We start from the raw sequence: 60,948 nt of genomic DNA, 5'->3' as shown, positions 1-60,948 counted from the left end.
CAGAGGTGACATGGGCTATGGCACCCCCAAGAATACAAAGGACCCTTGTCTTATTAGTCACCCTTTAATAACACCATATTGCACTTTGAGTAAAATTGAAACTCCTCACTCTGGCTTACTAAGTACATCTGCCCAAGCTCCTGCCCACTCTTTAGCCCCATCTGTGCTGCCTCTGACTGGAACAGTCCTGCCCCTACTTGAGTCAGGTGTTGCCTCCCCTGGGGACCCTTCACACACCTTCCCAAGCAGGGTAAGCCCTCCCTCCTTCCTATCATCTCTGTTCCTATCCTGGAACAGATGTCTATCTAAGCCATGATTGTCTATATTTTGATGAGCCCCATGAAATTGCCATTTTTGTCAACAAACACGTTGGCAATTTCATATGGTTCACCTAATATTATAACATCTAAATAACAGCCACTGTCTCCCCATACCTCCCTTGTGCCTGCCCCTGCCACAGGGCCATTCCTCAAAAACCATCAGGACAATAAAAGAGAAAAGCTTTGGAACCAGACAGAGCCAGATTTGAATTCCAGCTCCATTCTATTCCTATCTGTATGACTTCAGGCAATTGGGGTGATCTCTCTAAGCCTCAGTTTTCTCATAAGTGAAATTTAGGTATTATTAAATAGCAAGTGGTGGCTACTTAGCAGGACTGGGGTGAGAATTAGGCTGCACACTAAGGCCAGAGTCATGGTTACTGCATTAGCAAAGGTATGGGAGAATGGGCACCGGGGGTGCTCCCCTGAGGAGGGAAGGCTATCTAGAAACAGCTATCTAAACTTTACATACCCTTGGTAGCCAGTGCCCTGCCTGGATCCCTGCGGACCTTGCCAAAGGAGCATAGGCTCATCTGTCAGACTTCCAACTAGCAGAATCTGTTATCTCTTTGGCCACCAGACCCCATTCTGTCCTCATTCATGTGAGGTCAGAAGTGCCAGGGAATTGGTGTACAGTTGACTTTTGAACAACACAAGTTTGAACTGCACAGGTCCACTTATATGTGGACTTTTTTCAGTAACTATATATATAGTACTACAAATGTATTTTCTCTTCTTTATGATTTTCTTAGTAACATTTTCTTTTCTCCAGCTTACTTTATTATAAGAATACATAATATAATACATACAACATGCAAATTAGGTGTTGACTATGTTATCAGTAATGCTTAGTTCTTGGGGAGTCAAAAGTCATACATGGATTTACAACTGCATGAGGGATCAGTGTCCCTAATCCCAGCATTGTTTAAGGGTCAACTGTATACATAACTCCAGTTCCTTCGGTCTTCGAGTGGGACAATGCTGAGGTTTGCATTCTACTCTGTCTCCCAGAACTCAAAACCAATGGGGTTATGCTCCAGCGGCTCACAGTGGTGTCTCTTGAAAATACACCCTTTTCTGGATGACTTTCCTTCCTAGCTCACATCTCTCCCCTATTTCTTGGGGCCAGTCTTAAATAAACTTCTTTGACTCAAGTTCTTATCTTGGGTTTGCTTCTGGGAGAATTCAAACTTCTGAGAATATATCCTATAAATTATCTTTACACATATGCAAAAATGACATATATTCAATTTATTAATTATATATCATATATATAATCAATTTATTAATTCACCATTGTTTAGTAATACAACATTGCTAGAGGTTGGAAATAACATATCAAAAGGAAACTGGTTAAATACATGATGATCCACCTACACAAAGGGATACTATGCAGCCGTATAAAAGAATGAAAAAATATTTTGTCTTGATATAAAACATCTGAGCTATATTAATGAATAAAGCAAGATGCTAAACAGTAATAAATAACGCATCTGTTACCACTTGTGTAAAAAAAGCTTGTATATTTGTATGTGTTTGCATATGCCTAGAATCTTTGTGAAAGAGACCCCAAAACACACAACCTTGACAGCCCCTTATGAGGGACTTGAATGGCTGGGGGGACCATAATGGAAGGGAAACTTCACCACACATGCTTGCACATCTTTTGATTTTTGTACTATGGACAGGTTTATCTATCAAAAAAATAAAAATAAAAATAACATTAAAATACTAAGTAAATGCATAGATAAAGGGAAGTGAACCACTGCTCCTTGGACCTTATGTAGCTCAAGTGTGGAATGGGTGGACAGGCTCCTGATGGCTGACCAGATCCTCGCTCCACCATGGTTCTTCCAATGTGGCCTCCATCCAGCTGCACAGGCTCCTGCAGGTCTGTGTCCTCACCCATGAAAGGAGGTCTCTTTTCCCTCACCAGGAGCAGAATCTGTTGCATTCCCTTTATGTTCACCCACAAAACCTGCCATCACCTCTGTCAGGAGGAAGGTCCAATGGCACCTTAACCCACACATGAGGAAGCCCAAGCAATTCCCTTCTGCCTGAGAAGTTGTACTGAAGGCACTCATCCCCATTCAAGAGACATCTGAGTCATGCACACAACTCATGCACATGCTTGCACACACACATACAAACATACACAAACATGAATGGAAGTCCAAGCTGTTCTTTCCTGAATAAGATGCTACCACCCCACTCTCCTAATAGATGAATCTGTCCAACAGCCTGGGGACCTGCATGTTGGTCTAACCAATGTCCTACTTGCTGCAGGAGAGGCCACTCAATGGGGAAGGAGCTGTTACTGGGGCTGGGCAGCATCGGGACCAGCTTCACTCATCATGTCCTTGTACTGCCGTTTGAAGAAGCCAAGCTGTGGAGGCAGAGACAAAGTAGTAAGACCACCAAAGCCAGGGAATTGGTGAAGGCCATGCAGACCAGGAGGGGAGATAGAAGTCACCAGGAGGCAAAAAGAATAATGTGGCAGAGCGTAAAGAGACCTGGGGAACATGGGGCAGGGAAAGAGATCTCTAACATTGATGTTAGAGACAGGAAAGAGAGAAAATAAATAAAACACAGAAGAAGGAGAAGAAGAATTAATACCTATATAGTGGTCATTCTATACCAGGGACCATTCTAAGTGCATTACATATATTGGGTTAATACCTGATTACTGTCACAAAAATGGTATTGATACTCTCATTATATAGCTGAAGAAACAGACTCTGTGACTTGGTGGGAGTCAAAGTCAGTAATGAGCTGCTGAGTAAGAAGCAGTGAGGGAAAAGATACAAATGTAGGGATCCGAAGGGGTATGTGCACCCCAATGTTTATAGCAGCAATGTCCACAATAGCCAAACTGTGGAAAGAGCCAAGATGTCCACCGACAGATGAATGGATAAAGAAGAGGTGGTATATATACACAATGCAATATTATGCAGCCATCAAAAGGAATGAGATCTTGCCATTTGCAACAACGTGGATGGAACTGGAGGGTGTTATGCTGAGTGAAATAAGTCCATCAGAGAAATACATGTATCATATGACTTCACTGATATGAGGAATTCTTAATCTCAGGAAACAAACAGTGTTGCTGGAGTGGTGGGGGGTGGGAGGGATGGGGTGGCTAGGTGATAGGCATTGGGGAGGGTATGTGCTATGGTGAGCACTGTGAATTGTGCAAGACTGTTGAATCACAGATCTGTACCTCTGAAACTAATGCAACATATGTCAAGAAAAAAGAAAAAGAAGAAGATAGCAGGAGGGGAAGAACGAAGGGGAGTAAGTCAGAGGGGGAGATGAACCATGAGAGACGATGGACTCTGAAAAACAAACTGGGAGTTCTGGAGGGGAGGGGGGTGGGGGGATGGGTTAGCCTGTTGATGGGTATTAAAGAAGGCACATTCTGCGTGGGGCACTGGGTGTTATGCACAAACAATGAATCATGGAACACTACATCAAAAACTAATGATGTAATGTATGGTGATTAACAGAACAATAAAAAATTTTTAAAAATCAACCACAAAAAAAAAGAAGCAGTGAGGGAGAGGGGAGCAGACAGGAAAAGGGGATACCTTGTACAGTCCAGCGGTGATGAGGGCCAGAACAACCAGCCCCCCCACTGAGCTGCCCACTATAAGTGGTACAGGGTTGTGCACTTCACTTGGCTCCACTTTGGTTTCTGTCTGTGGCAGGGGGAGGGAGGGTACATCAGGGGAGATGAACTTCAGATTTCTGGGGGTTCCCCAGTCAGACCTTATGAACTCCCTGAACCCAATGACTAACCCCTCCCTATGCCCTCACTCCTCCTTCCTCTCCTCCTCCTTCTCCTTTGTCTCTTTCTATCTCTTTACCTAGAGATCTCCACAAGCCCAGCCTCCCCTCCTCCCTCCAATAGTCCCTCTGGGTCAGAGACAGATACCTGGGCCCTCAGAAATGCCTCCTGTCCTGGAAGTGGGGCAAACTTCAAATTATCAAATAAGACCTCTGCCGTGCTCACAACCTGAAGGTAGTTTGTTGAAGTCTATGGGAGAGAGAGGATGGGAGCTGGACATGTGGGCCCCCTGAAGTATCATGTCTGTGCCCAGCTGAGCCTTGGCCCTCACATACTTTGATATACCAGTCAAACGAAAGTTTGCCTTGGAGGGTGATATTGACTTTTTCCTGGATGCCAAAGGACACAATGTCACACTGGATTCTCTGGCAGAGAGCAATGGAGCAGTTCTGGGGGAGGGAGCAGAGGGGAGAAATTACTAAGCTGGATACAGAAAACATCCATGCACCCAGCCCACTTGGTTGACAGATGGTACTCAGCACCAACAAGGGAACAGTGCTGAGTCTGCACATGGTCCTAAAGCTGGGTTAGGTTTATTCTCACCACAACTGGAGTCTTCTTAAGCTCCACCAGGAAGTCAGAGAGAGGGGGTTCCCTCTCCTTGGTGTGGCATGTGCTGGAGAGGTTCTAAGGAAAGAGAGACACTGTGAAGGGAGGGAATTGAGGGCTCATGGGTCCACCCTCAAGGAGATTGAAATGGGCCAAGGTCCAGGAAAGGATCAAAATGGCTCCAAAATCTAACAGAGGAAACAGAGATTTTAGGAAAGACCAGGGCTATGGTCGTAGGAATTGGGTCACTCCTCAAGGCCAGCTAGACTTACCTTGGAAAAGGTGACCTGGGGGTTGTCCCACACAGTCACTTGGTTCAGCTTGATAGGCACCCAGAAGACCACACTGATGGGGAGGCTCCTCTGCCCCAAGTTGTTGAACTGTACAGTGGGAGGAGGATGGTAGATATCAGAGCTCTGGCCTTTCTGCTCCCACCAGCAACTAGAATCAGCCTCCCCACTCCTGACAGCCCGATACAACTAAATAAGGCTCACAGACCCTAGCAGCCTGCCTCTTGATGCTTTCTGGGAGGCAGAAGAGTATAGGTGTTAAACACACATTCCAGAGCCAGAAAGACTGGTACTAAGTAGCGGCTCTTCCACTACTAGTGCTGAGACCATGGCCATGTTCTGTTAACTTCTCTGATCCTCAGTTGCTCCATCTGTGAACTGGAAATAATGATAGTCCCTCCTTCAAAGAGTCATTGTAATGATAAAATGAGTTAATTATGTGTGTGTGTATGTGCTTGCGTGTGTGCACTTGTGTGTGTGCTTGTATGTGTACAGGGTGAGAGTGAGCTTGGAACAGAGCCCAGCACATAGAAGGCATCTGATGCATGTCTCCCATCATTTGATTTCCCTCCCTGGTCTCCTTCTCATCTACCCACCTCATACTTATGCTCTATAGTGTGGCTGGTCTTCTCCTCAGCTATGAAGTTGAGATATTTGGTGGAGACCTCATGGCTGACAGGAGAAAGAAGAAAGTACGGGAGGTGTCAGGACTTCAGAGGTGTCCTGGGAGGGGTCTTGGGCTAAGTGTGTTAGGGAATAAACAGACACATGGGTAATGCTGCCCTGAGAGGGTGACAGTGGGATGGTGTGTAGGGGGCCATGTGTGTCAGACACAGGATGTGCTAGCTTGGGTCATGCATACACACACACATGCACACATGCACAAATACACACCCATGCACACATTTGCTAGACACACACACACACAAATACACAATGGGCCACCCATTGGTAAAGGCAGAGCTAAAGCCCGAGAAGCCAGCACCTGGTGACTACCACAAAGACCATGTATTTCACAGGCAGCTCCAGCTGGAATTCAGTTTTGTTGGTCCTTGTCGTGTTGTTCTCACTGAAGGGAAACAGAGAGCTTTCTTGTATATCTTTTCCACTAAATTATAATCTCTGTAAGGGCAGGAACCACAGATGTCTTGTCCATTGCTGTCCCACCAGCAGTATTGGGTACAATGCCTGGCATATGGTGGATGCTCAATCAGTATTTATTGAATGAATGAATAAATAAATAAGTGAGCTGAAGGGAGAACCAGTGGGGAGAGGACAGTGGTCCACACTGGGCAGGGGTTTGGGACCTCAAAGCGGGGAAGCTGGGCATAGCACACCTCATCACACTGGCCTTGAGGAGTAATCTGTTTCCAAAGGAAGCATCAGATTCCACACCAAATGTGATATTAAAAGTGACCTGGAGTTAAAGAAAAGAGAAACAGTCAAAAGAATAGAAGAAACAACTCAAATGTCTATCAACTAGATAAATAAAATGTGGTGCATCCATATAACAGACTACTTTCAGCAGTAAAAAGAAATGAAGTATTGATACATGCTGCAAACATGGATGATCCTGGAAAACATGACCACATACTGTATAATCCCATTTATATGAAATATCCAGAATAGGTGAATCTAGACACAGAAAATAGATTACTGGTTGCCTAGAGCTTGAATACATGAGAGGACTGGACCTGATGGCTTAAGGGAGCATGGTCTTTTCTTGAGGTAATAAAATATTCTAAAATTGATCATGGTGATGAATGTGTAACTCTGTGAACATACTAAAAGCCATTGAATTGTGTACCTGAAATGGGTGAATTCTTTGGTATATGAATTATATCTCAATAAAACTATTTTTCAAAAAAAAAAAGGAGCCTCTACCTTAAAAAAGAGAGAGAGAAGAATTCAGAAGAAAACAAAAGAGAAAAAGAGAGGAGGACAGCAGCCTGACCTCTGAGGAGTTTGGGAAGATGGGGTGGTTTATGCTGCAGCTGCTATTCTTCAAGCCCTCAGGCCCACTGATGGAGTCATCAGCCTCACAAGTCAGGCGCCAACGTCGCCATGAGAGCTGTTTCTGGAAGACAAGGGAGACAAAGGTAGTGATGTCAAGCACCCCCTGCAGGGACAGGGAAAGCAAAGTCAGACAGAGCCTGAGAAGGATTTGGCTACCTGGGCCACTGACACCCTCCGATAGGATAAGCCAGGTGGGTAGAAGACAGTGACCTGAGTCTTGTAGGAGTCCTCGCCCTGGTTTCTCACAGTCAGTGTCACATTGAAGTCTCGGGGACCACCCACTACCAGGGTGTCCAGGCTGTGGGAAGAACAAGCCAAGCCATGAGATGCTGAGGGCTTCCATGTGGCAAGTCTGCCCTGGTGGGAAGGAGGCACAGACACTTGGAGAGAGAAGACAGTGGATGGGGCAGCCACACAAACACCCTGAAGCAGCTATTCTGTGCCAGGCTCCCTCAGGGGCCAGGAGAAGAACAGAGCACCAGGTTGTAGGGCAGATTTGCAGGTAGCATGAGGAAAAGAAACTCACCCCATAAAAGTGAAGGTGATGCTGAGGTCATCATGGCAAATGCTGTCACTGCCACAATTCTGCTCAAAGGGAAACTACAAAAAAAAAAAAAAGAATATGATGAAAGGAAAGGAAAGAATGAAATGATGTGAAATGAAACAATAAAATAAAATATTGAAATAAAATTATGTGAAATGAAATAAAATGTGCTTCAATGATCTTGGCCTCTGGTCCCTTCCATGCCCCTGCAGGACCCCAACTTGAGGACTCACCAAAGCTGTGAAGTGTCTCTGAGCATCCACAGCCAGCATTGGCTGGAGGTTCTTGAATGAGGGAATGGGCTCCCCCACCAGAGAGAAGTTGAAGTGCAGGATGATGGGGTTCACTGAGTCTTCTACACAATACTGAGAGATAGTAGGGGTTTAGGGGTATGCCCTCCTCAGCTTCCCAAGCTCACACCATGCTTGGAGGACCCAGAAGTGTGGCCATCCCTTGCTCACCACTAACAGTAGCTTTAGGGTTTCACATTCTTGATTCAGCTTCAAGATCCTTGTCTGTCTGCGTGTGCTGTTCTTTGTCTCATCAAAGACAACTCGGGGATGTGGGAGACGTGGGTCCAGAGCCAGGTCATATGTAACATTGCTCTGGATCTCTCCTGAGGAGACAGAGCAGCATGGTGGTGAGGAGCCCAGCTTTGGAGTCAAACAAGCATGAGTTTGAGGCCCAGCTCTATTGCTCTCCAGCCATATGACTTTGGACATGTTATATGACTTCTTTGAATCTCCATTCCTTATTTTTAAATTGAGAATAGTAATTGTACCTTCCCAGTGGTGAAAATTAAATGAAATGGTATCCATAAAGCTTTTAGCACAATGCCTGCCACATAGCAACTGCTCAATAAATGTAGCTATTCTGCTACATATTAGAAAATTATATTTTCCTGGCTGCTCTTAACTTTTTTCTTAACGTTGGTCTTCAGCAGTTTATGCTTTGGTATGGTACAAGGTATAATGTTTTATACATTGGTATAATATACCATGGTATGGTTTCCTTTATATTTATCCTGCTTTGATTTGGCAGCTTGATGTCTTTCATCAGTTTTAGTAAATGTGTTACCACTATTTTGTTGCTTCTCTTATTCTCTCTTCCTTTTGGAATTCCAATTACATGTTTATTAAAATTTTCACCATATGTCTTATGATTTCTCTCTGTGCTTTTCATCCTTTTTTCTCTCTGTGTGTTAATATAAATATTTTCAAATGATTTACTTTCCAGTTCATGAATTCTCTGTTCTGCTTCTAACCTGCTATTAAATGTATTTATTGAACTCTTAATTTCAGTCAGTGTATTTATCAGTGCTAGATTTCCATTTTACTCTATTTTATGAATTCCAGGTCTTTTCTGAAGTTCTCCATCACTTCCTCTTTCTCCTTGAAGATATTAACTCTAGTTATTTTTTAAATTTCTAATAACTCTCATTTCTAAATCACCTATCGATCTATTTCTATTGTCTATTGTTTCCCTTGGTTGCTGGTCTGAATAGACATTGTTTCAATAGAAAGACCAAGTTGCTTACCAATGTCCCTCTCAAATTTCTGTTTCCCCAGCACTGGAGAGCTCAACTTCTGCTCAACTCTGTAGTTGCTATCTTCTACTGAGTTTCCTAGAGTATTGACCTAGACATACATGGCTTAGGAAATCAGCCAATGACTTGAGAGGAATTTATATGTAGGTTTTGGGGCACCTTCTGTGCATTCTCTACTCTCCACACTGGCTGCCCCAAACTGATTGCTGTCTCCTCAACCCAGTAAGATTACTGCTAGAAACCTAATTTTATTTCCTCCCATTTTCTCTCTAGTACCACCATTACTATTCCTCACACCAAGCACAATGGTACTTTTTCAGAATAAAGATAAGGAGGAAGTCAAGTTAGTTGTGATAAAATGCATGTCTGAATGTTTTATGAATCTGTGTTTAGCTTCATCAATTCAATCGCCCCTTTAAACGAGTTATCTCTTGAGCTTAAAAAAAAACCTGTTTAGTTCATAGGTGTGGGGCCATTGCTGCTATGGAGAATTAAGAGAGCAAGGGAGTGCCACATACTCACTTTTTGGTGGGGGCCTCTCCACCCAGCCAGGGAAGTGCCTGCTCACTCCAGCCAAGCTTGGAAAAGACTGTCAGAGCCTGTCTGGAAGTTTGCTCTGAACTGCCAGAAGGCTGGGAAGACTGAAGTGGGCCACCCATCAATGCCTCTAGTCATTTAACCCTTTTAGGCTTACCTACCCAGCCTCACCTTCTCTTAGTCGGTCCCGTGTCTTCTTGTGGACACGGAGGCAAACTCTGACCTCTCCAGCAGTCTGACCTCTCTCCACCTTTTCATGACACTCAAACACATTCCTTGCCACTTCCTTGGGTGTGAACTCCATGGTCACCTCAAGTCTCAGCACAGGCTGGGATCTGTAGGGACACCAGAGGGCTATCAAGGGCCTTCAGGCAACAAAGCCATTCCTTAAAGGGAAGATATTTGGTGTGCTCTAAAAGAAGTTCTCACCTGAGCAGCAGCACATGGCCTTGGGCCCCTATAGCCAGGTCCACCAGTCCATCCATTGTGAGGTCCCGGCCCCCACTTAGTGACTGACCAAAATACTGGAGCCCAGGGGAGACCTGGGAGGCTTGAATCCACTGAGAGTAGAAAAGGGGAGAGAAAGGGTGTGGGAAAGAATATGGAAGTGTATAACTCAGTTGCCCAGAGTGACCCAAGGACATATTGCCTGGGCTCCACTCAAGTCTCATCTCCTACAACTTCTCAAGAAATTAGGGCAACTATTCAGCTTTAGACCACAGCCTTGAGATGACACCCAAAGTTTCCATCAATTACCTAGGTTTTCCAGGAAAAACAGTTTTACAGGAAAGAAGTGACATAGCATGCTATTTGACTCAGCTGAATCTCATTTACATGGTCAAGATAATGCAAACACTGAATATCGATCTTACCAAAATTCTCATATAATAAAAGGAGTGGAGCAAGAGGGCAAAAGTTCCTAGGGGGCAAGCTCTCTGAAAGAGAACTCAGTCCTCACCTCCCATAATGGGAAGTCAATGCTAAAACAATAATGAAAAAGCAACAAAATAATCGTGTCATTGGGAATTATGGAGAATGATTGAAAGAGCTGCAAGAAAGTTTCAAGAGAAGAGAAAATGAAGAGGAAGTCACAGTGTGAGTGTGGTGGTTGTTATTTTTCATAATGATACTTTAAGAATAATTTTAACTCTTGGGGCGCCTGGGTGGCTGTCGGTTGAGTGTCTGCCTTTGGTTCAGGTCATGATCCCAGGTTCTGAGATCGAGCCCCACATCAGGCTCCCTGCTCCTTGGGAAGCCTGCTTCTCCCTCTCCTACTCCCACTGCTTGTGTTCCCTCTCTCACTGTGTCTCTCTCTGTCAAATAAATAAATAAAATCTTTTTTAAAAAAGAATAATTTTAACTCTTTATGTGCAAGAATAATACTGTAACATTAAGGAGAGCACGTGATGTGATGAGCACTGGGTGTTATATGCAACTGATAAATTACTGAACACTACATCTGAAACTAATGATGTACTATATGTTGGCTAATTGAATTTAAATTTTAAAAAAAGAACAACACTGTGAGAATAATAGCCAAATAAATTAAAAAGAAATTTTAAAAGTGATTTTGTCATGCATTTAATGCCACTGAATTGCACACCTAAAAATGGTTAAGATGGTGAATTTTATGTCATGTATATTTTATCACAATTTTTAAAAAAGTGACTATCAACTAAAAGGAAGGATGAGGGAGCATGAGATGCTGGGAATGTGCTAAGCTTTAATCTAGATGGTGCTTACTCAGCCTCACAGATATGTGAAAATTCATCACTTAAGATTTGTGTGTTTTTTGAATGTACATTATACCTCAAAGTTTTTTGAGAAAAATTTATGGTATTCTGTTGGGAGGAAGTTCTGTTTTGTAATTAGGTATAATGTTGGGAGATCCACAACATGCTTACTTATCCAAACACTGACCACCCTCATCCCTAATCATAGAGAAAAAGCAAGAAAAAATACAAACAGTGGAACAGGATAGGATAGTAGAACAGTAGAAAATGATAGAATGATCTTTTTTGCATTTGTTTTTGATTCCTGGGTCTGGGGTGTGTGTGTGTGTGTGTGTGTGTGTGTGTGTGTGTGTGTGTGTGTGTGTGTACATAAAAAGCACACTCCCCTTACCCTTGTTTTCTTTTGCAGGATGAGTTATGATGCAAATAAGGGGAGGGAACAAGGGCTTTCACTGCTTACTTTAGATTGATAAATTTATACAAGCATATCAAGCTTTTGTAATAAAATAAAGTAAAACCAAAGCCTTCACACCACATTTACACAGAAGCAAAAGGTGTCAGTGAAAAAAGGCCTAATTATAATATTCACACAATGGTGAAAAGAGGCTCTATGATGCAGAGAGAAGTAAGGCAGTGGTTCTTAGCCCTGGCAGCAACTAACAAGTGTCTTTAAAATACTGGACTGGGTGTTGTATGTAAGTGATGAACCAGTGAATTCTACTCCTGAAACCAATATTGCACTGTATGTTAACTAACTAGAATTTAAATGAAAATTTGAAGAAAAAAATAATAAAATAATAAAGATACAAAACATTTAATAAATAAATAAAAATACTGGAGCCTACATGGTATACTATTCCATTTATATGAAGTTCTAGAATGGGCAAAACTAATCTATGGTGGGAAATAATCAGAACAACAGTTTCCTCTGGAATAGAGCGGAGTCAGAAATTGACTGGATAGGGGCAGAAGGGAACTTTCTGGAGTGGTAATTATGTTCTATATCTTGATAGGAATGTGGGTTACACAGGTGTATGCATTTGTCAAAATCATTGGATGGCAAAGGATTTGTGCACTTCCTGTCTGTAAATGTTATCTTAAAAACAACAGTAAGCAAATAGACTCCAAATGGTTGAAAGACCTAAACGTGAGACAGGAGTCCATCAAAATCCTAAAGGAGAACACAGGCAGCAACCTCTTCGACCTCAGCCGCAGCAACTTCTTCCTAGAAACATCGCCAAAGGCAAGGGAAGCAAGGGCAAAAATGAACTATTGGGATTTCATCAAGATAAAAAACTTTTGCACAGCAAAAGAAACAGTCCACAAAACCAAAAGACAACCGACACAATGGGAGAAAATATTTGCAAATGACATATCAGATAAAGGGCTAGTATCCAAAATCTATAAAGAACTTATCAAGCTCAACACCCAAAGAACAAATAATCCAATCAAGAAATGGGCAGAAGACATGAACAGACATTTCTCCAAAGAAGACATCCAAATGGCCAACAGACACATGAAAAAGTGCTCAAAATCGCTCGGCATCAGGGAAATCCAAATCAAAACCTCAATGAGATACCACCTCACACCAGTCAGAATGGCTAAAATTAACAAGTCAGGAGACGACAGATGTTGGCAGGGATGCGGAGAAAGTGGAACCCTCCTACACTGTTGGTGGGAATGCAAGCTAGTGCAACCCCTCTGAAAAACAGTATGGAGGTTCCTCAAACGGTTGAAAATAGAGCTACCATATGATCCAGCCATTGCACTACTGGGTATTTACCCCAAAGATACAAATGTAGGGATCCGAAGGGGTACGTGCATCCCAATGTTTATAGCAGCAATGTCCACAACAGCCAAACTGTGGAAAGAGCCAAGATGTCCATTGACAGATGAATGGATAAAGAAGAGGTGGTATATATACACAATGCAATATTATGCAGCCATCAAAAGGAATGAGATCTTGCCATTTGCAACGACGTGGATGGAACTGGAGGGTGTTATGTTGAGTGAAATAAGTCAATCAGAGAAAGACATGTATCATATGACCTCACTGATATGAGGAATTCTTAATCCCAGGAAACAAATTGAGGGTTGCTGGAGTGGTGGGGGGGTGGGAGGGATGGCGTGGCTGGGTGACAGACATTGGGTAGGGTATGTGCTATGGTGAGCACTGTGAATTGTGCAAGACTGTTGAATCACAGATCTGTACTTCTGAAACAAATAATGCAATACATGTTAAGAAAAAAGAAAAAGAAGAAGATAGCAGGAGGGGAAGAATGAAGGGGAGTAAGTCGGAGGGGGAGACAAACCATGAGAGACGATGGACTCTGAAAAACAAACCGAGGGTTCTAGAGGGGAGGGGGGTGGGGGGATGGGTTAGCCTGGTGATGGGTATTAAAGAGGGCACATTCTGCGTGGAGCACTGGGTGTTATGCACAAACAATGAATCATGGAACACTACATCAAGAACTAATGATGTAATGTATGGTGATTAACATAACAATAAAAAATAAAAAAAAACACAACAGTAAGCAAATACTGAATTCTACTTAGTGATATTCTAACTAAATATATCTAACTAGAATATCCAACTAAATATTCTAACTAGTGAATTCTAGCTAACTGCTTAAGTAGTTAAGGGTATCGTAACTTTGAAATGCATTAAAAAACAAGATGGACTCATGGATGGATAGAAATAGGATGAATAAAAGGATGGATCTGTGATAACATAAATGTAGTCAATTGTTCATTGCAGATTCTAGGTTATAAATATATGGGTGTTCATTGTACAATTCCTTCAACTTTGCTGTAAATTTGAAATTTTTCTAAATAAAATGCTGGAAAACTCTACTGATACCTGGGACACCAACCCCAGACCAATTAAATTAGGACCCTTACTAGCAGGGCCTAAGCATCTGTGTTTTTTTAAAACCTTCAGGTGATTTCAGTGTGTTGATAGGATTGAACCTCTGGCATGAGGGATTTGGCAGGAGCTATGGAGGGATGGAGAGAAAAAAGACAAGAAAAATGTGAAGCTGGAAAATAGCCAGAGACCCAAGGGCAGAAGACCAGATGGCCTCAGCTGTCAGTGATGGGAAAGAAACAGACTGTGGAGTCCCTCCCAACAGTGGACTCCATCCAGCAGGTAACAGGGAGGCATTTTAGAGAGGAAACCAGTTGTAGTGACCAAGATTTTAAGTGACCAACCATCAAGATGGGCTACATAATTTGCAGGATCCAGTAACCCCCGCAAAAAAAGTGCAGAACACCTTGTTCAAAAATTAAGAATTTCAAGAGAGCAAGAACAGAGCATTAAACTAAGAGCAAGTTTCTTCTTATTTTCTGTACTAAAACCAGGATAGATCTGAACCAACCAGAACTATTGGTCTCCCTACCAAGGCCGACTGAGATTCAGAAGAAAGGAATGCCTACATCCCAACACTTCCAGCTGGCCATTTACCACCTCTGAGCCTTAATCTCCTCATCTGTAAAGTGGGGATGGTGATGCCCCATGCACCTCCTATAGTTGTGGTAAGAATTTTTATGAGGTGTGTTATTACTTTTGAAGGTTCTGAAAAGTAGTACTGGGAGAACTGATCTGGCAGCTGTGGGGATATTGAATGAGAAAGGGACAGATCAACAAAGAGGTTACTGTCGTGACAGGGACAGTGACCCGACCTCACCTGGCTGTGAGACAGACTGATGCCCGCTCCTGAGGTTCCATGAAATAGGTAGACAGCACCCTTGTTCTCCTGCTCTCCTGGGGCCCCGATGGCCACATCTGTCAGCTTGTCCCCATTCACATCTCCCAGCACTGTCATGGCTGCCCCAAAGCGGCCCCAGGGGTGGCCCTGCTCCCCACGGAGAACAGCCCCACACTGCCACTTAGCCCTCTGCTGAATAAAAAGAGTGTCAAGTACCAACCAGGGCAACTCCCCCACCCCACACCCAGGCCCCACCCTGCCCAGGCTCCAATAATCACTCACCCCCCGAGGCAAGGGGCACACAGACACCTGGCCTCCCCTTGTCTGCTCGTAGTAATGGGGGGCCCCGATGAGGACCAAGTCAGAGTTGCCATCATTATCAATGTCCACAGAGCTGAGGGAGGCTCCAAAGTAGGAGCCAATCTGAAAGAGATGAGTCCAGGATCACATCACTTGCCACCAAAATCAAAGTGTGAGTGTTGGGCGCCTGGGTGGCTCAGTCGTTAAGTGTCTGCCTTCAGCTCAGGTCATGATTCCAGGGTCCTGGGATCAAGTCCCACATCGGGCTCCCTCCTCGGGGGGAAGCCTGCTTCTCCCTCTCCCACTCCTGCTTGTGTTCCTGCTCTCGCTATCTCTGTTTCTGTCAAATGAATAAATAAAACCTTTAAAAAAAAAAAAGTGTGAGTGTTTTCTCCCTGTGAGGAAAAATCATACCAGCTGGGGAAAGTACTTGGAAGCAAATGTGATTTTCTGTGTGATTCAGATTCTCATTTGAATGTACTGCCAGCTAGAGAAAATTATTATAGAGTTGATGGGCAGTGGCTGAGGATTTACCAACAATGGTGTTCCAGAGAGATGATTAGTATAGCAAAGAAGTTGAATTGGAAACTACACAGAAAAGCCTGTAAGAGCATACAGAATATCTTTGCAATATATTGGTAAGTCTTTAGGGGGGGTAAAAAATACAGTTGACAGTCTGGTTAGTAAGAAAACAACTGGCTTAGGTTAAAAATAACTATTGCTACAGGAATTTTTTTGCATGATATTGAGAGGTATTGTCTACCTTTTAAAATAATTTTTAAAAAATAAAAAATAAATAATTTTTAAGTATGTTCCAAAAAAACAAAAATATGTTCGATGTCAATGTGTAGAATTCATCCACAAGACTCATCCATTTAGTCATTCATTCATTCATTCATTCATTCATTCAACAAAGGTTTGCTATTTGCTGAGCATGAGGCTGGGTAGTGGAAACAATGCTTTCCAGGGCTCTCCATGGAGCAGGGTAGAGAAGAGAGAAACAGTAACAGACAAATAGGGAGATGTATTTGGCAATTTCAAAGTGGGCCAAGTTCTAGGAAGGAAAAGTGCAGGAAATGTCAAGACATGATTCACTACAATCTGATTTCTGCCCCACTCATCATTTAAAAGGCCTCACTCATTACCCAAGAAAGGTATTTAAGCCTTGAAATTCGGCAACATGATGCCCCCAGCTTTGTTTTTCCTTTTCAACATTTCCTTGGCGATTCGAGGTCTTTTCTGATTCCATACAAATCTTAGGATTGTTTGTTCCAGCACTTTGGAAAAATGTCATTGGAGTTTTGATCAGGACGGCATTGAAAGTATAGATTGCTCTGGGTGGCATAGACATTTTTTTTTAGGTTTCTTTATTTTTTTTTTAATTTTATTATGTTATGTTAGTCACCATTCAATACATCATTAGTTTTTGATGTGGTGATCAACGATCCATTGTTTTCATATAACACCCAGTGCTCCATGCAGTACATGACCTTCTTAATACCCATCACGGGGCTAACCAATACCCCCCCCAAAACCGTTTGTTTCTCAGAGTCCATAGTCTCTCATGGTTCATCTCTCCCTCTGATTTCCCGCCCTTCATTTTTCCCTTCCTTCTCCTAATGTCCTCCATGCTATTCCTTATGTTCCACAAATAACTGAAACCATATGATAATTGACTTTCTCTGCTTGACTTATTTCACTTAGCATAATCTCCTCCAGTCCCATCTATGTTGATGTAAAAGTTGGGTATTCATCCTTTCTGGTGGCTGAGTAATATTCCATTGTATATATGGACCACATCTTCTGTATCCATTCATCTGTTGAAGGGCATCTCGGCTCTTTCCACAATTTGGCTATTGTGGACACTGCTGCTAAGAACAATGGGGTGCATATGGCCCTTCTTTTCACTACGTCTCTGTCTTTGGGGTAAATGCCCAGGAGTGCAATTGCTGGGTCATAGGGTAGCTCTGTTTTTAAATTTTTGAGGAACCTTCACACTGTTTTCCAAAGTGGCTGTACCAACTTGCATTCCCACCAGCAGTGTAAGAGGGTTCCCCTTTCTCCACAACCTCTCCAACATTTGTTGTTTCTTTCCCTGTCCATTTTTGCCATTCTAACTGGTGTAAGTTGGTATCTCAATGCGGTTTTGATTTGAATTTCCCTGATGGCTAATGCTGATGAACATTTTTTCATGTGTCTGTTAGCCATTTGTATGTCTTCTTCAGAGAAGTGTCTTTTCATATCTTTCGCCCACTTTTTGACTTGATTATTTGTTTTTTGGGTGTTGAGTTTGAGAAGTTCTTTATATATCTTGGAAATCAGCGTTTTGTCTGTGGGGTCATTTGCAAATATCTTCTCCCATTCTGTGGGTTGCCTCTTTGCTTTGTTGACTGTTTCCTTTGCTGTACAGAAGCTTTTTATCTTGATAAAGTCCCAAAGTTCATTTTTGCTTTTGTTTCACTAGCTTTTGGAGATGTATCTTGAAAGAAGTTGCTGTGGCTGATGTTGAAGAGGTTACTGCCTATGTTCTTCTCTAGGATTTTGATGGATTCCTGTCTCACATTGAGGTCTTTCATCCACTTTGAGTTTATCTTTGTGAATGGTGTTAGAGAATGGTTGAGTTTCATTCTTCTGCATGTGGCTGTCCATTTTCCCAGCACCATTTATTGAAGAGACTGTCTTTTTTCCACTGCATGTTTTTTCTTGCTTTTTCAAAGATTATTTGACCATAGAGTTGAGGGTCCATATCTGGGTTCTCTATTCTGTTCCATTGGTCTGTATGTCTGCTTTTGTGACAATACCATGCTGTCTTGGTGATCACAGCTTTGTAATATAGCTTGAAATTGGGCAACGTGATGGCCCCAGCTTTGTTTTTCTTTTTCAACATTTCCTTGGTAATTCGGGGTCTTTTCTGATTCCATAGAAGTCTTAGGATTGTTTGTTCCAGCACTTTGAAAAATGTCATTGGAATTTTGATCGGGATGGCATTGAAAGTATAGATTGCTCTGGGTAGCATAGACATTTTAACAATGTTTATTTTTCCGATGCATGAGCATGGAATGTTTTTCCATCTTTTTGTGTCTTCTTCAATTTCTCTTGTGAGTGTTCTGTAGTTCCTAGCATATAGATCCTTTACCTCTTTGGTTAGGTTTATCCTGAGGTATCTTATGGTTTTTGATGCTATTGTAAATGGAATCGTTTCTCTAATTTCTCTTTCTACAGTTGCATTGTTAGTATATAAGAAAGCAACTGATTTCTGTGCATTGATTTTGTATCCTGCCACATTACTGAATTGCTGTATGAGTTCTAGTAATTTGGGGGTGGAGTCTTTTGGATTTTCCACATAAAGTGCCATGTCATCTGCAAAAAGGAGTTTGACTTCTTTGCCAATTTGAATACATTTTCTTTTTGTTATCTGATTGCTGTTGCTAGGACTTCTAGTACTATGTTGAACAGTAGTGGTGAGAGTGGGCATCCTTGATGTGTTCCTGATCTTACGAGAAAGGCTTTCAGCTTTTCCCCATTGAGGAGGATATTCACTGTGGGTTTTTCATAGATGGATTTGATGAGCTTGAGGAATGTTCCCTCTATCCCCATACTCTGAAGAGTTTTAATCAGGAAAGGATGCTGTATTTTGTCAAATGCTTTTTCTGCATCAATTGAGAGGACCATATGGTTCTTCTCTCTCCTCTTATTAGTGTTTTCTACTACATTGATAATTCACGAATGTTGAACAACCCTTGCATCCCAGCGATAAATCCCACTTGGTCATGCTGGATGATCCTTTTAATGTTTTCTGGATCTTATTAGCTAGGATTTTGTTGAGGATTTTGGAATCCATATTCGTCAGGGATATCAGTCTGAAATTCTTTTTGATGGGGTCTTTGCCTGGTTTGGGGATTAAGGTAATGCTGGCCTCATAGAATGAGTCTGGAAGCTTTCCTTCTGTTTCTATTTTTTTAAACAGCTTCAGGATAATAAGTATTATTTCTACTTTGAATGTTTGTTAAAATTCCCCAGGGAATCCATCAGGCCCCGGACTTTTGTTTTTTGGGAGGTTTTTGATCATTGCTTCAATCTCGTTACTGGTTATTGGCCTATTCAAGGTTGTCAATTTCTTCCTGTTTCAGTCTTGGTAGTTTATAGGTTCCCAGGAAGGCATCCATTTCATCCAGGTTGCTCAGCTTATTGGCATATAGTTGTGGATAATAATTTCTAATAATTTTTTCTATTTCCTTGGTGTTAGTCAAGCTATTATTACAAAGCAGTGATCACCAAGACAGCATGGTACTGGCACAAAAACAGACATATAGACCTTGGAACAGAATAGAGAGCCCAGATATGGACCCTCAACTCTATGGTCAAATAGTCTTCAAAAGAGCAGGAAAAAATATGCAATGGAAAAAAGACAGTCTCTTCAATAAATTGTGCTGGGAAAATTGGACAGCCACATGCAGAAGGATGAATCTCAACCATTCTCTAACACCATTCACAAAGATAAACTCAAAGTGGATGAAAGACCTCAATGTGAGACAGGAATCCATCAAAATCCTAGAGAAGAACATAGGCAGTAACCTCTTTGACATTGGCCACAGCAACTTCTTTTAAGATACATCTCCAAAGACTAGTGAAACAAAGAGCAAAATTAACTTTTGGGACTTCATCAAGATAAAAAGCTTCTGCACAGCAAAGGAAACAGTCAACAAAACAAAGAGGCAACCCACAGAAGGGGAGAAGATATTTGCAAATGACACTACAGACAAAGGGCTGGTATCCGTGATCTATAAAGAACTTCTCAAACTCAACACCCAAAAAACAAATAATCAAGTCAAAAAATGGACAGAAGACATGAACAGACATTTCTCCAAAGAAGACATACAAATGGCTAACAGACACATGAAAAAATGTTCATCATCATTAGCCATCATGGAAATTCAACTTAAAACCACATTGAGATACCACCTTACACCAGTTAGAATGGCAAAAATTGACAAGGCAAGAAACAACAAATTTTGGAGAGGTTGTGCAGAAAGGGGAACCCTCTTACACTGTTGGCGGGAATGCAAGTTGGTACAGCCACTTTGGAAAACAATGTGGAGGTGCCTCAAAAAGTTAAAAACAGAGCTACCCTATGACCTAGCAATTGCACTCCTGGGCATTTACCCCAAGACACAGATGGAGTGAAAAGAAGGGCCATATGCACCCCAATGTTCATAGCAGCAGTGTCGGCAATAGCAAAACTGTAGAAAGAGTTGAGATGCCCTTCAACAGATGAATGGATAAAGAAGATGTGGTCCATATATACAATGGAATATTACTCAGCCACCAGAAAGGATGAATACCCAACTTTTACATCAACACAGATGGGACTGGAGGAGATTATGCTAAGTGAAATAAGTCAGGCAGAGAAAGTCAATTATCATATGGTTTCACTTATTTGTGGAACATAAGGAATAGCATGGAGGACATTAGGAGAAGGAAGGGAAAAATGAAGGGGACAGAATCAGAAGGAGAGATGAACCATGAGAGATTATGGACTCTGAGAAACAAATTGAGGGTTTTAGAGGGGAGGGGCGTGGAGGGATGGGTTAGCCTGGTGATGGGTATTAAGAAGGGTATGTACTGCATGGAGCACTGGGTATTATACAAAAACAATGAATCATGGATCACTACATCAAAAACTAATGATGTATTGTATGGTGACTAACATAATAAAATAAAATTTTTTTTAAAAAAGACATGTAAGCCTTAACCTAAAGTCAGTAGAATTTTTTTGTCTTTAGGTCAGGTTGATTAGGGTGTAATTTACATGCAATAAAATTCAGCCTTTTTAGTACAGTTTTGTGTTTTGACAAACACATAAAGTTATGTAACCACCACCAATGATCAAGATATAAGTTTCATCATCCCAAAATATTCCCTTATGACCTGATGTAATCAACCTCTTCCCTCAAACACCAACTCCTGGCAACCACTGATCTGTTTTCTGTCCCTATAGTTTTTCCTTTTCCAGAATATTATATAAATGGGACTATATAGTATGTAGCCTTTCATGTCTGGCTCCTTTCATCCAGAATAATGCATTTAAGATTCAGTCACGTTGTTATGTATATAAATAGCCCATTCCTTTTTATTTCCAATTATTTCTGATATTCCACTGTATGGATGTACCACAGTTTGTTTATTCATTCCCCAGTTGAGGGACACTTGGATTGTTTCTAGTTTTTAGCAATTATGAATAGAACCACTAGAAATATTCACATGAAGGTTTTCAATGTGAACATCTGTTTTTGTTTCTCCTAAGTAAATACCTAAAAGTGGGATTGCTGGTATGGCAATTGCATATTGAATTTCATAAGATATTGACAAACTGTTTCCAAAGTAGGCAGGCCATTTTTCATTCAGACAGCAATGTATGAGAGTTTTAGTTGTTGCACATCCTTGCCAGTACTTGATATTGCCACTTTATTTCCTTATGTAAATCATTCTAATAGCTATGTAGTAGTATCTAATAGTGGTTTTAATTTGCCTTTCTGTAATGATTAATGACATGGGGGATGTTTCATGTGCTTATTTGCCATCCGTGTATCTTCTCTGGTGAAGTGTCTGTTAAAATATTTAGCTTACTTCTTAAATGGATTGTTTCTTGTTGAGTTTTTAAGAATCCTTTATATATTCTGGATATAAGTCTTTTGTTAGCTACATACTTTTTTAAAAAGGAGGAAAATTTGCAAATATTTTGCCCCAATCTGTAGCTTGTCTGTTCCTTCTCTTAATACTGTCTTTCATAGAGCAAAAACTTTTCATTTTGATCAAGTCTTATTTATCAGTTTTTCCCTTATGGACCATGCTTTTAGTGTTATAGCTAAGAACTCTTTGCCTAACACAAGGTCACAAAGATTTTTCCCGGATATTTTCTTCCACAAGTATTGTACTTTAGACTTTACATTCAGTTCCATGGTCTATTTTGAATTAATCTTAATATGATATGAGATATGGGTAGAGGTTTTATTTTGTTTTGTTTTTTACTATGGATGTCTAATTGTTCCATTGAAGTCTCCACTGAAAGGTCTTTATTTATACACAAACAATGAATCATGGAACACTACATAAAAACTAATGATGTACTGTATGGTGACTAACATAATAAAAAAAGTATTCAGGAAAGAAAAAGTAAAATAATAAAATAAAATAAAATAAAATAAATTGACTATGCATGTCAGTCTGTTCCAGACCTATTCTGTTCCACTAATCTTTATGTCTATCCTTTTGTGAAAACCACACTCTCCTGATTACTATAACTTTATAGTAAGTCTAAAATCAGGTAGTGTATGAATTCTCTACTAAATACCTAATGGTATTTGTTTAGCTTCTTTTCAAACTGTTGGATATGCAACTTTCTTTGATTTTCCATATAAATCTTAGAATCAACTTGCCAATTCTACAAAATAAACGTCTAGGATTTTGATTGGGATTATGTTGAATATATAGATCAGACTGGGGAGAATTGACATCTTTTTTTTTTATGTTAGTCACCATACAGTACATCATTAGTTTTTGATATAGTGTTCCATGATTCATTGTTCTTAACAATACTGAGTCTTCCAGCCCATGAACACAGTATATCTCTCAATTTATTTATGGCTTTGATTTCTCTAATTGGTGTTTTCATAGCTTTCAGCATACAGAAATCATACACATTTTGTTAAATTTATATCTAAGTATTTCATCGTCTTTGGTGCTATTGTAAATGGTATTTGTTTTTCCCTTTTGTCTTCTTTCTTCTTTTTTTAAATTTTTATTTAAATTCAATTTAGTTAACATGTAGTGTATTATTAGTTTCAGGAGTAGAATTTAGTGATTCATCAGTTGCATATAACACCCAGTGCTCATTACATCAAGTGCCCCTTTTTTTTTTAGATTTTTATTTATTTATTTGACAGAGAGAGACACAGCGAGAGAGGGAACACAAGCAGGGGCAGTGGGAGAGGGAGAAGCAGGCTTCCCGCTGAGCAGGGACCCTGATTCAGGGCTCGGTCCCAGGATCATGACCTGAGCCAAAGGCAGACGCTTAACCATCTGAGCCACCCAGGCACCCCATCAAGTGCCCTCCTTAATGCCCATCACCCAGTTATCCCATCCCCCCACCAACCTCCCCTCCAGCAACTCTATTTGTTTCCTAGAGTTAAGGGTCTCTTATGATTTCCCTTGCTCTCTGTTTTCGTCTTATTTTATTTTTCCTTCCCTTCCCCTATGTACATCTTTTTTGTTTCTTAAATTCTATGTGTGAGTGAAATCATATGGTATTTGTCTTTCTCTGACTGACTTATTTTGCTTAGCATAATAACTTCTAGTTCCATCATGTCATTACAAATGGCAAGATTTCATTCTTTTTGATGGCTCAGTAATATTCCACATTGTGTGTGTGTGTGTGTGTGTGTGTGTGTGTGTGTGTGTGTTCCACATCTTTATCCATTCATCTGTCACTGGACATCTGGGCTCTTTCCATATTTTGGCTATTGTAGACTTCTTTTATTTAAATTTCCAAATGTTCATTGCTATTATAGAAATACAACTGATTTTTATATATTGAGCTTGTATCTTGAGAACTTACTGAAATAGCTTATTGGTTATAATAGCTTTTTGTAGATTCTTTGAGATTTTCCATGCAACATGTAATCTGCAAATGAGACAGTTTTATCTCTTCCTTTCCACTCTATGCTTTTCTCCCTCTTTTTCTTGACTTACTTCACTGGCTACATCTTCCAGTATGATGTTAAATAGGAGTGGTAAAAGTGAATATTCCTTTTTTTTTCTCATTCTCATTTTTCTATTTAAAATCAATTAATTAACATATAGTGCATTATTAGTTTCAGGGGTAGAGTTTAGTGATTCATCAGTTGCATGTAACACCAGTGCTCATTACATCAAGTGACCTCCTTAATGCCCATCACCCAGTTACCCATCCCCCCACCCATCTCCCCTTCAGCAACGCTGTTTGTTTCCTATACTTAAGAGTCACTTATGGTTTGTCTCCCTCTGATTTCATTTTATTTTATTTTATATTCTTTTTCTTTTCTTTTCCGTTATTTTCTTCTTTTCTTTCTTTATGAAAGTGAATATTCTTGTTTTATTTCCAATTTTAGGGGGGAAAGTTCTCTTATTTTTTAGTGTGATGTTAACTGGACTTTTTTTAGGTTTTATTTACTTATTTATTTATTTGAGAGAGAGAGTAAGCGAGGGCACAAGCAGGTGGAGGGGGGAGGCAGAGGGAGAAGCAGACTCCCTGCTGATCAGGGAGCCTGACATGGGACTCAATCCCAGGACTCTGAGATCATGACCTGAGCCGAAGGCAGATGCTTAACCAACTGAGCCACCCAGGTGTCCCTAGACCTTTTTTTATTTAAAAAAAAATCCCTCCTTCTCTGCCCCTGTCCCCCAACTCACACTCTTTCTCTAAAAAAAGAAAAGTGAGGACAAAACATTCTCAAATGCAAAGCTTATTCCTGTGACTTTCCAGCTCAAAGCCCTCTGAAACCTCCTTTACAAAACTCTGATACACATGGCACCTGGTGATGCCCATCCTGGAATCTCAGCCCCCAGGGTGCCTCTGTTTGCATATTTGTACTCCACACACCCTGTACTTACCTGGCTGCCCTTGATAAGTGCATTGGTCTCCCAGGTACCAGCATTCTCTCTGAACACCACCACCAGGCCAGTGTGCTGATATCGAGGTGCCCCAAGAACCAGGTTTTGTACCCTGCTCCTCAAGATGACTTCAGCAGCATAACCTGAAGATGGTGATCTGAGAAGGTAAGCGCTTTCCTTCACAGACACTGCCCCCTCTGAGAGACCTATCCCTTGAGTAGGGGCAATGCAATAGCCCCATGCTTAGTAGGTGGGGATAACTGGACCCTGCACAATATTCCCCTTTGTTAACATAATTAAATGGAAATTTTGAAATTTCTGTCTTTAAAGTTATTCCAAGGGCCCATGAAAAATTCAATGAAATATATGTTAATTGAGTTATACCATATCCTGACACCTTCTTAAAGTTACCCTGCCCTTTCCACTTACCCAAGTAAGCATCGTTCATGTCTGAATCTACCCTGGTTGTGTTGATGAAGGTAAATTTATCCTTTGACACATGAAGAAAGGCTCCACCAGCCCAGTCAAAGCTCCCCACAGCACCTAGCAAGAGACCATTCTGGAAAACAGGGTAGAACAAGATTGAGCAACCTGCAACTTCAGTGCAATCTTTATCAAAATTCCAATAGCGTTCTTCACAGAAATATAACAAACAATCCTAAAATTTGTATGGAACCACAAAAAACCCCAAATAGCCAAAGCAATTTGGTGCAGCCACTGTGGAAAACAGAATGCGGTTCCTCAAAAATTTAAAAATAGAATTACCATTATTATCCAACAATCCTACTTCTGAGTATTTATCCAAAGTAAATGAAAACACTAACTCAAAAGATATCTGCACCCCAGGTTCATGAGGCACTATTTACAATAGCCACAACATAAGGGCACCTGGGTGGCTCAGTCAGTTGGGCGTCCAACTCTTGATTTCAGCTCAGGTCATGGTCTTGAGATTGTGGGATTAAGCCCCATGTTTGGCTCCATGCTCAGCATGGAGTTTGCTTGAGATTCTCTCTCTCCCTCTGGCTCTGCCCCTCCCCCATTCACACCCACTTGCTCTCATTCTCTCTTTCAAAATAAAACCATGAAAAAAAATAATTTAAAAAACAATATCCAAGATATGGAAATAATCTAAGTGGAAACATCAATGCATGAATAAAGAAAATGTGATATATAACACAATGGACTATTATTTGGCCATAAAAAAGAAGGAAATCCTGCCATTTGTGACAACATGTATGGACCGACCTTGAAGGCATTATGCTAAGTGAAATAAGTCAGAGAAAGACAAATAGGGTATGATCTCATTTATATGTGGAATTTAAAAACAAAACAAAACTGAATTATATAGATGCAGAGAACAGATTGGTGGTTGCAAAAGACAATGAACGGGTTGGGAGGGTAGGCAAAATGGGTGATGGTAGTCAACAGGTACAAATTTCCAGTTATTAAATAAATACATGCAGGGATGTAATATAAAGCATAGTGAGTATAGTTAATAAAATTATAATGTATATTTGAAAGTTGCTAAGAAAATAAATCTTATTACCAAGAAGCAGTCCCAAACGGAGGCTATAAAAATGAGAATGAATGAGGCAGAAGAGCAACTCAGTGATATAAAAGATAAAATGATGGAAAATAAGGAAACTGAAAAGAACATAGAAAGAGGGCACCTGGGTGTCTCATTCGGTTAAGCATCTGCCTTCAGTTCCGATCATGATCCCAGGGTCCTGGGATCGAGTCCCGCATTGGGCTCCCTGCTCAGCGGAGAGCCTGCTCTCCCTCTGCCTGCTGCCCCTCCCCCCTTGTACTCTCTCTCTCTCTCTCTCTCTGTCAAATAAATAAATAAAATCTTTAAAGAGAGAGAGAGAACTACTGAATAACAAAGGGGCACTTAGAGAACTCAGCAGTTCCATAAAGTGAAGTAATAGCTGGATAATAGGGGTCCCAGAAGATGAGGAGCAGGAGAGAGGGGCAGAAGGTTTATTTGAACAAATTACAGCTGATAACTCCCCTAATCTGGAGAAGGAAACAGGCATTCAAGTCCAGGAGGCACAGAGAACCCCCTTAAAATCAATAAAAATAGGTCAACACCTCGGCATATAATAATGAATCTTGTGAATTTCAGAGATAGACAGAAAATCCTGAAAGCAGCTTGAAACAAGAGGTCCCTAAACTCCAAGGGTAGAAACATCAGGCTGTCAGCAGATGTGTCCACAGAGACCTGGCAGGCCAAAAAGGACTGGCATGACATATTCAATGTGTTAAATGGGAAAAATATGTAGCTAAGAATACTTTATCCAGCAAGGCTGTCATTCAGAATGGAAGGAGAAATAAAGAGTTTCAGAACAAACAAAAACTAAAGGAATTTGTGAACACTAAACCAACCCTGTAAGAAATATTAAAGGGGATCCTCTGAGTGAAGAGAGAGCCCAATAGTAACAAAGACCAGAAAGGAACAGAGACAATCTACAGAAACAGCAACTTTACAGGTAATACAACAGCACTAAATGCATATCTTTCAATAATTAATCTGAATGTAAATTGACTAAATGCTCCACTCAAAAGACACAGGGTATCAGACTGGATTAAAGAAAACAAGACCCATCGATATGCTGCTTACAAAAGACTCATTTTAAACCCAAAGACACCTCCAGATTGAAAGTAAGGGGTGGAGAAGCATCTATCATCCAAATGGACATCAAAAGAAAACTGGGGTAGCAATCCTTATATCAGACAAACTAGATTTTAAACCAAAGACTGTAATAAGAGATGAAGAAGGACACTGTTCCATAATAAAAGGGTCTATACAACAGGAAGAGCTAACAGCTGTAAATATTTATGCTCTGAACTTGGGATCAGCCAACTATATACACCAATTAGTAACAAAATTAAAGAAACACATTGATAATAATACTGTAATAGTAGCGGATGTTAACATCCCACTGACAGCAATGGACAGATCATCTAAGCAGAAGATCAACAAGGAAACAAGGGCTTTGAATGACACACTGGACCAGATGGACTCCACAGATATATTCAGAGCATTTCATCCTAAAGCAGCAGAATACACATTCTTCTTGAGTGCACATGAAACATTCTTCAGAATTGATCACATCCTGGGTCACAAATCCGGTCTCAACTGGTACAAAAAGACTGCGATTATAGCATGTATATTTTCAGAGCACAGTGCTTTAAAACTTGAAGTCAAGCACAAGAAAATCTTGGGAAGGAACACAAATATATGGAGGTTAAAAAATCATCCTACTAAAGAATGAATGGATCAACAAGGAAATTAAAGAAGAATTTTGAAAAAATACATGGAACCAAATGAAAATGAAAACATGACAGTTCAGAAGTTTTGGGATGCAATATCTATCAATAGAGACCTTCCTCATGAAACAAGAAAAGTCTCAAATACACAGGCTAACATTACACCTAAAGGAGCTGGAAAAAGAACAGCAAATAAAGCCTAAATCCAGCAGGAGAAGAGAAATAATAAAGATTAGAGCAAAAATCAATGATATAATTAAAAAAAAAAAGCAGCAGAACCAATCCACAAGGAGCTGGTTCTTTGAAAGAATTAAGATCGATAAACCCCTAGCCAACTTATCAAAAAGAAAAGAGAAAGGACCCAAATAAATAAAATCATTAATGAAAGAGAAAATATTACAACCAACACCGAAGAAACCCAGTTATAAGAACATATTATGAGCAACTATTGCCAACAAATTAGGCAATTTGGAAGAAATGGATGCATTCCTAGAAACATAAACTACCAAACTGAAACAGGAAGAAATGGAAAATGTGAAGAGACCCATAATCAGCAAGGAAGTTGAAGCAGTAATCAAAAATCTCCCAACAAACTAGAGTCCAGGGCCAGATGGCTTCCCAGGGGAATTCTACCAAATATTTAAAGAAGAATTAATACCTTTTCTTCTGAAGCTCTTTCATAAAATAGAAAAGGAAGGAAAACTTCAAACCCATTTTATGAGGCCAGCATTACCTTCATCCCAAAACCAGACAAAGACCCCACCAAAAAGGATAATTACAGACCAAAATCCCTGATGAACATGGATGCAAAAATTCTCACCAAGATACTAGCTAATAGGATCCAACAGTACATTAAAAGGATTATTCACAGGGTGCCTGGGTGGCTCAATTTGTTAAGTGGCTGCCTTCGGCTCAGGTCATGATCCCAGGGTCCTGGGATTGAGTCCTGCATCAGGCTCCCTGCTCCCCAGGAAGCCTGCTTATCCCTCTCCCTCTCCCCCTACTTGTGTTCCCTCTCTCATTGTCTCTCTCTCTGTCAAATGAATAAATAAAATCTTTTTTAAAAAATAAAATAAAAGGATTATTCACTACGACCAAGTGGGATTTATTCCTGAGCTGCAAGGGTGGTTCAACATCCACAAATCAATCAATGTGATACACCACAATAATAAAAAGAAAGGACAAGAACCATAAGATCCTCTCAACGGATGCAGAAAAAGCATTTGGCAAAATACAGCATTCTTTCTTGATTAAAACTCTCCACCCTTTAGGGATAAAGAGAACATACCTCAACATCATAAAAGCCATATGTGAAAGATCCACAGTGAATAGCATCCTCAACAAGGAAAAACTGAGAGCTTTTTCTCTAAGGTCAGGAACATGACAGGGATGCCCACTCTTACCACTGTTGTTCAACATAGTACTGGAAGACCTAGTCTCAGTGATCAGATAACAAAAAGAAATAAAAGGCATCCGAATTAGCAAAGAAGAAGTCAAACTCTCACTCCTCACAGACAACATGATATTCTATGCAGAAAATCCAAAAGATTCCACCAAAAAGTGCTAGAACTGATATAGGAATTCAGCAAAGTTGCAGGATATAAAATCAATGCACAGCAGTCATTTGCATTTCTATACACTAACAATGAGGCAGAAGAAAGAGAAATCAAGGAATCAGTCCCATTTACAATTGCACCAAAAACCATAAGATACCTCAGAATAAACCTAACCAAAGAGGTAAAGGATCTGTACTTTGGAAAAACTATAGAACATTTATGAAAGAAATTGAAGAAGGCACAAAGAAGTGGAAAAACATTCCATGCTCATGGATCGGAAAAACAAATATTGTTAAAATGTCTATGCTACCTAGAGCAATCTACACATTTAATGCAATCACTATCAAAATACCATCAACTTTTTTCACAGAGCTGGAACAAATGACTCAAAAATTTGTATGGAACCAGAAAAGACCCTGAATAGCCAAAGAAATATTGAAAAAGAAAACCAAAGCTGGAGGCATCACAATCCAGACTTCAAGGTATATTACAAAGCTGTAATCATCAAGACAGTATGGTACTGGCACAAAAACAGACACATAGATCAATGGAACAGAATAGAGAACCCGGAAATGGACCCTCAAGGTCAATTAACCTTTGACAAAGCAGGAAATAATATCCAATGGAAAGAGACAGTGTCTTCTACAAATGGTATTGGGAAAACTGGACAGTAACATGCAGAAGAATGAAACTGAACCACTTTCTTATACCATACACAAAAATAAATTCAAAATGGATGAAAGGCCTAAATGTGAAACAAGAATCCATCAAAATCCTAGAGAAGAATACAGGCAGCAACCTCTTTGACCTCAGCCACAGCAACTTCCTATTAGACATGTCTCCAAAGGCAAGAGAAACAAAAGCAAAGATGAACTCTTGGGACCTCATCTAAATGAAAAGCTTTTGGACAGCAAAGGAAACAATCAACAAAACTAAAAGGTAACCTATGGAATGGGAGAAGATATTTGCAAATATCTTATCAAATAAAGGGATAGTATCCAAGATCTATAAAGAACTTATCAAACTCAACACCCAAAAAACAAAAAATCCAATCAAGAAATGGGCAGAAGGCATGAATAGACACTTTTCCAAAGAAGACATCCAGATGGCTAACAGAACGTGAAAAAATGCTCAACATCACTGGGCATCAGGGAAATACAAATCAAAACCACAACGAGATACCACCTCACACCAGTCAGAATGGCTGAAATGAACAACTCAGGAAACAACAAATGTTGGCAAGGATGTGGAGAAAGGGAAACCCTCTTACACTGTGGGTGGGAATGCAAACTGGTGCAGCCACTCTGGAAAACAATATGGAGATTCCTCAAAAAGTGAAAAATAAAGCTACCCTATAACCCAGCAACTGCACTCCTTGGTATTTACCCAAAGGATACAAACATCATGATTCGAAGGGGCACATGCACCCCAATGTTTATAGCAGCAATGTCCACAACAGCCAAAATATGGAAAGAGCCCAGATGTCCAACCACAGATGAACGGATAAAGAAGATGTGGTATACATATACAATGGAATATTACTCAGCCATAAAAAAGAATGAAATCTTACCATTTGCAATGATGCAGATGGAACTAGAGGGTATTATGCTAAGCGAAATAAGTCAGAGAAAGACAAATACCATATGATTTCACTCACATGTGGAATTTAAGAAATAAAACAGATGCGCATAGGGGAAGGGAAGGAAGGAAGGAAAAATAAAATAAGATGAAAATAGAGAGGGAGACAAAGCATAAGAGATACTGAACTTAAGGAAACAAACTGAGGATTGCTGGAGGGCAGGTGGGGGGGAAGGGGTAATTGAGTGATGGTCATTAGGAGGGCACTTGATGTAATGAGCACTGGGTGTTATATGCAACTGATGAATCACTAAATTCTTCCTCTGAAACTATTAATACAGGAGATGTTAACTAAATTGAATTTAAATAAGGAAATTTTTTAATTTTTTAATTTAAAAAAAGAAAATAAATCTTAAAGTTTTCATCACAAGAAAAAAATTTTTGTAACATATGTAGTGATGAATATTAATTAGACTTATTGTAGTGATCATTTCACAATATATGCATATATCAAATCATTATGTTGTATACCTGTATGATATCATATCATATACCTATATCCATATCATATATCCTCAATAATAACAAAAAAACAGGATTGATAAGGAAAAGAAAAGGGACCACTGCTCCCCATCAAAGAAGTGCCTCCCAACAAGTACTCATTGCAGATAAAAGCCCCCAAACCCTTGCATGTCTTCCCCTTCCTCTTGCCCAATCCCAATTTAATGAAGGACCACTTACAGCAGTGATAGCAGCACTGAAGCCTTCCTGAGACATCTCATGTTCAAAGGAGCTGGTACTTCCTGTCTGAGTACCTGTGAGGAGGAGAGCTTTCTACATTAAAGAAAGCAGAAGAGCTGGAACTCAAATGCTATGGTGACCAGACAAAAGGAGGTTCAGATGGCAGCTATCTGAATTAGAAAGTATATACCCCTTTTAAAGAGATGGTGGCTATTTGGCTCCAACTGGTTTTTGCCACATGGGAATGCAGTCTAATCTTCCAACTTTTTAAGACAAACCATAAACCCAGATCATATATGATGCTTCCCCCAGTGTTTTAAATTCTTTTAATCAGTAAACATTTGTTGAGCACCCTCTATGTACCAGGCACTATTCTAGACACTGGAGATACAGCAGTGAATCAAACAGACAAATGTTGGCAACATATCCAAATTCTTGGAGAAATACTGTCTGAGGTTTGGCTCTCCTACCCTCCAATTTTCCAGCCTACAGCCAAGGCTTGCAAAGTAAAGATAAAGTCTAGATCCTTTGATTTTAAAGGAAATGACCAAGTGAGGCCAGAGCTGCTGGGAACTAGAGGAAGTAGAGAGAGAGTTGAATTAATCCTGAGAGTCAGGATACCAAGGGTTAGAAGGTTCTAGTTTCTAGAGGGGAAATGCATGTTGGAGGGTAAGGGGCTGCCTCTGGAGCTGCTGCAGGAGTGCAGAACCTTAGCTTACCCTCAATTGCAAAGATCTTTTCCTGAAGCTGGTTTTGAATGGTCTTCAGAGCTTCAAAGTTATTCACCCGGAACACATGATCACGAGGAGGCTTGGATGCAATGGTATTAAGCTCTTCACGATTTTTTGGACTGTTGAAAGCATCACCCACCTGTTACCAAGGAATAGTGGCCAAATCAGACACCATCTGGGGTTAGCAGTCTCATCCAGCAAAGAAAATTCTGCAGGAAAAGAATCTGAAACAGTATCTGTCAAATGAGGGAATGCACCAGAAGGCCCCTGGGACAGGGCCACCAAGTATAGTAAAACAGGTTGTGCACTGCATGAGGCATTCTGTCAAGGGAGTAATTAGGAGTGAAATCCAGCCTTTGGTCCCTTTGCTGTGCCATGCCCAGCACATGTGTGGGGCTGACCTCTCCCCAGAGTAAAGGGAGTCTTTTCCTCTATATGAAGCAGTTTCCTACTTGTCAAGCCATGCACTGATGATGATACCTTTTTCTATGTCATACAAGGTACTGTGGTAGTTTGATTACACTGATGATCCCTTTAGTAAAGATCTAACTCTTTACCCTTTCCTATATCCGAGCCCTTTCCCTGAAAACTTTGCTGTATCCTCTTACTCATAGCAGAGGAATCTGCCCTGCTATGTCTCTGGGTACAGCTATGTGTCTTGATAATATCCATTAGCGTAATATCCATGATGCAGAAAGAGGCTTCAAAAAGTGCTTGCAACATTTCCATTTGCTCTTCTGTTCCTCTGCCTTCACCATGAGGATACGCCCAGGCTGGCCCACGGGACGATAACACAGGGAGCAGAAGAACCAAGTTACCCCACTTGTTCCAGCCATTCCAGTCCAGCAAACAGACATAACTGGCAACCCTCAGAAATGGAGAGAGTTCAGCCAAGATCAGCAGAGCTGTCAACCAACCTTCAAATGAATACAGATGTACAAGTGAGCCAGTCAAAACCAGAAAAATTGCCCCACAGAACTACAGATTCATTTAGTGTTTTAAAGACTGAGTTCTGAGATAATTAGTTACACAGCATCATTGTAACAAGAGTTAACTGATACAGGCCCATATGGGCTAACAATGACCCTTGGCCCACCCTGGTTTTGGGGATATTTTCAAACTGAAGGAAGGGTGTATCCAAACAGAAAGCCTCCACAGAAGCATCAGGCCAGAGAGCCACATTTCCTACCCCAATGACATAGCGAATGATCCCCTCTCTGTCTGCTTCAGGGATGACATCCTTGTAATCCAAGGGATCATCAAACTTTTCTCCATCTGTGATGACAACTAGGATCTTAAGGGCATTCTCCCGGGCTCCACTACTGCTATGAAACAGTTGTCTTCTGTCCAGGGAAGAGGAAAGAAAGGAAAAGCGTGGAAGGAAAGGAAATCTTCACTGCCTTTATATGCTTTTGCATAGACTGATTTTTTTTTTTTAGCTATTATTCCTCTTAAATTAAAACAAAATTTAAGCTTAATGCACCCTCACAAACCTTTCCTGGTTTGATGCAACAGCTCTCTAGCTCATCTTCCTGAACTTTTGTCCCAACCTCCACCCTCACCTCTACACACACACACACACACACACACACACACACACACACACACACACACACATATCGGAGTGAACTTCCAAAACAAGATATGGTGACATCTCCTCACTGCTTAAAACAGTCAGTGGATGGGCACCTGGGTGGCTCAGTTGGTTAAGCGACTGCCTTTGGCTCAGGTCATGATCCTGGAGTCCCTGGATCGAGTCCCACATCGGGCTCCCTGCTCAGCAGGGAGTCTGCTTCTCCCTCTGACCACCTTCCGTCTCGTGCTCTCTATCTCTCATTCTCTCTCTCTCAAATAAAAAATTAAATCTTAAAAAAAAAAAACATTCAGTGGATCTCCACTCGCTTTTCAGTTGCCTTAAGTGACCTGGCCTCAAATGATCTCTGTAGCTTCCCTCTAACCTTACCTTCACATCTCCCCTTCACGCCTACCTTTACTCACAACTTGTATTTCATGTGTGTACCATGAAGAGTCCCTCCTCCACCTTTACTCATGTCCTTCACCCCAACCCTGTCTGAACAACCCCCTTCACTCTTCGAATCCCAGCAAAAAAAATATCACCTCCTCCTTCCATCCTAAGCAGAGAGCTTACACTACTTTGCGGATTCCTGTGGCAGTGTGTGTCTTCCCGTACAGCTGTTGTATTGATTTCACCAGAAATTCTGGGTTAGGGTTTTTCTTGAACTGATTGAAGGTGAAATGAGTCTGGAATTCTTCAGAGAACTGCATCAAAGAAAACTGGGAACAGGCATCTGGCATTACACTGGAGAAAGTGATTCTCCTCATACTTACCCATCTCCCAGGAAGCCCTACATAAATCTTGAAACATTCCAGTCTCCAAATCCCTCCAAATTCTACACGGTCCCCAATCCTTCTGCCTCACCAGGACAGAGATCTGCCATCAGCTCCCACTTCTAAGTATTAGAACTCAGCCCAAGATGATATGTTTTATCTCCCATACCAACCCTTATCAATTAGTCAGAGCTGCCTGCTTTACAGAGGGCTGGAAGAAGCTGAGGCTGCATCCAGACAGAGCAGGAAAGAGAATCATGAAAGAAAACCATGATCAATTGGCAATTTGGCAATGTCTGCAATAGAAGTAAAAGGGGAAAGTGGCGGCCTGGTTGCCATGTATTTGCCAGCATTATATGAGCTATTTCCTAACCTACCCATATGCCCTCACCAAGGTTTTGGACTTCTTGAATCGATTCATGACAGTTGAGACAAAGTTCTTCATCCGCTGAAAGTCACTCGGGATGATGCTACCAGAGCCATCAATCAAGAAGACAATATCACTGTCCTGCCGAGGGCACTCTTGGGGAACAAGAGAAAGAGCATGAACTTAATTATAAGTACTTGAGACTGGGGTTCATTTTTTGCATGTCAGCTTTCTGTTAAGCAGTGAAAATAAAAGGTAAACAATATGCAACCCATGTTCCAAGCTTAATAAAAACATGGACACAATCCCAAGATCACAGCCACCAAGAAGAAGGCATCTGCCAGAAAATATCAATGTTACTTTTGAAGATCAACAAAAGATAAACAAATTTTCATGGAATACAAGGAGAATCCCATACTGAAGGAAGAAATAGAAGCAAAAAAGAGACAACTACAAAATTCAGAAGATGCTTGTAAGGACATCATGCTTGCAGATAGATGACTACTGCTTAACGATACCTTATCAAATTGGTGATGTTTTCATTAGCCATTCACAAGAATAAGCACAAGAATTGCTAGGAGAAGCAAAGAAAAATTTGCAGGAAGAAACTGAAGCCTTTGAATCTAGAGTGGAATCAATTCAGCAGGTGTTAGCATATTTAAAAGTTCAATTATATGCTAAATTTGAGAGCAAAATAAATCTTGAGGCTGATGAAAGTTAAACATTTTATAACACTTTTTAAAATTTGTTTAATAAACTTGAATGTTGTTTCATACAATTTGAAATATGGATAAAGTATAGAAAATTTTGGTTAATTCTGCCCAAGAAAGTCAGGAAAAGTAGTGATATGAGAGCTAACTCTGAGAATGAGAAATAATTTGCCAGAAATACAAAGAGAGAAATATATTATAGTAAAAAAAAAAAAAGGAATAGCACACATAACAATAGGCTGGATGTCCTCCTCCCTTCTGACCCCAGCCCCAAATCCACTTTCTACTCTCTTCCAATCTGCTCTGCACCCCAGGAAGTCAGCCACATGGACCACATGCATTTTGGGTTCCTTTGCCCTCTGATTTCTATTTGGATTTGCCCAATTAGGAGCCTCAACAGAAGACTGGAGTGATGGAAGAGTGAGATCAGAGTATTCTCCCTGTACTCCCTCCCTGGAAGGTTGCTTTGGGCCAGCTGTGACCCTCAGTGGAAGATCACTGCTCCTTCAAGGAGGCACACTCCTGACAACCCTCTCCTCTTCTGAATTCTGGTTACTTCTCCCTCTCCTTGTCCAATCAGCCTAGGAGTGGAAACAGCTCTGCTGCTGCTTGCCCTGGGTTCCTGGATCATCTATTGTAGTTTCCTAAGACTCTATCAAACCTTTAAAATTAGTCCCTTTGTAAATAAACCCTTCTCAAATTATTCTAACTGGAGTGTACCATCTATTCCAGTCAAAACCCTGACTGATACAAAGGAAATGAACCTAAAATAATTCTGCAGAATTGAGGAATGGAAATGGCACTACTAAGATAAATCTGTGTGATGAGAATGGAGATGAGCCTATGTCATTAAGCACAAGAAAGTTGGGAAGGGCCTCTCTATCCAAAAAAAAAAGTTTGACTTTATACCTTAAGCAGTGGAAAGCCACTGAAATTTTCTTAGAAAAGGGGGTGAGGTGATCTTTTTTGTATTTAGAAAGATTACTGTAGCAATGAAAAGTTTCTAGCCACTCTATTCATGATTGCCAAACATTGGAAACAATCCAAACATCTTTCAATGTGTGAACAGATGAACTTGTGACTGGGATTGTGGTAAATCTATGCGATGGAATACTATTTGGCAATAAAAAGGGAAAGAACTACTGATACACACAACAACATGGATGAATTGCAAATACATTATGCTAGTGAAAGAAGCCACTCTCAAAAGGTTATAATTCTATTTATGTAGCTTTCTTGAAAAGACAAACTATATTGTGATGGAGAACAGATTAGTGAGTGCCAAGGGCTAGGATGGAGGGGGAGAAGGCAACTAACTATAAAGAGATAGCACCAGGGGCCCCTGGGTGTCTCAGTCAGTTAAGTGTCTGCCTTCAGCTTGGGTCATGATCCCAGGGTCCTGGGATCAAGCCCCGTGTTGGGTTCCCTGCTCAGCAGGGAGTCTGCTTCTCCCTCGCCTTCTGCCTGCCATTCCCCCTGCTTGGGCTCTCTCTCTCTGTGTCAAATAAATAAATAAAATCTTTTTTTAAAAAAAGAGAGATAGCATGAAGGATTTTTTTTTTAGGGGAGTGACAGAACTCTTGTATTCTGTTCATGTTGTTTTTTTTTTTTTTTAAGATTTTATTTTTAGGGATGCCTGGGTGGCTCAGTCAGTTAAGTCTGCCTTTGGCTTGGGTCATGATCCCAGGGGCCTGGGATAGAGTCCTGCATTGGGCTCCTTGGTCAGTGGGGAGCCTGCTTCTCCCTTTGCCTGCTGCTCCGCCTGCTTGTGCTCTCTCTCTCTGACAAATAAATAAAATCTTTTTTAAAATATTTTATTTTTAAATAATCTCTACAACAAGCATGGGGCTGGAACTCACAACCCAGAGATCAAGAGTCACATGCTCTACCAACTGAGTCAGCCAGGCACCCCATGTTCATGTTGGTTTGTTTTTTTGTGTGTGTGAAAATCTATACATACCTTAAAATTCAGGGAACTGTACACTAAAAGAAAAAAGGCCAATTTTACTGTGTGATCTTTGAAAAAATAAAATTATCCCCAAAAAAGTAATGGCTTTTTAAAAATAGATAAACAGATTCTAACACTTATATGGAAAATATAAAAGAAAATTAACCAGAAAAATTTTTGAAAATCTCAAAGATATGTTAAATGAAAAGAATCAAGTGTGTTACAACAGGCTACCATTTGCGGTACAAAGTGAAGACTATAGATATGTATATGTTTGTGAATATAGAGTATCTCCAGAAGACACAAGAAACTGGTAACAGTGGTTGAATCCCAGGAAGAAAACAGGAGGCTGCGGGAACCAAGAGAGAGAAGTATTATGTGCTTTGAATTTTGAATCATTTTTAAAGAACTGAAAATGTTTTTTAGAACAAAAAGTATGGAATCCTGAGAGTGAGGACTGAAGACAGAAATGTGAGGGTAAGAGCTGAAGCCACAGAACTGAATATAATTGCGCAGGAAGAACACATGGACAAGAATAGAAGCTGTAACCTGGTACCCCTACACATGCAAAGAAGGCAGAGGAAGATGACCTGGAGATGAAGTTTAGCAGAAGCCCTTGGCAGGGGAAGAAGCAAGGGGAGGGAGGAGTGGAGGAGAAGGGAGGAGAGGGGAGAAATCTGGAGCCAAGGTGTCTGGGGAAGGAAGAGATGATCTGTAGGTCACATCAGCAAAGTCAGTAAACATGAGGACAAAATAGAGATTTGGCATTTAGGGAGTCACAAATGTCATTTGCAAGAGGAAGATTTATATGGTGGTTGGACAGAAGCCAGATGTCAGTGAAGAATGGTGATATGGGGGAAATGCAAACAAGAGGAGAGAACTCTTTCAAGAAGTTTGGTGGGGAAAGAAAGGAGAAATGGCAGAACATGTAGAGGAGACCAGGGAGAAGAAAGGTTATTTTCATTGCTATCAATTTTGGTGGTTGGTTGTTTTTAAGATATGGGTAAGTGTGAGCATGTTTACATTCAAAGGAGGGGGAGAAATTTAAGCTCCTGGAGCAAATGAATGATTGAGGATGTGGGCTTTGAGTTGGTGATGTGATAAAGCCTCAAAAGCCGAGATGGGGGCACCTGGGTGGCTCAGTCATTGGGCGTCTGCCTTCGGCTCAGGTCATGATCCCAGGGTCCTGGGATCGAGCCCCACATCGGGCTCCCTGCTCCACAGGAAGCCTGCTTCTCCCTCTCCCGCTCCCCCTGCTTGTGTTCCTTCTCTCACTGTCTCTCTCTCTGTGTCAAATAAATAAATAAAATCTTAAAAAAAAAAAAAAGCCCAGATAGAAAAGTGATTCATGGAAAGGCAGACAGTCAGGTATCCCTCTAAAACCCTGCCAAGGGTGGTACCATTGCAAAAATTTGAACAAGGAGAAGGGGTAAGCAGAGGGAGTTCATCCCTGGCAACCTTGATTTTCTTTGTGAAGAAGGAAGGAAGGTTATCTGTTGAGAGTAAAGTACAAAGGAGCAGAGCTTGAGGGGAAAAAAAAAACTATAAAAGGAAGACATATCTGCCCTTGGTAACAGAACCAACTTGAAGACAAGCAAAAGGATGGCCAAGCAGTTGAAGAAATAAGTGGCAGAAAGCAGCTTGAAAAAAAGATTCAGTCACTCACTCTCTTTCAGTCAAAAAATGTTTGGGGAACAAGGATGTGATAGGCAGCCACCAAGGTGGAGCATAAGGTTCTCACCTCCTGGAAATAACATCCTCACATAGTCACCTTCTCTTGAGTGAGAGATGGACTTTTTGTCTCACTTCAAAGGAACATAAGATGGCAGAAGTAATGTACTATTACTTTTGAGATTAGATTATGAAAAGACTGATTTCTTTCTTGGGGTTTTCTCTCTCTCTCTCTTGCTCTCCTACTCCCTTGTTTACTCACTCTGAGGGAAGTCAGCTGCTCTAGGAGGAGCAGTTGTAAGCTGCTTTATAGGGAGCCTCACGGGACAAGCAACTGAGAGAAACCTCCAGCCAACAGCCAGTGAAAATTGAGGTCCTCAGTCCAACAATCTTGTAAATGAGCTTGGAAGTGGATATTCTTCCCACAGTCAAGCCTTTAGATGGGAGCACAGCTCCAGTTTAACAAATTAACTTCAATTTCATGAAAAACACTGAGGCAGAGGCACCCAGCTAAGCCATGCCCAGATTCCTGATTCATAGGAACTGTAATATAATTAACATTTATTGTTTTTAGCTGATAAGTTTAGGGCAATTTGTTAAGCAGCAATAGATAAAAGAGCATAGAGCAATGAACAAGGTAGGCAGTATCCCTGCTATCATAAAACCTACATTCTAGAAGAAAACATGGAAAAGAAACAAGTAAAATATGTATATACAGATATGAAGACAGTAAAGTGTGACAATGTGGTAGGAAGTAATGGTGGAAATGATAAGAGCCACTCAGGAAACGCCTCTTTGAAGAGGTGACATTTGAGCTGACAATAATGGGTTGTTAGCTAATAGTAAGCATAAAGACCCTGAGGCAGGGACAGCTTGGTGTCATTCTTGGAGAAGAAAGGCAGCCAGAGTGCCTGGAGCACAGTGGCTGAAGTAGAAAGGTTGGGAAAGCCTCAAAGGCTATGATCAGGAGACTCAGGCACTTACTCTAAGGATGATGCGGGGGGGGGGGGGGGGGGGATATCATCTCACAAAGATGAGTGGCTATACCAGGATTTTTCTTAAAGTTCAAGACCCCCACATCTCCTCCCACCATCTCTATTGGAGCCCAGTCCCCTCCGGCTTGGGCACCGAGGCCTCTAAGTCAACTCTCAGGCTGTAAACAGCCCCCATCCCGGTCCTGCCCTTACCCTCACACTGCCCATCTCTGCCAAAAGCCACCTACCTCTGAGCTTCTCTGGGAAAGTCTGGGGCTGCTGCCATAGGTTGGGTCCAAACAGGAAGCATAAGCCGTTCACGTAGGTGTTCTCCTTACAAGTTTGGTGCACAGTGGGGCCACAGGCCTGGGGAAGGTTGCAGGTGGGAGAGGTTGTTCCTGCTTCTTGTCCTTTCACCCCAGCACCTCTACCCTCCACAGACCGCAGCCCCAGCAGCCATGGGCCCCTGACTCCTTCCCTCAGGACACTCCCATGACCAGGGACAACTCACCAGCAGTCGGAAAGGGCTGGTGGCAAATGCCAGAGACAGGCCCAGAGACATGTTCACCGCCTCCAGGGGGACTGAGGAGACATATATACATGGTCACTTTCGTGGAGTAAAAGGGGTTCTGTGAAGGTGAACAGAGGTCACTTTGACCTGGGACACATGGAGACCTGACAGGTCAAGGAGGAACCCAAGTCCTAGGAAAGGAACATGAAGAGGGTACCTGAGGATGTCTGAGGTAGAGTCTGTATACAGCTGGCGAGCTGAATACCTGGGCCCCCAACCACACACCCCCAAAGCAAAAGGAATGCCTGGCAAGTTCAGGTGTATGTATAGGTGGAAACCTAGCCCTGGGTCCCAGGGAGGGGCAGTGACTCACCCTGCAGGTGCATGGACTCACACTTGCCCGTGCTGTAGTCACATTGGTAGAGGCCACCTGTTCGGTTGGCAGCCCTTATCTCCTGGGGGGCTCCAACCACAAACCTGGGGGGGGCGGGTAAGGTAGGAACAAATCACCTCAGGGACAAGAGGAAACTCTGACATGTGGGGAAAGGAGACCATGGAAGTTCGGCCACCCAGAGGAAAGTGAGGAGAGCCAACCCTCACATGTATTTCCCAATTCCCAGGAAGAGAAGGAAGACTCAGCAAAGAAAAAAGTGGGAAAATTTTAAATCTTGGAAGGGGAAAGTCTCTCTAAGAATGACACAAAACCAAGAAGTCATTTAAAAGTTGTTGAATCCTATGTTATATACCTGAAACTAATATAACACTGTATGTTAACTATACTAGAATTAAATTTTTAAAAAATGGATAAATTCAACCACAGACCACAGTCATTTTAAATAAATTTCTGTATATGATATCAGGGAAATGCAAATCAAAACCCAATGGGGGGGGGGGGGCAAGGAGCAAGATGGCGGAGGAGTAGGAGACCTGGATTTCATCTAGTCCCAGGAATCCAGCTGGATAGGGATCAAACCATTCTGAGTACCTAAAAAATCAACAGGAGATCAAAAACAACTCTCTGAACAGAAAAACGACCATTTTCTAGGATGTGCGGAGAAGTGAATCCGAGGTGATATTCGGGAGGATAGATGGCGGGGGAGGGGCTTCCTCAGCCGCTTCTGGCAAGTGCTAGAGCTGCGGAGCACAAAATCAGAACTTTTAGAAGTCAGGTCCGCTGAGGGACGTCGCTCCAGTGGCTAAGCGGGGGGTGGAACCCTCACGGGACAGTGTGGTCTCAGGACCCTCGGGGTCACAGAAAGACCGGGAGTGCCTGAGTGCAGCAGAGCTCCCAGGTATCGGAGTAGGGAAGCCGGCTGTAGAGACAGAGCCAAGGCACAGGTTCTCTGCTCAGGGTTGCCATAAACCGTGATCCGCGGCACAGTCGGGCCACTGCTCCTCCAGCAGGGACCCAGCAAGCAGCAGATCCAGGGAGACTCCCCTTCCTCCCCCCGGGAGGAGCGGCGCGGGAGCGCACTGCAAGGATCTGCTGGGTTTGGAGACTCCACACGGGGTCGGGTGCCAGAGATACAAACGCTCGGTCACAGGCCAGGTGAGCACGGAGTGCGGCCGGAGATGGGGGAGACGGGAGTGATTGACTGCTTTTCTCTGGGGGCTCACTGAGGAGGGACGCCCTGAGTTCTCGGCTCCTCTGGAGTGGAGATTGGGAGACTGCCATTTTCACTGTCGTCCTCCAAAGCTGTACGGAAAGCTTGCAGGGAACAAAAGCTCCCAAGAGCAAACCCGAGCAGATTACTTAGCCCGGACAGGCAAGGGCAGGGCAATTCCGCCTCTGCAAAGACATTTGGGAACCAGGGCAACAGGACCCTCCTCCAGAAGATCAGCAAGAAGAGCCAGCCAAGACCAAGTTTACCAATCAATAAGAACAGCAGAACTCCAGAGCTAGGGGAATACTGCATATAGAATCCATGGCTTTTTTTACCATGATTCTTTAGTCTTTCATAGTTAATTTTTTTTAACTTTTTTTTTGAATTTTTCTTTTTCCCTATTTCAACCAACATCTTATCAATCCCTTTTTTAAAAAATCTTTTTATTTTTCATTTTTAGAGTCATAGTCTATCCCTTCATAGTAGTTACCCTTATTTTTGGTATATATATATATATATATAAAGTTCTTCTCTCTTTAAAATTTTGGGATACAGTTTCTTCTAACAGATCAAAATATACCCTAAATCACTAGTGTATGGCTTTGTTCTAGTCTCCTGCCTGATCACATTCTCTCCCTTTTTTTTTAAATCTTCTTTCTTTTTTCAAACAACTTCTTATCAATTCCTTTTATAAAAATCTTTTATAATTTTCATTTTTATAGTCATATTCCATCCCTTCATTGTATCAACCCTTATTTTGTACATATATAAGTCTTTCTTTAAAATTTTAGGAGGCACTTTCTTCTAACAGACCAAAATATACCCAAAATCTAGTGTGTGGCACTGATCTATGCACTAGCCTGATCATATTTGATCATATACTGTTTTTCTTTTCTTGTTCTGTTTTTGTTTGTTTTTATCTTTTTCTTTTTCTTTTCTTTTTTTCTCTTTCTTTTTTCTTTCTTTCCCTTTCTTTCCCCCTGGATTCAGGTCTTTTCTGATTTGTTTAGAGTATATTTGCTGGGGACGTTGTAAACCTGTTAGCATTTTGTTCTCTCATTCATCTATTCTCCTCTGGACAAAATGACAAGACGAAAAGAATCACCTCAGCAAAAAGAACAAGCGGTAGTACCGTCTGCCAGGGACCTACTCAATATGGACATTAGTACGATGTCGGACCTAGAGTTCAGAATCATGATTTTAAAGATACTAGCTGGGTTTGAAAAAAGCATGGCAGTTATTAGAGAAACCCTTCCTGGAGAAAAAAAAGAACTAAAATCTAACCAAATCAAGATCAAAAAGGCTATAAATGAAGTGCAATAAAAAATGGGGGCACAAACTACTAGGATGATTGAGGCAGAAGAGAGAATTAGCGATATAGAAGACCAAATGATGGAAAATAAAGAAGCTGAGAAAGGGAGAAATAAACAACTACTGGATCACGAGGGCAGAATTCGAGAGATAAGCGACACCATAAGACAAAACTACATTAGAATAATTGGGATCCCAGAAGAAGAAGAAAGAGAGAGAGGGGCAGAAGGTATATTAGAGCAAATTATACCAGAGAACTTCCCTAATGTGGGAAGGAAACAGGCATCAAAATCCAGGAGGCACAGAGAACCCCTCTCAAAATCAATAAAAATGGGTCAACACCCCAAAATCTAATAGTAAAACTTAAGAGTCTCAGAGACAAAGAGAAAATCTTCAAAACAGCTCGGGAGAAGAGATATGTAACCTATAATGGTAGAAACATTAGATTGGCAACAGACCTATCCACAGAGACCTGGCAGGCCAGAAAGGACTGGCATGATATCTTCAGAGCACTAAACGAGAAAAATATGCTGCCAAGAATACTATATCCAGCTAGGCTGTCATTGAAAATAGAAGGAGATGTAAAAAGCTTCCAGACAAACAAAAACTAAAGGAATTTGCAAACACGAAACCAGCCCTCCAAGAAATATTGAAGGGGTCCTCTAAGCAAAGAGAGCCTAAAAGCAGCATAGACCAGAAAGGAACACAGACAATATACAGTAACAGTCACCTTACAGGCAATACAATGGCACTAAATTCATATCTTTAAATAGTTACCCTGAATGTAAATGGGCTACTGCCCCAATCAAAAGACACAGGCTATCAGATTGGATTAAAAAACAAGACCCACCGATATGCTGTCTGCAAGAGACTCATTTCAGACCCAAAGACACCCCCAGATTGAAAGGGAGGGGTTGGAAAACCATTTACCATGCTAATGGACACCAAAAGAAAGCCGGGGTGGCAATCCTTATAACAGACAAATTAGATTTTAAAACAAAGACTGTAATAAGAGATGAGGAAGGACACTATATCCTACTTGCAGGCTCTATCCAACAAGAAGACCTAAAGATTGTAAATATCTATGCCCCTAACAGGGGGGCAGCCAATTATATAAGGCAATTAATAACAAAAGCAAAGAAACACATTGACAACAATACAATAATAGTGGGGGACTTTAACACCCCCCTCACTGAAATGGACAGATCATCTAAGGAAAAAATCGACAAGGAAATAAAGACTTTCAATGACACACTGGACCAAATGGACTTCACAGACATATTCAGAACATTCCATCCCAAAGCAATGGAATACACATTCTTCACTAGTGCCCATGGAACATTCTCCAGAATATATCACATCCTAGGTCACAAATCAGGTCTCAACTGGTACCAAAATATTGGGATTATTCCCTGCATATTTTCAGACCACAATGCTTTGAAACTAGAACTCAATCACAAGAGGAAAGTCGGAAAGAACTCAAATACATGGAGGCTAAAGAACATCCTACTAAAGAATGAATGGGTCAACCAGGAAATTAAAGAAGAATTTAAAAAATTCATGGAAACCAATGAAAATGAAAACACGCCTGTTCAAAATCTTTGGGATACAGCAAAGGCAGTCCTGAGAGGAAAGTATATAGCAATATAAGCCTTTCTCAAGAAACAAGAAAGGTCTCAAATACACAACCTAACCCTACACCTAAAGGAACTGGGGAAAAAAACAGCAAATAAAGCCTAAACCCAGCAGGAGAAGAGAAATCATAAAGATCAGAGCAGAAATCAATGAAATAGAAACCAAAAGAACAGTAGAACAGATCAACGAAACTAGGAGCTGGTTCTTTGAAAGGATTAACAAGTTTGATAAACCCCTGGCCAGACTTATCAAAAAGAAAAGAGAAATGACCCAACTCAACAAAATCATGAATGAAAGAGGAGAGATCACAACCAACACCAAAGACATACAAACAATTATAAGAACATATTATGAGCAACTCTATGCCAGCAAATTAGATAACCTGGAGGAAATGGATGCATTCCTAGAGATATATCAACTACCAAAATTGAACCAGGAAGGAGCAGAAAACCTGAACAGACCTATAACCACTAAGGAAATTGAAGCAGTCATCAAAAATCTCCCAACAAACAAAAGTCCAGGGCCAGATGGCTTCCCAGGGGAATTCTACCAAACATTTAAAGAAGAATTAATACCTATTCTCCTGAAACTGTTCCAAAAAATAGAAATGGAAGGTAAACTTCCAAACTCATTTTATGAGGCCACCATTACCTTGATCCCAAAACCAGACAAAGACACCATCAAAAAGGAGAATTACAGACCAATATCCTTGATGAGCATGGATGCAAAAATTCTCACCAAAATACTAGCCAACAGGATCCAACAGTACAGTAAAAGGATTATTCACCATGACCAAGTGGGATTTATCCCTGGAATGCAAGGCTGGTTCAACATCCGCAAATCAATCAACATGATACAATCCATTAACAAAAGAAAGAACAAGAATCATATGATCCTCTCAACAGATGCAGAAAAAGCATTTGGCAAAGTACAGCATCCTTTCTTGATCAAAACTCTTCAGAGCATAGGGATAGAGGGTACATACCTCAATATCATAAAAGCCATCTATGAAAAACCTACAGCAAATATCATTCTCGATGGGGAAAAGCTGAGAGCTTTCCCCCTAAGGTCAGGAACGTGGCAGAGCACCACTGCTCTTCAACATAGTATTAGAAGTCCTAGCCACAGCAATCAGACAACAAAAAGAAATCAAAGGCATCCAAATTGGCAAAGAGGAAGTCAAACTCTCCCTCTTTGCAGATGATGTGATACTGTATGTGGAAAACCCAAAAGACTCCACCCCAAAACTGCTAGAACTCATACAGGAATTCAGTCAAGTAGCAGGATATAAAATCAATGCACAGAAATCAGTGGCATTCCTATACACCAACAACAAGACAGAAGAGAGACAAATCAAGGAGCCGATCCCATTTACAATTGCACCCAAAACCATAAGATACCTAGGAATAAATCTAACCGAAGAGGCAAAGGATCTGTACTCAGAAAACTATAAAATACTCATGAAAGAAATTGAAGAGGACACAAAGAAATGGAAAAACATTCCATGCACATGGATTGGAAGAACAAACATTGTGAAGATGTCAATACTACCTAAAGCAATCTACACATTCAATGCAATCCCCATCAAAATACCATCCACTTTTTTCAAAGAAATGGAACAAGTAATCCTAAAATTTGTATGGAACCAGAAGAGACCCCGAATAGCCAGAGGAATCTTGAAAAAGAAAAGCAAAGCTGGCGGCATCACAATTCCGGACCTCAAGCTCTATTACAAAACTGTCATCATCAACACAGTATGGTACTGGCACAAAAACAGACACATCGATCAATGGAACAGAATCGAGAGCCCAGAAATGGACCCTCAACTCTATGGTCAACTAATCTTTGACAAAGCAGGAAAGAATGTCCAAAGGAAAAGACAGTCTCTTCAACAAATGGTGTTGGGAAAATTGGACAGCCACATGCAGAAGAATGAAACTGGACCATTTCCCTACACCACACACAAAAATAGACTCCAAATGGTTGAAAGACCTAAACGTGAGACAGGAGTCCATCAAAATCCTAAAGGTGGACACAGGTAGCAACCTCTTTGACCTCAGCCACAGCAACTTCTTCCTAGACAATCGCCAAAGGCAAGGGAAGCAAGGGCAAAAATGAACTATTGGAATTTCATCAAGATAAAAAGCTTTTGCACAGCAAAGGAAACAGTCAACAAAACCAAAAGACAACGGACAGAATGGGAGAAGATATTTGGAAATGACATATCAGATAAAGGGCTAGTATCCAAAATCTACAAAGAACTTATCAAACTCAACACCCAAAGAACAAATAATCCAATCAATAAATGGGCAGAAGGCATGAACAAACATTTTTCCAAAGAAGTCATCCAAATGGCCAACAGACACATGAAAAAGTGCTCAACATCGCTCGGCATCAGGGAAATCCAAATCAAGACCTCAATGAGGTATCACCTCACACCAGTCAGAATGGCTAAAATTAACAAGTCAGGACACGACAGATGTTGGCGGGGATGCGGAGAAAGGGGAACCCTCCTACACTGTTGGTGGGAATGCAAGCTGGCGCAACCACTCTGGAAAACAGTATGGAGGTTCCTCAAACAGTTGAAAATAGAGCTACCATATGATCCAGCAATTGCACTACTGGGTATTTACCCCAAAGATACAAATGTAGGGATCCGAAGGGGTACGTGCACCCCAATGTTTATAGCAGCAATGTCCACAATAGCCAAACTGTGGAAAGAGCCAAGATGTCCATCGACAGATGAATGGAAAAAGAAGATGTGGTATATATACACAATGCAATAGTATGCAGCCATCAAAAGGAATGAGATCTTGCCATTTGCAACGACGTGGATGGAACTGGAGGGTGTTATGCTGAGTGAAGTAAGTCCATCAGAGAAAGACATGTATCATATGACCTCACTGATATGAGGAATTCTTAATCTCAGGAAACAAACTGAGGGTTGCTGGAGTGGTGGTGTGTTGGGAGGGATGGGGTGGCTGGGTGATAGACATTGGGGAGGATATGTGCTATGGCGAGTGCTGTGAATTGTGCAAGACTGTTGAATCACAGATCTGTACCTCTGAAACAAATAATGCAATATATGTGAAGAAAAAAAAGAAGAAGAAGAAGATAGCAGGAGGGGAAGAATGAAGGGGGGGAAATCGGAGGGGGAGATGAACCATGAGAGTCGATGGACTCTGAAAAACAAACTGAGGGTTCTAGAGGGGAGGGGTTTGGGCGATGGGTTAGCCTGGTGATGGGTATTAAAGAGGGCACGTTCTGCATGGAGCACTGGGTGTTATGCACAAACAGTGAATCATGGAACACTACATCCAAAACTAATGATGTAATGTATGGTGGTTAACATAACAATAAAAAAATTAAAAAAAAAGAAGAGGTGGTATACGTATAGAATGGAATATTACTCAGCCATCAAAAAGGATGAAATCTTACCATTTACATCAACGTGGATAGAACTGGAGGGTATTATGGTGAGCAAAATAAGCCAATCAGAGAAAGACAATTATCATACAGTTTCACTCATATGTGGAATAAGAAATAGTGCAGAGGATCATAGAAGAAGGGAGGGAAAACTGAATGGGAAGAGGGGCACCTGGGTGGCTCAGTCATTAAGCGTCTGCCTTCGACTCAGGTCATGATCCCAGGGTCCTGGGATTGAGCTCTGCATTGGGCTTCCTGCTCTTCAGGAAGCCTGATTCTCCCTCTCCCACTCCCCCTCTTGTGTTCCCTCTCTTGCTGTCTCTCTCTCTGTGTCAAGTAAATAAATAAAATCTTTTAAAAAAATGGAATGGGAAGAAATCAGAGAGGGAGACAAACAATGAGAGACTCTTAAGTATAGGAAACAAACTTAGGGTTGCTGGAGGGGAGGTGGGTGGGGGATGGTGTAACTGGGTGACTGGCATTAAGGAGAGCATGAGATGTGATGAGCCCTGGGTGTTATATGCAACTGATGAATTTCTGAACTCTACATCTGAAACTAATGATGTACTATATGTGGGCTAACTGAATTTAAATGAAAACATTTCTGTACATGATAAACTACCACAAGCAAAGTCAAAAGACAAACAATAAACTGGGCAGAGGGAGATTAGCAACTCATGCCACAGACTACTTTCCTCAATATAGTTAGAGCTCCTACAAACCAATAGGAAGAAAAAATAGAAAAATGGGCAACAGATAAGAAAAAGGTGTTCACAGAAAAGGAAATACATCTCTCATTTAAAAATAAGTGTAAATTAGTTTACTTTTATTTTTTTATTTATTTACTTTTTAAAATTTTATTATGTTATGTTAGTCACCATACAATACATATTAGTTTTTGATGTGGTGATCCACGATCCATTGTTTTCGTATAACACCCAGTGCTCCATGCAGTACGTGCCCTCCTTAATACCCATCACCAGGCTAACCCATCCCCACTCCCCCTCCCCTCTAGAACCCTCAGTTTGTTTCTCAGAGTCCATCGTCTCTCATGGTTCATCTCTCCCTCCGATTTCCCCCCCTTCATTTTTCCCTTCCTTCTCCTAATGTCCTCCATGTTATTCCTTATGTTCCACAAATAAGTGAAACCATATGACAATTGACTTTCTCTGCTTGACTTATTTCACTTAGCATAATCTCCTCCAGTCCCATCCATGTTGATGTAAAAGTTGGGTATTCATCCTTTCATATATTTTTTTTTAAGATTTTATTTATTTATTTGAGAGAGAGAGAGAATGAGAGATAGAAAGCACGAGAGGAAAGAGGGTCAGAAGAAGAAGCAGACCCCTGTTGAGCAGGAAGCCCGATGTGGGACTCGATCCTGGGACTCCAGGATCATGACCTGAGCCGAAGGCAGTCGCTTAACCAACTGAGCCACCCAGGCGCCCTTTTCATATATGTTTTAAAGAGAAAAAGTGTAAGACAGAGACCTCCACCTGTGGTCCTTACCGGGATCCCTCAAGCTGGACCACGCTGTGCCCGAAGCTCCTTGCATTGTCTTGGAAGATCGTTGCTTTTTCAGTCTCCAAGTTGAACCCATCACTTAGTAAGACCAAGGCTAGAGGAAGGAGAAGGGGTGAGGGTCAGGCGGGGATAAGAAGCTAAGAAAGCAGCTTGCCCCCCTGCTCCATGCATCCACCTGCTGAAATTCACCCTAACCCAGCATGGAAATGTCTTCCTCCCAGGTCCAGCTCTGTTAGCCTGAGGCAGAGGTTAGCACACTTTTTCTATAAAGGGCCAGATAATATTTTAGGTTTTGTGGTCCAAAAAAACAAGAGAGAAAATGCATTTCCGCAAATTTTTCAATAAGGAAATAGAAAACATAATAATTGAGTACAAATAAGGGGTGCCTGGCTGGCTCAATCAGTAGAGCCTGTGACCCTTGATCTCAGGTTTGTGGGTTCGAGCCCTATGTTGTGTGTAGAGATTGCTTAATAAAATCTTTTTTAAAAATTTATTAATGAGACAAATGGAATTCTTTGGGGAAGATAACCTCACTTCACTGGGATTCAGAGTTAGTATTCCCTATCATGAATTGATTCTAAATGCTCATTTGAGGGACACTTGAGTGGCCCAGTGGGATGAGCAACTGACTCTTGATCTCAGTTCAGGCCTTGATCGCAGGGTCCTGAGTTCAAGCCCCACATTGAGCTCAATGCTGGGTTTGGAGCCTACTTTAAAAAAATTAAAAATATATAAATATCTGAGACCTATGGCTTACAGGTCATACAAAAACAAGTGGGAAGAAGCCTCCCCAAATGCCTACAAGCCATAGTTTGCTGATTCCTGGCCTAAGGACCCCCAAAGTAGGGTGCATTCAGCCAGTCTCTGAACTCCACCCTCTGCTCCCACCCTGCTGATTTGCCCAACAATCAAGTTCCTAAAGACTCTCAATTAGGCAATTTCCTTCCTATGCAATTCTCAAGCACTTTTTCCTTCTTTTTTTTTTTAAGATTTTATTTATTTATTTATTTGACAGAGAAAGATAGCAAGAGCAGGAACACAAGCAGGGGGAGTGGAAGAGGAAGAAGCAGGTTTCCCGCTGAGCAGGGAGCCCGATGTGGACTCGTTCCTAGGACCCTGGGATCATGACCCAAGCCAAAGGCAGATGCTTAACAACTGAGCCACCAGATGCCCCTTTTTTTCCCTTCTTTGGTTCATTCTCCACAAAGCACAGGCGTAAAAGGAAACAAAATTGAATCATTTTGGTCAGTCACTCAACAAACATTTACACCTGGATCCTTGGAAAATAGAACTCTGGGCAAAGTGAAGGTGATAAGATAGAACTGAAGGAGAAACACTCAGAATCCAATATGTGTTGTGCACCCTTGGGCATAGGATTCCACCTCTCTCGAGCCTCAGTTTCCTAATCTGTAAAGTGAAGGGGCCAGCCAAACCCCATTGCAAAGTCTATGAATTTAATTATTCATCCAAGCTTCTCTGGGCATTCCATCTTGGTCTGGTTCTACTCTCTGCTTCTTTTTGAATCCCTTGTTCTTCCCCAAATCCCCTTTATCTTCCCCCAGACTAGATAGTCTGTGCCCTCTTTCTCCACTCAGACTCAAAATATCCCTTCCTCACCTTGAGGGCCCCCCCTCCAAGTCCCTGGTGTACCTGTTAACAGAAGGATTCTGTGAGTCATAGCTGGAGGGAGCAGGAACTGTGGGGCTGCATGCACCACTGAGCCACTTCAAGGAAGCCACCAAAGACAGGAAGGACAGGAAAGGAGAAGTTGGTGACAGAAATCTGTTAATGATTCAAAGGAAGAGGGCGGGGGCTCAGTAAGCATGCAAGCCCTGCTTGACCTTCTTCTTGGGGTTCAAGCAGCCTGTGCTCCCTTCTTCACCAGATTCTTGGCCCAAATCATCAAGATCATTGTCCCAAATGATGTGGGAAACAAAGGCAGAAGAAAAAAATTATTAAATTTCCTTACTACCTACAGCCCATTGACAAGTCCTTGAAACAGGCAGAGTGACCTTCCTCTAGGGACCCAGCTGCCTCGATGTTAATACTATGCTAAGGACAAAAGGCAATCCTAGCCTGACAACCCGACCCCCAGGATCCTGTAAGTCTACTTTAATGTATAAAAATTCCTTTGGAAACTTCCTTTATCTCTAAAACCCCCAGGATACATTTTGGCAATCATCCCCCAAGCATATGGCCCACCAATATCTGAAGGGTCTCATGACTAAGGTTTTATTAGACGGTAAGAAATGACCTTTCCCCCCACAATAGCTAGCCATGTCAAGGTCCTGGAAACTTTGCTTCCAAAATTCCTTAGAGACTTACACTATCCCCAACCCCCTCCCAACTTGAAAGGATATAATGGGCCACTCCTCGTGACCCCGGTGCAGCTCTTTGTGCCCATGGGTCCTGTCCCCGGGCTTTAATAAAATCACCTGTTTGCACCAAAGACATCTCAAGAATTCCTTCTTGACCATTGACTTTGAACCCTAACGTCTTTCCTACATCATTTGATGACCACAAAGGGACTTTGAGTCTTTTTTCATCTGGACTCTAAGCCACAGTGCAAACTTGGTGAGTATTTTCTCTCCTCTTCCTTTACTCTCATTCCAGGGGCTCTTCAAGGAGTATGGTCTTATTGGAACACTTCCATGCCAATTGCTCAGGCTGCAATCCATCCAGCCTGTGGCTACTCTATGGGGAGGAGAAAGCCTGCCTTTTGGTTGGAAGTCAGCACGCTGGCCAGAATGGTAATAAGACCCAGAAACTTGATACCTTCTCTTTATTCCTGTCCTTATGCAAAGTTGTCTGTCTTGGGCATGAGACAGCCACCTAAGTCACCAGGACAGCTGCCAATCGTAAGATTCCCATGTGAGGTTTCCTCCTGATTGATCTGATGTGATCCCCTCCACATCCCTGGTCTAGCTGCTTCTGGCTGCAGAACCTCCACTGGGAGCTGGCTCAAACTAGTACCATACTGAATTAAAACCCAACCAGGATCGTTTCCTGGGGAAGTTGGCTATAAAGACCACATGTGTTGGAATGTTGCTTAGGCCATGATGGATTTCAATCTTTACTGTTTTCTGTCAATGTCCTCTACTAATTATTTAGGCTACAAAATTTGGTAATTTCCCCTTGTAAAACTTTTTTTAGCATTTTCCATGCGTTGAAATGAAAGGACAGTATGCAACCTTCAGGACATATGATAGCATGGCACAGGTGTTTTGGTCCATTCACCAGGTACCCATTGGCAGCCTAAGATGCAATGGGGTAGGTGAGGGATGTCGGCATCCCTCCTATGGGTCTTTTATGGCAGGAATGCCTTCGCAGGAAGGCAGGATTGTGATCAATAGTGATGTTTTGCTTGAGGGAAGCCTCTGGTCTCTTTTGACACACGGGAACCTCTGACATATCCAGCGTGGGATCCCACCCAGGAGTTGGGGGGATGTGGTAATGGACATTCTTTACTTTTCTGGAAGCATGGCCTCAGTAGGCTTCTCTTTTGGTTCCCAAGGTCTTTCCCTTGGGGTGCCTTTTAACCCACTGGAAACAATTCAGATTGTAAAAATTTAGGAAAGGACTGAACTCCTGTAACACTGCATGATCTCAGTAGGATCTGTCAGTTAGATCTCTTCTGTAGGAAACAGGGCAGAATGTGGTTTGTTGGTTTAATTAAGACAGACATATCTTTCAAGTTATCAGCAGTAAATGGGAAACTTTTATTCTATCAAGGATTCCTGAAGGCCAGATTAAGCTCGTGTTGTCTCTGCTGGAATTTGTTAGCAAAAAGATGACTAAAATGATGATTATTTGTCTATCTCATCAAAGTTTTCATGGGTAATTATTAAGATAGCTTTCAAAGTCTTTGGTAACCTGAAACTTTAAAGTTTTGCTTGGATGATAAATGGGATTAAATTCTTTGGACAACCTAGGTCTTTTCCAAATAGGATAAAGTGCTCAGTCATTGATTACTAGACATAGGTTTGTGCCTTTGACTTCTTATTGCAAAGAAACTAAGGATATTTAAATCTGTTGGTAACTAGGTTTTGTGCTTAATTGATTCATAAATTTGCCATCTGTTGTAACAGTTCACAATTGGTTACTACTTCGTCTTCACTAGAGACTAAGGTTTCTAAGAGTGCAAAATTCTGCTAAATGTAATTAAGACTGATGGAAATAAAGGAACCACTCTGTAGAAAAGTAGAAGCTATGTAAGAAAGATATAAGGAGGGGGCGGAGCAAGATGGCAGAGGAGTAGGAGACCTGGATTTCGTCTGGTCTCAGGAATTCAGCTGAATAGGGATCAAACCATTCTGAACACCTACGAACTCAACAGGAGACCGAAGAAGAGAGTAGCACTCTCTGAACAGAGAAGTTAGGAAGGTAGGATGTGCGGAGAAGTGAATCCGAGGCGATATTCGGGAGGATAGACGGCAGGGGAGGGGGCCTCCATCCGCCGCTTCTGGCAAGTGATAGAGGGAGCACAAAATTGGAACTTTTAGAAGCCAGCTCCGCTGACGAACGTCGCTCCAGTGGCTAAGCGAGAGGTGGAACCCTTGCGGGACAGTGTGGTCTCAGGACCCTCGGGGTCACAGAAAGACTGGGGGTGCCTGAGTGCGGCAGATCTCCCACATATTGGAGCAGGGAAGCCAGCTGCAGAGATGAAGCCGAGGCGCGGGCTCTCAGCTCAGGGTTGCCATAAACTGTGATGCGCAGTCCAGTCGGGCCACTGCTCCTCCAGCAGGGACCCAACAAGCAGCAGGTCCAGGGAGACTCCCCTCCCTCCCCTGGGAGGAGCGGCCCAGGAGCACAGCGCAGGGATCTGCTGGGTTTGGAGACTCCACACGGGGTCGGGTACCAGAGATAGAAACGCTCGGAAACAGGCTGGGTGAGCACGCAGTGCGGCCGGAGACCAGGGAGATGGGAATGACTGCTTTTCTCTGGGGGTGCACTGAGGAGCAGGGCCCCGAGTTCTCAGCTCCCCTGAGTGGAGATTGGGAGGCCACCATTTTCACCCTGGTCCTGCAAAGCTGTACCAGAGCTTGCAGGGAACAAAAGCTCCTGAGAGCAAACCCGAGCAGCTTGCATAGCCCCGACCAACAAGGGTGGGGCAATTCCGCCTACTGCAAAGACATTTGGGAACCACGGCAACAGGCCCCTCCCCCAGAAGATCAGCACGAACAGTCAGCAAGCCAAGACCAAGTTTACCGATCAAGGAGAATGGGACAACTCCAGCAGTAGAGGAATACTGCACGTAGAATTCATGGCTTTTTTTACCATGATTTATTTGTTTTTCAAACTTAGGTTTTTTTAACGGTTTTTTTTTATTTTTCTTTTTCCCTTTTTCAACCATCTTATCAATCTCTTTTTTTAAAAAAACATTTTTTATTTTTCATTTTTAGAGTCATATTTTATCCCTTCATAGTACTTACCCTTATTTTTGGCATATATATATAAATTGTTCTCTCTTTAAAACTTTGAGATACAGTTTCTTCTAACAGATCAAAATATACCCTAAATCACTAGTGTATGGCTTTGTTATAGTCTCCTGCCTGATCATTCTCTCCCCTGTTTTTTTCATTTTCTTTTTTTTAAAATCTTATTTCTTTTTTGAAAAACTTCTTCTCGTGTCAATTCCTTTTATAAAATCTTTTATAATTTTCATCTTTACAATCATCTTCCATCCCTTCATTGTATCAACCCTTATTTTGTACATATATAAGTCTTTCTTCCTTTAAAATTTTAGGAGGCACTTTTTTCTAACAGACCAAAATATCCCCAAAATCTAGTGTGTGGCACTGATCTATGCACTAGCCTGATCATATTTGATCATATTCGGTTTTTTTATATTGTCCTGTTTTTGTTTTTATCTTTTTCTTTTTGTTTTTTTTTTTTTCTTTTCTCTTTCTTTTTTCTTTCTTTCTCTTTCTTTTCCCCTGGTTTCAGGTCTTTTCTGATTTGTATAGAGTATATTTGCTGCAGACATTGTTAACCTGTTAGCATTTTGCTCTCTCATTCATCTATTCTCCTCTGGACAAAATGACATGAAGAAAAAAATCACCCCAGCAAAAAGAACAAGAGATAGTACCGTCAGACAGTGACCTACTCAATACGGACATTACTACGATATCGGACCTACAGTTCAGAATCATGACTATAAAGATACGAGCTGGGCTTGAAAAAAGCGTGGAAGTTATTAGAGAAACGCTTTCTGGAGAAATAAAAGAACCAAAATCTAACCAAGTCGAAATCAAAAAGGCTATTGATGAGGTGCAATCAAAAATGGGGGCACTAACTGCTAGAATAAATGAGGCAGAAGAGAGAATCAGTGATATAGAAGACCAAATGATGGAAAATAAAGAGACTGAGAAAAAGAGAGAGAAACAACTACAGGATAACAAGGGCAGAATTTGAGAGATAAGAGATATGATAAGACGAAACAACATTAGAATAATAGGGATCCCAGAAGAAGAAGAAAGAGAGAGAGGGGCAGAAGGTATATTGGAGCAAATAATAGCAGAGAACTTCCCTAATGTGGGGAAGGAAACAGGTATCAAAATCCAGGAGGCACAGAGAACCCCTCTCAAAATCAATAAAAATAGGTCAACACCCCGACATCTAATAGTAAAACTTGCAAGTCTCAGAGACAAAGAGAAAATCCTGAAAGCAGCTCGGGAGAAGAGATCTGTAACCTACAATGGTAGAAATATTAGATTGGCAACAGACCTATCCACAGAGACCTGGCAGGCCAGAAAGGACTGGCATGATATCTTCAGAGCACTAAACGAGAAAAATATACAGCCAAGAATACTGTATCCAGCTAGGCTGTCATTGAAAATTGAAGGAGAGATAAAAAGCTTCCAGGACAAACAAAAACTAAAGGAATTTGCAAACACGAAAGCAGCCCTCCAAGAAATATTAAAAGGGGTCCTCTAAGCAAAGAGAGAGCCTAAAATCAGCATAGATCAGAAAGGAACAGAGACAATATACAGTAACAGTCACCTTACAGGCAATACAATGGCACTAAATTCATACTTTTCAATAGTTACCCTGAATGTAAATGGGCTAAATGCCCCAATCAAAAGACACAGGCTATCAGATTGGATTAAAAAACAAGACCCATCAATATGCTGTCTGCAAGAGACTCATTTCAGACCCAAAGACACCCCCAGATGAAAGGGAGGGGGTGGAAAACCATTTACCATGCTAATGGACACCAAAAGAAAGCTGGGGTGGCAATCCTTATATCAGACAAATTAGATTTTAAAACAAAGACTGTAGTAAGAGATGAGGAAGGACACTATATCCTACTTAAAGGGTCTATCCAACAAGAAGATCTAACAATTGTAAATATCTATGCCCCTAATGTGGGAGCAGCCAATTATATAAGGCAATTAATAACAAAAGCAAAGAAACACATTGACAACAATACAATAATAGTGGGGGGCTTTAACACCCCCCTCACTGAAATGGACAGATCATCTAAGCAAAAGATCAACGAGGAAATAAAGACTTTAAATGACACACTGGACCAAATGGACTTGACAGATATATTCAGAACATTCCATCCCAAAGCAATGGAATACACATTCTTCACTAGTGCCCATGGAACATTCTCCAGAATTGATCACATCCTAGGTCACAAATCAGGTCTCAACCGGTACCAAAAGATCGGGATCATTCCCTGCATATTTTCAGACCACAATGCTTTGAAACTAGAACTCAATCACAAGAGGAAAGTCGGAAAGAACTCAAATACGTGGAGGTTGAAGAGCATCCTACTAAAGAATGAATGGGTCAACCAGGAAATTAAAGAAGAATTTAAAAAATTCATGGAAACCAATGAAAATGAAAACACGCCTGTTCAAAATCTTTGGGATACAGCAAAGGCAGTCCTGAGAGGAAAGTATATAGCAATACAAGCCTTTCTCAAGAAACAAGAAAGGTCTCAAATACACAACCTAACCCTACACCTAAAGGAGCTGGAGAAAGAACAGCAAATAGAGCCTAAACCCAGCAGAAGAAGAGAAATCATAAAGATCAGAGCAGAAATCAATGAAATAGAAACCAAAAGAACAGCAGAACAGATCAACGAAACTAGGAGCTGGTTCTTGGAAAGAATTAACAAGATTGATAAACCCCTGGCCAGACTTACCAAAAAGAAAAGAGAAATGACCCAACTCAACAAAATCATGAATGAAAGAGGAGAGATCACAACCAACACCAAAGAAATACAAACAATTATAAGAACATATTATGAGCAACTCTATGCCAGCAAATTAGATAACCTGGAAGAAATGGGTGCATTCCTAGAGATATATCAACTACCAAAATTGAACCAGGAAGGAACAGAAAACCTGAACAGACCTATAACAACTAAGGAAATTGAAGCAGTCATCAAAAATCTCCCAACAAACAAAAGCCCAGGGCCAGATGACTTCCCAGGGGAATTCTATCAGACATTTAAAGAAGAATTAATACCTATTCTCCTGAAACTGTTCCAAAAAATAGAAATGGAAGGAAGAGTTCCAAACTCATTTTATGAGGCCACCATTACCTTGATCCCAAAACCAGACAAAGACACCATCAACAAGGAGAATTACAGACCAATATCCTTGATGAGCATGGATGCAAAAATTCTCACCAAAATACTAGCCAACAGGATCCAACAGTACAGTAAAAGGATTATTCACCATGACCAAGTGGGATTTATCCCTGGAATGCAAGGTTGGTTCAACATCCGCAAATCAATCAACGTGATACAATCCATTAACAAAAGAAAGAACAAGAGTCATATGATCCTCTCAATAGATGCAGAAAAAGCATTTGACGAAGTATAGCATCCTTTCTTGATCAAAACTCTTCAGAGTATAGGGATAGAGGGTACATACCTCAACATCATAAAAGCCATCTATGAAAAACCTACAGCAAATATCATTCTCAATGGGCAAAAGCTGAGAGCTCTCCCCCTAAGGTCAGGAACGCGGCAGGGATGTCCACTATCACCACTGCTCTTCAACATAGTATTAGAAGTCCTAGCCATAGTCATATGATACATGTCTTTCTCTGATGGACTTATTTCACTCAGCATAACACCCTCCAGTTCCATCCACGTCGTTGCAAATGGCAAGATCTCATTCCTTTTGATGGCTGCATAATATTGCATTGTGTATATATACCACCTCTTCTTTATCCATTCATCTGTCGATGGACATCTTGGCTCTTTCCACAGTTTGGCTATTGTGGACATTGCTGCTATAAACATTGGGGTGCACGTAACCCTTCGGATCCCTACATTGTATCTTTGGGGTAAATACCCAGTAATGCAATTGCTGGATCGTATGGTACCTCTATTTTCAACTGTTTGAGGAACCTCCATACTGTTTTCCAGAGTGGTTGTACCAGCTTGCATTCCCACCAATAGTGTAGGAGGATTCCCCTTTCTCCACATCCCCGCCAACATCTGTCGTGTCCTGACTTGTTAATTTTAGCCATTCTGACTGGTGTGAGGTGGTACCTCATTGAGGTCTTGATTTGGATTTCCCTGATGCCGAGCGATGTTGAGCACTTTTTCATGTGTCTATTGGCCATTTGGATGTCTTCTTTAGAAAAATGTCTGTTCATGCCTTCTGCCCATTTCTTGATGGATTATTTGTCCTCTGGGTATTGAGTTTGATAAGTTCTTTATAGATTTTGGATACTAGTCCTTTATCTGATATGTCATTTGCAAATATCTTCTCCCACTGTGTCTGTTGTCTTTTGGTTTTGTGGACTGTTTCTTTTGCTGTGCAAAAGCTTTTTATCTTGATGAAATCCCAATAGTTCATTTTTGCCCTTGCTTCCCTTGCCTTTGGCGATGTGTCTAGGGAGAAGTTGCTGCGGCTGAGGTCGAAGAGGTTGCTGCCTGTGTTCTCCTTTAGGATTTTGATGGACTCCTGTCTCACGTTTAGGTCTTTCAACCATTTGGGGTCTATTTTTGTGTGTGGTGTAGGGAAATGGTCCAGT

At 41.3% G+C, this 60,948-nt stretch overlaps 1 protein-coding gene and 1 pseudogene across 7 annotated transcripts; one reads left to right on the top strand and one right to left on the bottom strand.

The window, feature by feature from the left end:
• Positions 1-1,168: 1,168 nt before the first annotated feature.
• On the bottom strand, positions 1,169-52,679 carry ITGAM (integrin subunit alpha M). Of its 7 annotated transcripts, none has more exons than XM_027613154.2 (30): positions 52,594-52,679; positions 50,929-51,037; positions 41,817-41,920; positions 41,444-41,514; positions 41,181-41,298; positions 35,654-35,784; positions 35,063-35,208; positions 34,103-34,256; positions 32,902-33,052; positions 32,183-32,256; positions 25,467-25,596; positions 25,038-25,180; positions 15,372-15,512; positions 15,069-15,281; positions 10,079-10,209; positions 9,821-9,984; positions 8,028-8,182; positions 7,800-7,931; positions 7,549-7,622; positions 7,179-7,320; positions 6,961-7,083; positions 6,344-6,423; positions 5,992-6,075; positions 5,603-5,678; positions 4,989-5,096; positions 4,711-4,794; positions 4,443-4,556; positions 4,255-4,356; positions 3,908-4,018; positions 1,170-2,706 (listed from the first exon to the last, which is right to left on the bottom strand). In XM_027613154.2, exons 1-30 carry the CDS (start codon positions 52,619-52,621, stop codon positions 2,635-2,637), a joined length of 3,465 nt encoding a protein of 1,154 aa, XP_027468955.1. In that variant the 5' UTR covers positions 52,622-52,679; the 3' UTR covers positions 1,170-2,634. The 7 variants fall into 7 exon arrangements, with proteins under 7 accessions (XP_027468962.1, XP_027468955.1, XP_027468959.1 ...); XM_027613155.2 differs by having other exon boundaries at positions 1,171-2,706; positions 15,069-15,278; XM_027613158.2 differs by lacking the exon at positions 3,908-4,018.
• Positions 35,921-36,384, top strand: LOC113931979 (annotated as a pseudogene).
• Positions 52,680-60,948: the final 8,269 nt, after the last annotated feature.

This window comes from Zalophus californianus, chromosome 10, assembly GCF_009762305.2.
Source record: "Zalophus californianus isolate mZalCal1 chromosome 10, mZalCal1.pri.v2, whole genome shotgun sequence".
NCBI classification, from domain to species: domain Eukaryota; kingdom Metazoa; phylum Chordata; class Mammalia; order Carnivora; family Otariidae; genus Zalophus; species Zalophus californianus.
Note: the sequence above shows the minus strand (reverse complement) of the source record. Positions and strands in the feature narration are given on the sequence as shown.

Coding starts and splice junctions, on each gene's coding strand:
- ITGAM (XM_027613154.2), bottom strand. CDS start 52,621: ATGACTCACAGAATCCTTCTGTTAACAG. Junction 25,181..25,466: donor CATGAACGATGCTTACTTGG/GTAAGTGGAAAG, acceptor CACCATCTTCAG/GTTATGCTGCTGAAGTCATC. Junction 6,424..6,960: donor TCTTCCCAAACTCCTCAGAG/GTCAGGCTGCTG, acceptor CTTTAACTCCAG/GTCACTTTTAATATCACATT.